Source organism: Bos taurus, chromosome 16 (genome assembly GCF_002263795.3).
Source record: "Bos taurus isolate L1 Dominette 01449 registration number 42190680 breed Hereford chromosome 16, ARS-UCD2.0, whole genome shotgun sequence".
Classification (NCBI taxonomy): Eukaryota; Metazoa; Chordata; class Mammalia; order Artiodactyla; family Bovidae; genus Bos; species Bos taurus.
The window spans coordinates 3,708,023-3,758,554 of NC_037343.1; the positions used below are offsets into that span (position 1 = coordinate 3,708,023).

Consider the following 50,532-nt stretch of genomic DNA (forward strand, 5'->3'; position numbering starts at 1 on the left):
TGTTGAGCTTTAAGCCAACTTTTTCACTCTCCTCTTTCACTTTCATCAAGAGGCTTTTTAGTTCCTCTTCACTTTCTGCCATAAGGGTGGTGTCATCTGCATATCTGAGGTTATTGACATTTCTCCTGGCAATCTTGATTCCAGCTTGTGCTTCCTCCAGTCCAGTGTTTCTCATGATGTACTCTGCATATAAGTTAAATAAGCAGGGTGACAATATACAGGCTTGACGTACTCCTTTTCCTATTTGGAACCAGTCTGTTGTTCCATGTCCAGTTCTAACTGTTGGTTCCTGACCTGCATATAGGTTTCTCAAGAGGTAGGTCAGGTGGTCTGGTATTCCCATCTCTTTCGGAATTTTCCAGTTTATTGTGATCCACACAGTCAAAGGCTTTGGCATAGTCAATAAAGCAGAAATATATGTTTTTTCTGGAACTCAACTGCTTTAGATGACGTGAAAAGCCAGGTAAAAGCAATGTCGAATGAAAACATTCCTTTCTGAACTTCGGTCCTATCTTGGGTGAAGCATGATTGGCGGAAACCTATATTTGCCATGGTTGTAGTTGCCTTGATAGTTCTGCTTTGTGGACTCTGCATTTTACAATGTATTATGAACTTTGTAACCCAAAGGTCTGTGTCGTTCTCCCAAATTGGCAGTTGGAGAGCCAGGGTGCAATATATCCTTAATGAATGATGCTCATAATATGAGTTAAGAGCATCAGGAGTGGGGAATGAAGGAGAAAACAGACAGAGCTGGACTCCATCTTAGGCCAGGCTGTGAACATTAGGCTACACGCATGGTCACCCTCCCAATGGACTCTGAACTTTGTGCCTGGTGTCTATAGAAATGGCATACCAATGGAAAACCAGACCCTGCCAGATAAAAGAGCCTCAGGACTTGTACTTGGAGTCTCTGTTGCCTAAAAGAATATGCTAATTATCTCTGTAACAGAACAAAGTTGTAAATTCCATTATGTTTATCGGGATATGACCACAGGCCTATTGATAAATATCCACTGTTTATCTAGTCTTGTGACGCATGAATCATGTGTTAACTTTGATCGTATCTCTCTTTTACCTTGTTCAGATTAGTTTCAGGGAATTTGGGGAGGCGGGTTTGAGCAAGTACACTTAGGGTATATAAGGTTTTCACAAAAACTGGTCGGGGTCCTCGGCTAAGAGGAGACTCTGCCTTGGGCTCGCCGATGTAATAAACTGCACTCCACTATCTGCATTGTCCTTCTGAGTGAGTTTGTTTCCCGGAACATGTGGCTACAACACCACGTTCTTATTCAATATTATTCTTTACAGCATCGGACTTTACTTCCATCACCAGTCACATTCCCAACTGGGTGCTGTTTTAACTTTGGCTCTGTCTTTTCTTTCTTTCTGGAGCTATCTCTCCACTCTTCTCCAGTAGCATATTGGGCACCTACCAGCCTGGGGAGTTCATTTTTCAGTGCCATATGTTTTTGCCTTTTCATACTATTCATGGAGTTCTCAAGGCAAGAATGCTGAAGTGGTTTGCCATTCTCTGCTCCAATGGAACATGTTTTGTCAGAACTGTCTTGGGTGGCCCTACAGGGCATGGCTCATAGTTTTACTGAGTTAGACAAGGCTGTGATCCATGTGGTCAGTTTGGCTAGTTTTCTGTGATTGTGGTTTTCATTCTGTCTGCCCTCTGATAAGAGGCTTGTGGAAACTTCCTGATGGGATAGACTGACTGTGGGGGAATCTGGGTCTTGTGCTGATTGGCAGGGCCATGCTCAGTAAATCTTTAATTAAATTTTCTGTTGATTAAAGGGGCTGTGTTCCTTCCCTGTTGTTTGGCCTGAGGCTAAACTATGGTAGGAGTAATGACAATAATGGTGATCTTCTTCAAAAGGACCTAAACTTGAACTATTGTTTTCAGTTCCCCTACCCCGCAGCAGGCCACTGAAGACTCACGCCTCTGCTGGAGACTCCTGGCCACTCACAGGCAAGTCTGGCTCAGTCTTTTGTGGGGATGCTACTCCTTTTTCCTGGGTCCTGGTGCACACAAGGTTTTGTTTGTGCCTTCCAAGCATGTTTTCCCAGTCCTGTGGAAGTTCTGTAATCAAACCCCACTGGCCTCCAAAGTCAAATTCCCTGGGGGTTCTCAGTCCCTTCACTGGATCCCCAGGTTGGGAAATCTGTTGTGGGTCCTAGAACTTTCTTAACAGTCTGAGAATTTCTTTGGTATAATTGTTCTGCAGTTTGTGGGTCATCTGCTCGGCGGCTTTGTGGTGGAGCTAATGGCGACCTCCTCCAAGAGGACTTGTGCCGCGTGACCCATAGTCACATTATATTCCCTTACACTGCTATTTGTATTCCTCCCAATTCATACAATGCTGTTTGTACTCCTCACTTATTTATACATATTCCTCCCTAATACCCCACACTCATGGTATTAGGAGGTGGAGTCTTTGGGAGGTGGTTGGGTCACGAGGGTGGAGCCTTCATGAATGGGATTAGTGCCCTTATAAAAGAGACTCTGGAGAACAAGCTTGTCCCTTCTACCCTGTGAGGACACAGTAAGAATCTGGCCAACTGAAACCCAGAAGAGGGTCCTCAGCACTGATCTTGGGCTTTCAGCCTCTAGACTCATGAGACATAATTTATGGTGTTTATTAGCTGCTTAGTCTGGTGTTTTGTTCCTGTAGCCTGAACAGACTCAGACACCCACCCTATTCTTCATCCATTGCACTCACTCTTCTGGACACCTTATATGATTATCTGTCTATGGTCCGTTTTTCATGCTAGAATACAAACTCCGTAACAGTATGTTTTGTTCACTGCTCCATCCCTAGAACAGTGCCCAACACACAGTAGTCACTCAGTAAATATGAATGGAATCAATGAATGGAAGTTAGAAAGCAGAATTAGTGAAAGGCAGGTGTAGGTTTCAGAGCTCTCAAGGAGGGGGCAGAATAGCTGACTAACAGCTCAGCTTCTAGAGCTTAACAGCCTGGGTTTGGGTTTCAGCTTTGTCACATACTAGTGTACAAAATGGACAAGTAATTTAACCTCTCTGTGCCTCAGTTGAAAACCACAATAACAGAAAACTAACCAAACTGATCACATGGACCACAGCCTTGCCTAACTCAAAGAAACTATGAACCATGCCCTGTAGGGCCACTCAAGATGGACGGGCCATGGTGGAGAGTTCTGAAAAAATGTGGTCCACTGGAGAAGAGAATGGCAAACCACTTCAGTATTCTTGCCTTGAGAACCCCATGAACAGCATGAAAAGGCAAAAAGATAGGACACTGAAAGATGAACTCTCTAGGTCGGTAGGTGCCCAATATGCTACTGGAGAAGAATGGAGAAATAACTTCCAGAAAAAATGAAGAGACAGAGCCAAAGCAAAAACAGTGCCCAGTTGTGGATGTCACTGGTGATGGAAGTCGAGTTTGATGCTGTAAAAAATAACATTGCATAGGAACCTGGAATGTTAGATCCATGAATCAAGGTGAATTAGAAGTGGTCAAACAGGAGATGGCAAGAGTGAATATCAACATTTTGGGAATCAGTGAACTAAAATGGACTAGAATGGGCAAATATAACTCAGATGACCATTATATCTACTACTGTGGGCAAGAATCCCTTAGAAGAAATGGAGTAGCCCTCATAGTTAACAAGAGTCCAAAATGCAGTACTTGGGTGCAGTCTCAAAAATGAAAGTGATCTCTTAATTTCCAAGACAAGCCATTCAATATCACAGTAATCCATGTCTATGCCCCAACCAGTAATGCTGAAGAAGATGAGTTTGAACGGTTCTATGAAGAGCTACAAGACCCTCTAGAACTAAGTCCCCCCGCCCCCCACCCCAAAAAAAGTCCTTTTCATCACAGCGGACTGGAATACAAAAGTAGGACGTCAAGAGATACCTGGAGTAACAGGCAAGTTTGGCCTTGGAGTACAAAATAGGGCAGGGCAAAGGCTAACAGAGTTTTGCCAAGAGAATGCCCTGGTCATAGTGCATTCATAGTGCAATTCATAGTGCATTTTCCAACAACACGAGAGACTTCTCTATACATGGACATCACCAGATGGTCAACACCGAAATCAAATTGATTATATTCTTTGTAGCCAACGATGGAGAAGCTCTATACAGTCAGCAAAAACAAGACTGGGACCTGACTGTGGCTCAGATCATGAACTCTTTATTGCCAAATTCAGATTTAAATTGAAGAAAGTAGGGAAAACCACTAGACCATTCAGGTATGACCTAAATCAAAGTGACAAATAGAATCAGGGATTAGATTTGATAGAGTGCCCAAAGAAGTATGGATGGAGGTTTGTGACATTGTAGAGCAGGCAGTGATCAAGACCATCCCCAAGGAAAAGAAATGCAAAAAGGCAGAATTGTTATCTGAGGAGGCCTTACAAATAGCTGAAAAAAGAAGAGAAGCTAAAGGCAAAGGAGAAAAGGAAAGATATACCCATTTGAATGCAGCATTCCAAAGAATAGCAAGGAGAGAGAAGAAAGCCTTCCTCAGCAATCAGTGCAAAGACATAGAGGAAAACAATAGAATGGGAAGGACTGGAGATCTCTTCAAGAAAATTGGAGATACCAAGGGAACATTTCATGCAAAGATGGGCACAATAAAGGACAGAAATGGTATGGACCCAACAGAAGCAGAAGATATTAGGAAGAGGTGGCTAGAATACATAGAAAAACGATACAAAAAGGATCCTCATGACCCAGATAACCACAATGGTGTGATGACTCACCTAGAGCCAGACATCCTGGAATGCAAAGCCAAGTGGGCCTTAGGAAGCATTACTACGAGCAAAGCTAGTGGAGGTGATGGAATTCCAGTTGAGCCATTTCAAATCCTAAAAGATGATGCTATCAAAGAGCTGCACTCAATATGCCAGAAACTTTGGAAAACTCAGCAGTGGCCACAGGACTGGAAATGGTCAGTTTTCATTCCAATCCCAAAGAAAGGTATGACAAAGAATGTTCAAACTACCACACAATTGAATTCATCTCACACACTAGGAAAGTAATGCTCAAAATTCTGCAAGCTAGGCTTCAATAGTATGTGAACTGTGAAATTCCAGATGTTTAAGCTGAATTTAGAAAAGGCAGAGAAACCAGAGATCAAATTGTCAACATCCGTTGGATCATCAAAAAAGCAAGAGAATGATTGAAAAACATCTACTTTGGTTTTGTTGATTACGCCAAAGCCTTTGACCATGTGGATCACAACAAACTGTGGAAAATTCTTCAAAAGACGGGAATACCAGACCACCTTACCTGCCTCCTGAGAAGTCTGCATGCAGTTCAAGAAGCAACAGTTAGAACTGGACATGGAACAATGGACTGGTTCCAAATTGGGAGTATGTCAAGGCTGTATATTGTCACTCTGCTTATTTAGCTTATATGCTAAATAGTACATCATGTGAAATGCCAGGCTGGATGATGCACAAGCTGGAATCAAGATTACTGGGAGAAATATCAATAACCTCAGATATGCAGATGACACCACCCTTATGGCAGAAAGTGAAGAGGAACTAAAAAGCCTCTTGATGAAGGTGAAAGAGGAGAGTGAAAAAGGTGGCTTAAAACTCAACATTACAAAAACTAAGATCATGGCATCCAGTCCCATCACTTCATGGCAAATAGATGGGGAAACGATAGAAACAGTGTCAGACTTTATTTTTTTGGTCTCCAAAATCACTGCAGATGGTGACTGCAACCATGAAGTTAAAAGATGTTTGCTTCTTGAGAGAAAAGCTATGACCACACTAGACAGCACATAAAAAGCAGAGATATTACTTTGCTGACAAAAGTCCATCTAGTCAAAGCTGTGATTTTTCCTGTAGTCATGTATGGATGTGAAAGCTGGACTATAAAGAAAGCTGAGCACCGAAGAACTGATGCTTTTGAACTGTGGTGTTGGAGAAGACTCTTGAGAGTCCCTTGGACTGCAAGGAGATCAAACCAGTCCATCCTAAAGGAGATCAGTCCTGAATATTCATTGGAAGGACTGAGGCTGAAGCTGAAACTTCAGTACTTTGGCCACCTGACGTGAAGAGCTGACTCATTAGAAAAGACCCTGATGCTGGGATAGATTGAAGGCAGGAGGAGAAGGGGACGACAGAGGATGAGACGGTTGGATGGCATCATTGACTTGATGGACATGAGTTTGAGCAAGCTCCGGGAGTTGGTGATGGACAGGGAAGCCTGGCATGCTGCAGTCCATGGGGTCACAAAGAATTGGACACAACTGAGTGACTGAACTGAACTGAACTATGCCTCAGTTTCCCCATATGTCTAATGTGGATGATAATATAACACCTAGTTCATAGGACTGTTGTGAGGACTAAAAGAGTTAACATTCATAAACTGCTCAGAACATACTAAGCCTCAATATATGTTTGATCATCTAACAGATTATTGTTCAGGGGATTTTTGCAAAAACTAACACCTATGGCATTCATATGTGTTGTGTTAAAAATAAGCAACCCACCAACCAACCAACCAAGATATTTTGAATTCAGCATTCCCTCCCTACACCATGTTATGCAGAGCTGTATAGTTTTCAAATGATTAACATATATATGATTTTATTTTATCTTTCTATCATTTTTCTATCTTACCCTGTGAAATGAGCAAGAAATAATAATAACTATTTTTTGGCAGTGCTTCATGGCATGCAGACTCCTAGTTCTCCAACCTTTGGTGGAACCTGTGCCCTCTGCTATGGAAGCACAGAATCTAACCACTGGACTGCCAGGGAAATCCCCAAGAAACAATTATTGTTCTCATTGTACAGAAGAGAAAACTGAGGCTAGAAATAATACTAGCTTAATATCACACAAAAACTTCGTTAAAATCACCTGACTTCAAATCTATGGCCCTGTCTCTGATTCCACAGGTAATTCTCTCCCCTGGATGTAGCCTGAAACAGGAAAAAAATCAAATCAGAGACTGGCAGAGATTCTCAGAAGTCCTATAAACACCAGTCTCTCCCATTTTCAGAGTTTTGAAATGCACTTAATTTTCTCCAATCATGGGCTGTTATTGCATATAGAACAGGTGTTTCTGAGACTTTAAGGGCAAGGAAATCTCCCAGAAATTCAAGAGCAATGGATCTGAGGCATCAGATGTCTGGGGAGCTCCCTGCTGGCCAAAGACCTGTCTTCCCAAAACAGCGGCCATGGGCTCAGGACTGTGCCGGGGCATGGCGGCAGGGAGGACGCAGTGAGTTCCACCCACGAGGTCCTCTCTCTGATCCAGTTTGGAGGGTGCAGGCAGAGTCTTCCTGGGGCTAAACGTTCCGTCCGCCTGCTTCCAGACGCTGCATAGGTGTGAGAATTGGATTTTGCTTTTACAAGTGACCACAATGCTAACCAGGCAGCTTGAGTCCCAGCAGTCAGTGAGGGAAGAAGATGAGGAGGTGTGAACAGGATGGATGGCTTCTTTTGTTTGTTCTCTCACTCATTCATTCATTCAGTTCATTCATTCATTTAATTGCACACTTAACAAAGGTAAGTTAAAGAATCTGATTACCTTTATTCACAAACAGATTTAAGCCAATCCTCCTGAAACTCGTCCTGACCCAAGAATAACCACCATTTATTGCTGGCCCTACCACCTTCCCCTGAGACATAAACGGAGATTTATTACAGATCTCACACTTTTAATACACTTTACAACTCTACCAAGATAATATTAAAGATCCCCCCAAATTTCAGATCTGTTTTCTTGGCTAATGCCATAAAGAACAGCAAAGCTAGTTGCGGGTCGTCCTGTGAAAACTCCTTTCATTTTGACCTGTGGTCCTTCTCTACTTCTCTAACTGTGTTTTCTTAGATTCTATATCTGTCAGTTTGGCAGTAACTAATCACAGGGCCAACCTCAGAGCTAGAGTTGTTTGTGTCTCTCCTGAAAGTAGCCTGCCTGGAGCACACCTTTCCAGTGTAGACCCAGGCCTCTGCCACCTTCGACTCTCACACACCATGTAAATGTTTCTCCTGTCCTAAATCAACCCAGGGCCAGGAACCAGATGACTAGGTAAAGAGCCAGTTGCCCCAAAGCCTGTGGAAATTACTTAAGCCAGCCAATCCTAAACTTTTTACTCAGCCCTGCCTTGCCTTTCCTGCAGAAACCCCAACAAAGCCCGTGTTCTAGGGATCACCATTCTTTCTCCTAGTTTTCCTTCCTGGTCACCAAAGACAGAAACATGTTAAGATGTATTATTTGAGGGACTAAAGTGATAATTTAATGTTCATTTTGTGACATGCCAATAGAATATTACAGGAAAGGACCAAATGAACAGAAATGATGGAGAATACTTTACATACTATGAGACACAGTAATTATGGGCTTCCCAGGTAGCTCACTGGGTAAAGAATATGCCTGCAATGCAGGAGACGAAGGACCCTTGTGTTCAATCCCTGGGTCAGGAAGATCCCCTGGAGGAGGACATTGCAACCCACTCTAGTATTTTTGCCTGGGGAATCACATGGACAGAGGAGCCTGGCAGGCTATAGTCCATGAGGTCACAAAGAGTTGGACACGGCTGAAGCGACTGAGCATGTGTTGAGCATCTACTACAAGCAGGCACAGCACATACATAACCCTTAGAGGGAAACATTATTATACCTATGTACAGATGAGACCATGGGTGCTCTGAGAGGTCAGGGGACAGGCCCAAATTCACATAGCTATGGAAAAGAAAGTCAGGCTTCAAACCCAGAATGGCCTGATGCCAAGGCTCAGACTGTGGCTAAAATTTTTAGAATTGAATCCCTGAGTGGTTAAAAAACATGTAATATATGTAGCATACACCGAAGATACAAACTGTAATAACAACATGACTGCCTGTGGCCTTAACCCAACTGGAGAAATAGAAGTCTTCCAGCGTTGTCCTGGTGCCTTGAGTGTCTGGCCCCTATTGCAGCTCTGCCTCCCCTGAACCTGACCCTGAGCCTGTCAAAGGTAAACACAGTCTAAATTTTGGGTCCAGGTTTCCCTTGTTTACTTGCCTTTTATTGCTTTCTGTTGTTTTGCCACATGCATTTATGATAAATATGTATGAAGATAAGCTGTTAAGTTTTAAACTTTACATAAATGGTTTACCATATGTCTTCTATGGCTTGCTATCTTCCAGAGCTTCTGAGTTTCACCCAGTTGATGTATGTGGCTTTATTTATTTCCAGTGCTGGGATGTGCCACTGTTTGAATATACCACATTTTATTTATCTGATTTCCTGGCAGATGTCTAGATCATTTTCAGTTTCTTAAAAAAAATTTTTTGCTATTACAAACAATACAACAAAAAATTCTTTCAGGGGAGACTTTCCTGGTGGTCCAGTGGCTAAGTTTCCATGCTCCCAATGCAGGGGTTCTGGGTTCAATCCCTGGTCAGGAAACTACATCCCACATGCTGCAACTAAGAGTTCACAGGCTCCAACTAAAGATCCCAAATGACACAACTAAAGTCCCCAGATCCCACAAGTAAAGACCCCACATGCTGCAACCAAAAACAAAGATCCTGCATGCCACAACGAGCATCAAAGATCCTGTGTGCCACAAGAAATAAGCAAATTTTTTAAATTCCTTTTTAAAATTGAAATAAAATTGAAGTTTAGTTGATTCACAATATTGTGTTAGGCTCAGGTGTACAGCAAAATGATTTGGTTTTATATATATATATATATATACACATTCTTTTTTAGATTCTTTTTGCATTATAGGTTATTACAAGATACTGAACATAGTTCCCTGTGCTATACAGTAAACTCTTATTGTTTATCAGGGGATCTTCCTGATCCAGGGATCAAACACAGGTCTCCGGCATTGTAGGCAGATTCTTTGTCATCTGAGCCACTAGGAAAGCCCCATTTTGTATATGGTGATGTGTATCCATTAATCCCATATTCCTAATTTATCCCCATCCCTCCTCTTCTCTCTTTGGTAACCATAAATTTGCTTTCTATGTCTGTGGTGAATTTGTTTCTATTTTGTAATTAAGTTCTTTTGTACTATTCTTTAGATTCCACATACAAGTGATATCATATAATATTTGTCTTTGTCTGACTTACTTCACTTGGTATGACAACCTCTAGGTCCATCCATGTTGCTGCAAATGGCATTTATTTCATTTTTTTTCAATGGCTGAGAATTTTCCATTATATATATATTTATATATATATATATTTATGTATATGTATATATACACCATATCTCCTTATCCATTCATCTGTTGATGGACACTTAGATTGTTTCTATGTCTTGTCTATTGTAAATAGTGCTGTTATGAATATTGGGGAGCATGTATCTTTTTGAATTATAGTTTTCTCCAGACACGCTGCTGCTGCTACTGCTGCTAAGTCGCTTCAGTCGTGTCCGACTCTGTACAACCCCATAGATGGCAGCCCACTAGGCTCCTCCATCCCTGGGATTCTCCAGGCAAGAATACTGGAGTGGGTTGCCATTTCCTTCTCCAATGCATGAAAGTGAAAAGTGAAAGTGAAGTCGCTCAGTCGTGCCCGACTCTTAGTGACCCCATGGACTGCAGTCTACCAGGCTCCTCCATCCATGGGATTTTCCAGGCAAGAGTACTGGAGTGGGTTGCCATTGCCTTCTCTGAACATATTCCCAGGTAACTCCTGAGTCCCTTGGATGGCAAGGACAGCAAGAAGAACAAACCAGTCAATCTTAAAGGAAATCAACCCTGATATTCATTGGAAGAACTGATGCTGAAGCTGAAACTCCAGTATTTTGGTCAACTGATTTGAAAAACTGACTCATTGGAAAAGTCCCTCATGCTGGGAAAGATTGAGGGTAGAAGAAGAGGGCATTAGAGGATGAGATGGCTGGATGGCATCACTAATGCAATGGGCATGAGCTTGGGCAAACTCCAGGAGATGGTGAGGGACAGGGAGGCCTGGCATGTGGCAATCCATGGGGTTTGGCTGAACAACTACAACAATGGTAACTTTATTTCTATATTTTAAAGGATCCTCCACAGTGTTCTCCATAATGGCCACACCAACTTACATGCCTACAAATAGCATAGGAGGGTCCCCTTTTCTCTGCACCCTCTTCAGCATGTATGGTTTGTAGACTTCTTGATGGTGGCCATTCTGACTGGAGTGAGGGGATCCCTCACTGTAGTTTTGACTTGTATTTCTTTAATAAGTAGTGATGTTGAGGATTTTTATGTGCCTGTTGACCATCTGTTGTGTTATGTCTTTTTGGAGAAATATCTATTTAGGTCTTCTGCCCATTTTTTTATTGAGTTGTTTGTTTTGTTGTTGTTGAGTTGTATGAGGCTATTTCTATATTTTGGAAATAAAGCCCTTGTTGGTTGCTACCTATGCAAATATTTTCTCCCATCCTGTAGGTTCTCTTTTCATTTTGTTTATGTATGGTGTGAAGGAGTGTTCTAACTTCATTGATTTACATGTGGCTGTCCAGCTTTCCCGATACCACTCATTGAAGAGACTGTCTTTTCTCCATTGTATAGTCTTGCCTCCTTTGTTAAAAATTAGTTGACCCAGCTGTGTGGGTTTATTTCTAGGCTCTCTATTTTGCTCCATTGATCTGTATGTCTGTTTTTGTTCAATACCATGCTATTTTGATTACTATAGCTATTGCATGAAGTCTGGGAGGGTTATGCCTCTAGCTTTGTTCTTTTTCCTCTGGATTTCTTTGGCAATTATAGATCTTCTGTGGTCCCATATAAATTTTAGGATCATTTGTTCTAGTTCTGGGGAAAATACCATTCATACTTTGATAGGGAGCACTTTAAATCTGTAGATTGCTTTGGTTAGTATGACCATTTTAACTATATTGATTCTTCCAACCCAAGCGCACAGGATATGCATTACCCATTTCCTTGAATCTTCTTTGATTTCCTTTATTAATTTTTATATTTCTTAGTGTGTAACTCTTTCACCACTTGGTTAGACTTAATCCTAGGAATTTTATTTTTTTCATGCAAATTTAAACAGGATTTTTGTGTTTACTTTATGATATTTCATTGTTAGTATAAAGAAATGCCACAGATTTCTATACATTAATTTATATCCTTCTCCCTGATGAACCCATTTATCAGTTCTAATAGTTTTGGCTCGATAAAGGGCAGAAATGGTATGGACCTAACAGAAGCAGAAGATATTAAGAAGAGGTGGCAAGAATACACAGAAAAACTAACAAAAAAGATCTTCACAACCCAGATAATCACGATGATGAGATCACTCACCTAGAGCCAGACATCCTGGAATGTGAAGTCAAGTGGGCCTCAGAAAGCATCACTACGAACAAGCTAGTGGAGGTGATGGAATTCCATGTGAGCTATTTCAAATCCTAGAAGATGATGCTGTGAAAGTGCTGCATTCAATATGCCAGCAAATTTGGAAAACTCAGCAGTGGCCACAGGACTGGAAAAGGTCAGTTTTCATTCCAATCCCAAAGAAAGGCAATGCCAAACAATGCTCAAACTACTGCACAATTGCACTCATTTCACAAACTAGTAAAGTAATGCTCAAAATTCTCCAAGCCAGGCTTCAGCAATATGTGAACCGTGAACTTCCAGATGTTCAAGGTGGTTTTAGAAAGGGCAGAGAAACCAGAGATCAAATTGCCAACATGTGCTGGATCATGGAAAAAGCAAGAGAGTTCCAGGAAAACATCTATTTCTGCTTTATTGACTATGCCAAAGCCTTTGACTGTGTGGATCACAATAAACTGTGGAAAATTCTGAAAGAGATGGGAATACCAGACCACCTGACCTGCCTCTTGAGAAATTTGTATGCAGGTCAGGAAGCACCAGTTAGAACTGGACATGGAACAACAGTTCAGTTCAGTTCAGTTCAGTCGCTCAGTCGTGTCCGACTCTTTAAACCCCATGAAATCGCAGCAAGCCAGGCTTCCCTGTCCATCACCAACTCCCGGAGTTCACTCAGACTAACATCCATCGAGTCAGTGATGCCATCCAGCCATCTCATCCTCTGTCGCCCCCTTCTCCTCCTGCCTCCAATCCCTCCCAGCATCAGAGTCTTTTCCAATGAGTCAACTCTTCACATGAGGTGGCCAAAGTACTGGAGTTTCAGCTTTAGCATCATTCCTTCCAAAGAAATCCAAGGGCTGATCTCCTTCAGAATGGACTGGTTGGATGTCCTTGCAGTCCAAGGGACTCTCAAGAGTCTTCTCCAACACCACAGTTCAAAAGCATCAATTCTTCGTCACTCAGCTTTCTTCACAGTCCAACTCTCACATCCATACATGACCACTGGAAAAACCATAGCCTTGACTAGACGGACCTTTGTTGGCAAAGTAGTGTCTCTGCTTTTGAATATGCTATCTAGGTTGGTCATAACTTTCCTTCCAAGGAGTAAGCGTCTTTTAATTTCATGGCTGCAGTCACCATCTGCAGTGATTTTTGGAGCCCCCAAAATAAAGTCTGACACTGTTTCCACTGTTTCCCCATCTATTTCCCATGAAGTGATGGGCCCAGATGCCATGATCTTCGTTTTCTGAATGTTGAGCTTTAAGACAACTTTTTCACTCTCCTCTTTCACTTTCATCAACAGGCTTTTTAGCTCCTCTTCACTTTCTGCCATAAGGGTGGTGTCATCTGCATATCTGACGTTATTGATATTTCTCCTGGCAATCTTGATTCCAGCTTGTGCTTCTTCCAGCCCAGCATTTCTCATGATGTACTCTGCATAGAAGTTAAATAAGCAGGGTGACAATATACAGCCTTGACGTACTCCTTTTCCTATTTGGAACCAGTCTGTTGTTCCATGTCCAGTTCTAACTGTTGCTTCCTGGCCTGCATATAGGTTTCTCAAGAGGCAGGTCAGGTGCTCTGGATTCCCATCTCTTTCAGAATTTTCCACAGTTTATTGTGATCCACACAGTCAAAGGCTTTGGCATAGCCAATAAAGCAGAAATAGATGTTTTTCTGGAACTCTCTTCCTTTTTCCATGATCCAGCACATGTTGGCAATTTGATCCTGGTTCCTCTTCCCTTTCTAAAACCACCTTGAACATCTGAAGTTCATGTATTGCTGAAGCCTGCTTGGAGAATTTTGAGCATTACTTTACTAGTGTGTGAGATGAGTGCAATTGTGCAGTAGTTTGAGCATTGTTTGGCATTGCCTTTCTTTGGGATTGGAATGAAAACTGACCTTTTCCAGTCCTGTGGCCACTGCTGAGTTTTCCAAATTTGCTGGCATATTGAATGCAGCACTTTCACAGCATCATCTTTCAGGATTTGAAAAAGCTCAAATGGAATTCCATCATCTCCACTAGCTTTGTTTGCAGTGATGCTTTCTAAGGCCCACTTGACTTCACATTCCAGTATGTCTGTCTCTAGGTCAGTGATCACACCATCGTGATTATCTGGGTTGTGAAGATCTTTTTGTACAGTTCTTCTGTGTATTTCTGCCACCTCTTCCTAATATCTTCTGCTTCTGTTAGGTCCATACCATTTCTGTCCTTTATTGAGCCCATCTTTGCATGAAATATTCCCTTGGTATCTCTAATTTTCTTGAAGAGATCTCTAGTCTTTCCCATTCTGTTGTTTTCCTCTATTTCTTTGCATTGATCGCTGAAGAAGGCTTTCTTATCTCTTCTTGCTATTCTTTGGAACTCTGCATTCAGATGCTTATATCTTTCCTTTTCTCCTTTGCTTTTCACTTCTCTTCTTTTCACAGCTATTTGTAAGGCTTCCCCAGACAGCCATTTTGCTTTTTTGCATTTCTTTTCCATGGGGATGGTCTTGATCCCTGTCCCCTGTACAATGTCACAAACCTTCATCCATAGTTCATCAGGCACTCTATCTATCAGATCTAGGCCCTTAAATCTATTTCTCACTTCCACTGTATAATCCTAAGGGATTTGATTTAGGTCATACCTGAATGGTCTAGTGGTTTTCCCTACTTTCTTCAATTTCAGTCTGAATTTGGCAATAAGGAGTTCATGATCTGAGCCACAGTCAGCTCCTGGTCTTGTTTTTGCTGACTGTATAGAGCTTCTCCATCTTTGGCTGCAAAAAATATAATCAATCTGATTTCGGTGTTGACCATCTGGTGATGTGCATGTGTAGAGTCTTCTCCTGTGTTCTTGGAAGAAGGTGTTTGCTATGACTAGTGCATTTTCTTGGCAAAACTCTATTAGTCTTTGCCCTGCTTCATTCTGTATTCCAAGGCCAAATTTGTCTGTTACTCCAGGTGTTTCTTGACTTCCTACTTTTGCATTCCAGTCCCCTATAATGAAAAGGACATCCTTTTTGGGTGTTAGTTCTAGAAGGTCTTGTACGTCTTCATAGAACCATTCAACTTCAGCTTCTTCAGCGTTACTGGTTGGGGCATAGACTTGGATTACTGTGATATTGAATGGTTTGCCTTGGAAACGAACAGAGATCATTCTGTCATTTTTGAGATTGCATCCAAGTACTGCATTTCGGACTCTTTTGTTGACCATGATGGATACTCAATTTCTTCTAAGGGATCCCTCCTGCAGTAGTAGATATAATGGTCATCTGAGTTAAATTCACCCATTCCAGTCCATTTCAGTTTGCTGATTCCTAGAATGTTGACATTCACTCTTGCCATCTCTTGTTTGACCACTTCCAATTTGCCTTGATTCATGGACCTGACATTCCAGGTTCCTATGCAATATTGCTCTTTACAGCATCGGACCTTGCTTCTATCATCAGTCACACCCACAGCTGGGTATTGTTTTTGCTTTGGCTCCATCCCTTCATTCTTTCTGGAGTTATTTCTCCACTGATCTCCAGTAGCATATTGGGCACCTACTGCCCTGGCGAGTTTCTCTTTCAGTATCCTATCATTTTGCCTTTTCATACTGTCCATGGGGTTCTCAAGGCAAGAATACTGAAGTGGTTTGCCATTCCCTTCTCCAGTGGACCACATTCTGTCAGCTGTTTCCACCATGACCCGCCCGTCTTGGGTGGCCCCACGGGCATGGCTTAGTTTCATTGAGTTAGACAAGGCTGTGGTTCTAGTGTGATTAGATTGACCAGTTTTCTGTGAGTATGGTTTCAGTGTGCCTGCCCTCTGATGCCCTCTTGCAACACCTACCGTCTTACTTGGGTTTCTCTTACCTTGGACGTGGGGTATCTCTTCACAGCTGCTCCAGCAAAGCGGAGCCGCTGCTGGAACAACAGACTGGTTCCAAATAGGAAAAGGAGTACATCAAGGCTGTATATTGTCACCGTGCTTATTTAACTTCTATGCAGAGTACATCATGAGAAACGCTGGGCTGGAAGAAGCACAAGCTGGAATCAAGATTGCCGGGAGAATATCAATAACATCAGATATGCAGATGACACCACCCTTATGGCAGAAAGTGGAGAGGAACTAAAAAGCCTCTTGATGAAAGTAAAAGAGGAGAGTGAAAAAGTTGTCTTAAAGCTCAACATTCAGAAAACTAAGATCATGGCATTTGGTCCCATCACTTTATGGCAAATAGATGGGGAAACAGTGGAAACAGTGTCAGACTTTATTTTTTGGGCTCCAAAATCACTGCAGATGGTGACTGCAGCCATGAAATTAGAAGACGCTTACTCCTTGGAAGGAAAGTTATGACCAACCTAGATAGCATATTCAAAAGCAGAGACATTACTTTGCCAACAAAGGTCTGTCTAGTCAAGGCTATGGTTTTTCCAGTGGTCATGTATGGATGTGAGAGTTGGACTGTGAAGAAAGCTGAGCGCTGAAGAATTGATGCTTTTGAATTGTGGTGTTGGAGAAGACTCTTGAGAGTCCCTTGGACTGCAAAGAGATCCAACCAGGCCATTCTAAAGGAGATCAGTCCTAGGTGTTTTTTGGAAGGAATGATGCTAAAGCTGAAACTGCATTATTTTGGCCACCTCATGCGAAGAGTTTACTCATTGGAAAAGACTCTGATTATGGGAGGGATTGGAGGCAGGAGCAGAAGGGGACGACAGAGGATGAGATGGCTCGATGGCAACACCGACTCAGTGGACATGAGTTTGGGTGAACTCCGGAAGTTTGTGATGGACAGAGAGTCCTGGTGTGCTGCGATTCATGGCATCGCAAAGAGTTGGATATGACTGAGTGACTGAACTGAACTGAATAGTTTTGGTGTGGAGTTTTTAGGGTTTTCTATGTAGTGTATAATGTTATCTGCATTTAATGAGAATTTTACTTCTTCCTTCTGATTTGGATACCTTTCTTTTCTTTTCTTGTCTGATTACTGTGGCTAGGACTTCCAATACTATGTCGAATAGAAGTAGTTAAAGTGAGCAACCTTGTCTCGTTCCAGAATTTAGTGGGAGGGCTTTCAGACTTTTACTGTTTAGTATTATGTCGGCCATGGGAGAAAATTCTTGATTATGTCCTCTGGTGCACCAGGAAGGGTTGTGCCTGTGCAGGGGCAGAACTGTAGGATTGGAGGGCCTGTATGTGGTGCCTTACTCAATGTAGCCCCCAAATAATTGCACCAGTTTACTTTGGAGCTTATAAGCTAGAGCAGCATCTTTTCAGGGGTCAATGTTTTGGTGAGGAAAGGGGGTTCCAGGGTGTTGATAAACTGGTAAGCCCTGAGATTAGCCTTGGGAAATTCCCAAAGCAGTGCACAGACTTGATAGTTTATCTCCAGAGCTGAATGTCTGAGACTGGAAACACTTGCTCAGTTACTAGCTAACATCCCAGTAAAGAGGATCCTCCTCTAGGACACAGGAGAACCAAGAGAACCTGAGGGGCTCTCACCATATCCCAGAGGACTCGGCATCTCGGCCGGAGCATGTGGGCTGGGAGGGCTTCTTAAGTGGCAGAATCTACGTTTGTCAGCCTTGGATTCTAGGCCGTAGGATGTGACTGATTGGAGGCAGGCAGATCCTGGTTGGAGTTTTGCTTCTCTCCCTGTTTGTTCTTTTTTTCCATCAATACTCATTTTCCTTCTTTTAAATTATTGATTATATAATACATTCAAAGAATTCAAAATTTGAATTGCAAAATTATACAAAGAAGAGTCTTGCTGTCTCTCCTGTCTTGTGTTTGCGTAGTCTCTCTCTGAAAGGTAATCACTTTTATCCACTTCCTGTGCATTCTTCTAGAGTTTTCTTTATGTACAAGCAAAAATGAACATAAAGTCTTATTTGAGTCTCCTGTTATAGAAGATATAGCATATAATTCCCATGATTCTGCATTGCTTTTTAATGTAGCAGTGCATATCAGATATCTATTCCAGGTCATTACATAAAACATTCAATTGTAATTTAAAAAAATACATGTGTAGTATTCTATTAAATTTCACAATATTTGTAATCTACTATGCACCAGTCTCCATGCTGAGTGCTGGGGTTAAAGTGATTAATCAGAATAGGCCCTGCCTTCAGGGATACTACAGTCTAGGCAAATGGACAAACAACTGTGATAAAGTACTGGAGGAGCTGTTCCTTCCAAAACTATTTCTCCAGCCCCAACCACTTGTCAGGCATTGCTCTGGGAACGGGGGAGAAGATAGTGAATAAAACCAATGAAAATGCCTGCCCTGTGGCACTTCCATCCTAGTGGAGCTGAAGTTCTGGCACTGTGTTTACGGAGGGCTCGGGGATATACACAGTGGGGCCCCTCACTTTGTCTCGGGATCAGGGAATCCTTACTGAAGAGGATAATGATTTAGCTGATAATTAGTAGCTAAGGAGGAATTAGATTGGTGCAGGGCCAGAGAGGAACCAGTGCTCCCAACAGAGGTCCCCATGCCAGACGTGGCAGGGAGGCGAGAGGCATGTCTGGGGACTGAGAGAAGGTCCTTTGTTTGCAGCTGTGAGAGAAGCTGTGGCCAGAGCTGAGCCCCGATAAGCAGGCCCTGGCTGGTGGGGGCAACCCTTGCAGATCCCAGGAACTGTCCTGTGGATGCCACTGCAATGGCTGCCGTGCAGAGCAGCCAGCAAAGGGACAAGAGGGCAAGTGCTGCTGCAAGGGCTGCAGTGCGGAGCAGCCAAGAAAGGGATCAGCAGGAAGGCGGCGGGCTCCAGGCGAGGGCAGTGTGGTCCAGGAGAGGCATGCAGTCGGCTGGACCTGCTGGAGCAGAGAATGAGGGGAGAAGGGAATGATTCCAAGAGAAGGATGAGGTAGGATGTGAAGGGAGGAGGGGAAGCCTCTGAAAGGTGAGGCCAAGGCCTCCCCCCATGGCTGTTCTGGGGCTTCACTGCTGTGAGGAAGGCTCTCAGCAGCGTTTCTGTCCCCGCACTGCCAACACCGCTTCAGGTGGTTTTTTGCTCTCCTCCAAGCCTACGAGCTTATTTATACTTTGTCTATACTTCAGCAAGGGAAATCCACTCTCTGATCTTCTAATCCCTTGCTCCCCACCCCCTCCACCCAACACACACACACACACATACAGGCACACACTGGTCCTGGTACAGCGGTGCAAGCCGCTGCCCTCTAATGGAACTCAACTTCCCGCCATGCCTGACCCTGCTTCCAGCTTTCACCTTGGGGGGAGCCTCCGGGTGTGCACGCCACAGGTCTGGCCTCACACCGGTCCACTGTCGCAGCTGGGTCTGCTGTGCATGGTAGTGGGTCTTGGGTGTTGCTGCGGCCAGCGTGGCTGCCCCTGGGACTGAGCTTCTGGGAACAGGACCACATCGTGGGTGCCTGCTGGTGCCTGAGAGCAGGACCTGCCCCTGGCTGTGGAGGGAGCAGTGGGAGCCTCTGAGGAAGAGCAAACACAGAAACAGCATTTCCCCCAATTCCCATGGGTGGTGGGGCCCAGCCAGGTTTGTTTGGCAATAAGATGTTTTTTTTTCCAAGGCCCATGGGCATGTATGGGCTTCCCTTGTGGCCCAGCTGGTAAAGACTCCGCCTGCAAAGCAGGAGACCCCGGTTCGATTCCTGGGTCAGAAAGATCCTCTGGAGAAGGGATAGACTACCCACTCCAGTATTGTTGAATTTCCTTTGTGGCTCAGCTGGTAAAGAATCCACCTGCAATGCAGATCTGGGTTGGATCCCTGGGTTGGGAAGATCCCCTGGAGAAGGCAAAGGCTACCCACTCCAGTATTCTGGCCTGGAGAATTCCATGGACTCTATAGTCTATGGGGTGGCTAAGAGTGGGACACGACCGAGTGACTTTCACTTTCACGTTTATGGGTGTGTGCCACACAGAGCCCTGGGCTGGATTCTCTCGATTATTCACTAGCAGCCTGCAGCTGCCCCTTGAAGCAGGGCTGTGGTGGGTCCAGGAAGGGCCTGGTCACCCAGTCTTGCTGGCTGGGTCCCCTCTCTGAAGGGATGCTGAGGGCAGGGCCCCATGACTTGCTGCCCCACCCTCATGCAGGCTCTAGTGGGCTCTCCTGAGCCCGGAGTTAGAGCCCCCACACCTTGCCTCTCTCTGCCAATAATACCTGCCCCTGCGGGGTGGGAACTGAGGGCCAGCCTGACTCAGGCATGGGGCTGGGGGTGAGGAGCAGCCCACAGGGTTTCAGCTCAGTTCCATCTTGAGGCTGGTCACTAGCATGTCCCTTAGTCGTGACAGGAGCGAGGCTGTGGGCCGTGGCCCCCACTCTCCACCCACATGTGAACATTCAGTCCTGGCCCCTGACTCCAGACAAGACTCAGAATGTGTGGTTTGGGCCTGGGGTTGGATCTCCACGTGACTTTTGCAAAGACAGAACCTTTTATCTCCAAGCAGCTCAGGTGGGCCTGGCCAGGGTTTGTCATTCTGGAGAGCCCTGAGAAAATATGCTTACTCAGTCATGACTTCCTAGGCAGGTGGTACCTGGGCTCAGAAGGACCCCATGCTTGTTTCAATAGCTCAGTGTGGCTTGGAACTTGTCATGATTTTTGGACAAGGGACAAGGCATTTTCATTTTGCAGTGGGCACTGACCATTATGGCCCTGTCATTTTACTTTTTGATGTCTTTGTCTTCTTTTGAATTTTGAACTATGCAGATATTGAAAAAAAAAAAAAAAAGACTTTAAAAGCCAAATACCACAAAGGATTAAAACTAAGAAAGACATTTATTATCTGTTGTGCACTTTTAGAATGGTCCCTACGCCCACTGAAGTGCACCAGCTGTGGCACACATTCCACGCACCATGCAGCCAGTCCACAGTCCCACTGCCCCCCAGGACAGCCCGCATGACACGCAGAGTGCCGCCCCCGCGAAGGACGCAGGGACAGAGCTGTGCGCCGGGCCGCCTGTTCCTGTGGGGAGAAGGGGTTCCCCAAACTCTTACTGACCCCTCACCTCCCCTTTCCTCTACCTCTGGGCGAATCTGCAGTATCAGGTGACGCTTGGAAGTCCTGCGCTAACATTCAGGGAAGGGTACTTCTGTGTAGACAGGAGACTTCTGTGGTGGGCATGGATGTGGCCACGGAAACCCTGGGGGGCGGTCGGTCATCTCGCCGACTCCCTTCAGGCTGGGCTCTGTAAGTGCTGCTCGTCACCAGCAGAAAAAAAATTACGGCTGTAGCATCTGCAGGAACAGACTACCCAGCTTTCCAGGATTTATCACCGATGCTGATTTCTTGCCTGAATCACTGATGCAGCAGTTTTTGCCCATCTCTCAGTAGGATTAAGAAATTGGGATGTTTCTGCCTCGGAATCTCGAAGGACTGAAAATGCCCGGAGCCAAAGAACGAGCTCTGAGCATCTCAGCAGAGGAAAACTGCGGCCCTCCCAGCGTCCATGGAGCCGCCCTTTCCTGCTCTCCTGGGAGGCGCACTGCTGCCCTCTGGTGGCCGGCTGACAAGGAGCCTTCCGGTGCTGGTGGCAAGGGGCGGGGGGCGGGGGGGGGGCGGTGTCCACCTTGTCTCTGGAATAGCAGCTTTGAGTTCTCAGGTTAATGAGTGTCTTTTCACTGTCCCTGGAATAAAACAAGCTTGTCCTTGACCTGGAGCCTTGGCCCTTGCTTCTACTTGTGCTCAGAACGCTCTTCGTCCAGTTCAGATGGCAGCCGTTTTCTCATTCTCCAGCCTTTGGGCCAACGTCGCTTCCCCAGGGAAGCTCTCCTGGGCTACTTTGTCTGAAACATCTGAAACAGCACCTAACGCCACCCTCCGTCCTTCTCTCTCCCATTACCTTGCTTGGTTCAAGCGCTTACCTGCTAATTGAAAACATCTGGTCAAATTCTGGGTTTACTGCCTCCCTCCCTCTCCAGAACGTCAGACCAGGAGAGCAAGGTCTTCGTAACACGCGTCCCTGGACCTCAAGGCATCATACATAGTAGATACCCAAAAGGACGTGTTGAGGGAATGGCAGTGTGTCTCCACGGGAGTGCCTGGGATTGAAGCCGAGCTTCTGGTCCTTAAGAGCCACAGGATGTGGGCAGGGCACGTGCTACCCTCGTGTGGCAGACCAACCAGCTGAGGCCGCAGCCTGAGCCAAGGAGACACTCGCGGTCCCGGAGGGTCTTCCTGTGCTCCCTCTGTCCTGTGCTCCGGGGGCACAGACAGACAGTCTGTCCCAGGCCTGAACAGCTGCTGCCAGGGGTTGAGGGGGACCTCCTCCCCAGCCCTGGTTGCAGGGACCCTGGTCCACAGCTGTGCGGAGGCTCTAAGGGGGTGGGGTGCGGTGGGCGCGCTGAGGAAGGCTGGTCCATCACCTCCACACACAGCGGCCTGGATGCAGGGATGCGCCTTCCAGAGCAGGAGGTGTCCAGGGAGGGTGCAGGGCAGGAAAGCCGGGGCCAGCGAGGGGGCTGTGACTCCTCTGGGACTCGGCTGGGACTTCCCGGGTTCCGCCCTGTCTGCATTCAGTCTGAGGCGGGGCTGGTCTGGAGCCCGCAGGGAGGCGAGGGCCGCGGCTGGCCTCGGAGCCTGGCTGCCGACTGAGCGCGGGCGGCCGGCGGGCCAGCTCAGCGCACGCTCCGTCCTTGGGCGCGCAGAGCCGGGGTCCGGAGGGTCAGCAGCATCTGCTCTTGGGCTGGTCTTCCGGTGAGAGCTTGATGGAGTCTGTGAGGTAGCTCTCTAAGATGCTTCGATACTGCGGAAGGAAAAGAGGCGTCAGCGTTCGCCTCCCAGCGGGCTAAGCTCCCCCTGCCCTCTATTTCTCAATGGCTGCTGGTGGTCGGGCTTTCTGTTCACTCGCCTTGTGCAGCTGGGAGGCCCAGAGGACGTCTTCCCCGCCCGCTCCTGCCTCACCTCCTTCTCCAGCTACTTCCCTGGAGCCCAGAGCAGGCCGGCGGCTGCATGAGCTCCTGACCTCCAGCCGGGTCCCCTCACTCACCATTCTCCAGAGAGGACAACCCGGGGGACGTCTGACCTCAGGTGACAGAGATGATGACAGACCGCTGCTCGTGTCTGCAGAAGACGTCCCTGCGGACGTCCCCACACACCAGCTCCCAACCTCCCCTTTATCCTCTGTCCCTCCCACGTCCAGGGAGCCCTCCCAAAAACAGACTCAATGTTTCTACTGGGCCTTTTTGCTTCTCTGCCCACCCTCTCAAAGTCTCCTATCCCAGCAAGGTCCAGAGAAAGCCTACGGTCAGCCTAACAAGCCTCTGCCCACCTGGCTGGCCACCCCTTTGCCATGAGCCGCCCTTCTTGGCACAGGGGTGAGGCAGGCAGGCTGTCCTCCCACAGGAGATGGGCCTCTTCTTAGAGGGATCCTGTCTCTTTCTCTGCTCATGCTCCCCCATCTCTGAGCTCCCAGCCTTCACACTCCTCCCATGGCGGGTGTAGTGTGTGTAATGGTGAGTGGATCACTCACCACCCACACCAGTGGATATGCTGGTGTGGACCTGAGCTGGGAACCAGCCCCCTCCAAGCGGCTGTCTGTCTCAAGTGCCCCTCCGAGGGGACAATTTCCAGAATGATGTCTGTTCCTTTACTTCCTCTGTGGGTCCCAGCTGGGAAATGTCAACCAAATCCTTAGTACCCATGACTCTGGATCCCAGGAGGCTGCTTCGCCCTCATGATGGTGGCCCCCAAGACGCACAAGAAGGTCCTCTGATGCCCTACCGCTCACTGCCACCCTCAGGCTGAGCAGTAGTTCAGCCTGACAGCCCAGAACTCAGGGCACTGGGCCTGGGACCCAGCCCTTCTTCATGTGTTTGCTTCTTGCAGAGCCCCCATCTCCCAGCTCTACCGGCCAGCAGAGCACAGCTACCCTTAGTCAGCCTGGATGATGGGCCTGGAGTAGCCCTCAGCAAATTCTCTGGGGAAATTAGAATTTTCTTTGTCACATATGCATGTGTGCATGCTAAGTCCCTTCAGCTGTGTCCACCTCTTTGCGACCCTATGGACTGTAGCCCTCTAGGCTCCTCTGTCCATGGGATTCTCTGGGCAAGAATACTGGAGTGGGTTGCCATGCCCTCCTCCCTTACCCACCCAGAGATGGAACCCATGTTTCTTACATCTCATGCACTGGCAGGTGGGTTCTTTAGCACTAGCGCCACCTGGGAAGCCTTGTCATATATATATATTAATAGCAAGTATTAGTTTTGGGGAGTGGAGGCCTGCATCTCCCAATGAAAGCCTGTCCCTCCAGGGATGTCTCCACGCCAGTCCCGTATCCCCCTCTGCTGGGGAGGATCCTAGCCCACTGCTTGTAGACCCAGCCCAGCACACCCCAGATATCCTCACCCCGAGAGAGCAGACTCCTACCCAGAGGTGCCCAAGCAGAGAAAATGGCTAGAGAAGCTCCTTCTCCCAGCACCATCGAGGCCTGGTGTGCGGGCTGGGTCTGCACGGCTCGGGACACCGCCCAGTCCTGCAGTCAGCCCCTTCTGCAGGGCATGCACACTCCACTGAGCTGACTGTGGTTAAAAGCCTGACTCTTCTGAGCCTCACAGGGAGGGCAAGGAGGAGCCGAGCATTACTGTTTAGGCTGACCGATTCACTGCTTCCAGAAAGACAGGCTTTTGAAAGGAGCCTCTTATTTTAGTGCTCTGTCAGTCCCCCTCTCACCGGGAACAACAAAGATACCTTGGCTGGAGTCAGAACATTTCTTCTTGGACCTGTTGGGCCAGGAGGCTGGGCCTGCTGTTTCACCACCCTGAGAGTGCCCCAGCCTCACATCCAGGCTGGTTGAGACCATGAGCAGAGCCTGGGCCTCAGCCTCAGTGCCGGACTGTGGGAGGAGAGTCTGAGCTGCCGGAGCAGCTCTGCACTTTGGGGAACAAACAGAATGCTACTTGGGAGGATGTGAGAAGCCTACTCATCCGTTACACAGGTAAAGATTGAGGTCTTCAGGCCGGCTCTCTTCACCCAGTAATAGTCACATCCTCCCCAGGGTCATGTCAGCCCTGAGCTCTTTCCATTTATGACATCATTTCACTCGAAAAGGGCATCATCTCAATCCTCGGGTTTCCTACAGAGCTTCCAAGTCATCGCAGGCCATAATTAGGCTCCCGGTGAAATTCGGACCGCAGTCCTCTTGGCAAGTGTGTGCATGCCAAGTGAAATAACACCTAGAATCCTAAGACATCATTTCGGTGAGGACGTGGCTGTGAGTCTGTCTCTCCAAGCCTGGTCACCTCATGACCCTGCCTTTACATCCTGCACCCCAAGGACCTTATAAAAGTCCTGTAATTTCACTAGGCTTAGCTGTTAGTCAGCCTGCCTTCTCCCAGACATGGTAATTATGTCTTTCTCTAATTAACCCAAAAGGAACTGGGCCTCCGCACTGCGGCCCATGCCAGGCCTGACCAGCCCATCAGGGGTGGTATTGCCAACTCAGTAAGAGCAAAATCCTATCAGCCCAAATCCCCCAAAGCAGGTGGGTTTCCCTTCTTTGATTATGAGGGCATTCTTTTTTTTTAATTAAAGAATTAATTTTAATTGGAGGCTAATTACTTTACAATATTGTAGTGGTTTTTGCCATACATTGACACGAATCAGCCATGGGTGTACATGTGTCCCCCATCCGGAACCCCTCTCCCACTTCCCTCCTCATCCCATCCCTCAGCGTCATCCCAGTGCACCAGCCCTGAGCACCCTGTCTCATGCATTGAACCTGGACTGGCGATCTGTTTCACATATGGTAATATTCATGTTTCAGTGCTATTCTATGAGGGCATTCTTAACCATGAATAGCTAAACACCTGATCCTTCAAAATGGCCAGATCGGGACACTAATGTAACTACCTACCTTCTCTCCTTTCAGAATGCAAACTGAGCACCTCTTCTGGTATTCTACCTGTAAATCGCTCCTTCCATCCAGAGCTCACTGCAGAACTCAGACATTCTCAAATGCCCGAAAGCTCAGATGCCGTGTGTCCCAGTGGACCACATTGTTCCTCCTCTTGTGAGGCTTCTGCTTTCCCTCCTCTCTTTTCTATCTTGGTCGACAGCAACACTAATCAATCATTCCTCCGTTTGGCAAGCTAGAAACCTCGTCATCAACCTCAGCAGCTCCTGATTCCTTCTCTCCTCTGTTTGATCATCATCAACCGTCAACAGTGCTCCCTCCAAAGTCTCTTTAATCCGCCGCATCCTTGCCATCCCCATCCTCTCATGCCTGTACCTTCAGAACCACCCATCAAGCTCATCTTCCCTGCAGCATGAAACTTCCCTGGGCTTTCATTTAAAAATAGCTACCTTTTAGGGACTTCTCTGGCGGTCTAGTGATTAAGAATGCAGGTTTGACCTAAGAGTCACATGCCTCGGGGCAGCGAAACCCACATGCTATAACTACTGAGTCCAGGTGCCACAACGAAGACCCAGTGCAGCCAAAATAAATGAATAGAAACAGCTACCTTTTATTTATAGCCTTCTCTGTACCACCATATTATTTTATCTAGCCCTGGCAACAGCCCCATGAGGAAGACACCATTACTTATACTGTAAAGGGAGGGAAGCAATGGCTTAAGGAGGCACGTGACTTGTCAAGGACACAGTAAGAGGTAGAGGCAGGATTTAAAGCCAGATCCGCTGACTTCAGAGCCCAGCTCTTCCCACCCCAGGCTGGGCTCCCTCCTTCATCCTCCTCTCCAAGGATTCTGGGCTGCTGTGAATGAGCACATAAGAAGGAGAGACAGGTCCTTGGAGGAAATGTCCTTGAAAACTCTTCTTTGACCTTAAAATATAGTTTTGCAAACTCCAGCTTCACCTTAAAAGCCCACATGTGTTTTTACATTCTGTGTCCTAGTACGCATGTTTGCTTTAGTGCAAAATGTTTCTCCTCCAAATCTCTCCATAATAGAGACATTGCAGAGGGACACACCCTGCTGGCTTCCAGGCCCCAGGTGGGCTCCTGTGTGGCCCAGGGGTCTGGCAGCGGGTCTAGAGACGATGGGCCTATCGTATGCAGCCTGAGGTCTGGTCGGGGCTCAGCAGGCCTCCATGGTCTGCTGCTGTTGACCTTGAGAGCCTCGCTGCTCACCTTGGCCCAGCGCCCCTGGCTCCCTCCAGGCCCCATTTCCCCTCGTACAGATGGAGCCCGTGGTGGCCCCTCACATGAGCCCCATGGACTCACACCTGGGCCTCTGTCACGCCCTTCTCTCTGCCCTCTGCAGCTGCTGCTCACACCCTCCCTGGCTTAGCCGTCCACCTGCAAACTGTCACCTCAACATCCAGCCGACAGGCCCCTTCTCTGGGTAGGCATCCTCACTGGCCTTGCCACCAGCACCTCTCAGTCACCTTGATGCCTTGGCCATGCCTGCCCCACCCCCCACCCCATAGCACTTTCCTCACCCCCTGACTCTTGTGGACACCTTAATCCTCTACCTGACCATGGACCATGAGGTCTACATCTCTAGCCCTAGCCTGACATCTCAATAATATTTATGGGATGCAATTATTCCCACTTTACAGATGAGGAAACTGAGGCTCAGAGAAGTCATACATCTTGCCCAGGAGTCCACCTGAAAGCATAAGGCCAGGATCCAACCGAGCTCAGTCTGACCGCGGACATCACACCTGTGACCTCTTCCGGTCGTAAATTTCCTCTATCATCATGAGGGACTGACACGGGGTTGCCAATCCGTTCTTTTGACAAGTAAGGCCATTGGGAAGAAAGCAAAAACAAGAACAAGACAAGCTACCGTCTGCTAACACCGCTGCATCAGGACAGTGACACAGCAGGAAGGGCACATGCCTTCTCCAGAAAGGACAGACGCTAACCACACACAGACACGGGCTGGTGGAGCTGATGGAGCTTCCCCGCGAGTAAGCATTCGGTGATCACAGCACTGTGTTTGTGGTGGATCGTTGATCACACGTCACCCTACAAGGTCAAACAGCTTCCCGCGCCTTCCAGGGAGTGGCCTGAGCAGGCACGTCTGTATTACCGACTGGGTGATGGAGCTGCACTTGACCAAGTGCTGGAGATAGCCCCTGCTTCCCATAAAGGAGACGGCGAGCGCGGGTGGCCTGGAGGGGATGTATTAAGAATAGCCCACGAGGACAAACCCTAAGGCTAAGGCAATGGGGTATGAAGGTGGCGAGCTTGAACCCTTTCCCTGGGCAGCTTCTGGGGGTGGCTGCTGTCCCTCCCCATGGTGGGCAGTGCCAGGCAGCGGACTTCTCCGCAGAGGGCAACCCTCCAATCGCCTGTCCTCATGTGTGCTTTTCCTTAAAGATTAAAAATTAAAAATCACTGCCGTGATGGCCTTCTCCCTGCTTCTAAGAAGCCCACCTTGGCTGGATGTGGCAGAACAGTGAAACGGGCTGCGCCCCTCCCAGTGCCAGTCTCTCATGGACCCTCTTCACAGTTTCCAGACTCCACACAGAATGGCAATGAAACCCTCCAATGCTGCCGGGCAGTCTGCCCTGAGCTTCCTCTCCTCTCTCCTGCCTCCCTTCTGCAGTGCAGGCTGTGTGCCCCTCCTCTGGGTCCCCCTCACCCATCAAAGCCTGCGCTGCAGCTGCTCCCCTGTGGGCCTGTCTTCTTACGAGAGCGAGGGGCCCTGGGGCACCGCGAGGGGCCGGGCGCAAACGGCGCACTCAAGACCTGCTTGTTGCAAGACCACACCACGGGGTCTACATCTATCCATTGTCTTGATTGGAGGATGTCAGCAAATTCCCCAGGCTTGATTATTCCTCCTGGACCAATACTTAACACCTCGGGGCTACTCTCCCATCAGTGAGGACTGAACTAGCTCATTGCTTCTCAGACTCTTACTGAATTCGAATCTGTGGGGATGAGATACAGGACTGAATTTTATGGGAACTCCACAAATGATAATCAGTCAGATTGAGGAACCACCAATGATGAACCCCCCATAAAGCTAAGGAAGCTTAATGCCTCTGGAATTCTGTGGTTCCAGAATTAGAGTACTGTCGAGCTCATTCAGTAACTAATTAACCAAGATAATGAGCACTCCTGTCCCAGCCGCACCCCTCCCTGTGCCCACCATGTACTTTTCTAGATGCTTCTGAGCCCGCCCATCCTAGGGGGCAGCCCTGGCGTGTGCCACTCACCCTTGACAGAGCCCGACTGGCCAGCATCTCAAAGGCTTGTACCACGTTGATGTCATTCTTGGCACTGACTTCAAAATAGGGAATATCCTTCTCTTTACACCAGCCTTGGGCTACCTCTTGCGGAACCTGCATGAGGGTAAGAAATGACCACCATTCCTGTATCATCGTCGCCATTATCCCTGCAGTCATCACGTCTGCACCACGATCATCACCACCATCCAAGCCCACCGTCCCCACCACCACTCCCATATACTGAGAACCTTCCATGTGGCTGTAAGCTTACCTGTGCTATTTTTTTTTTTTTTTTAAACACAAGCCAATGAGGTGGCTATTGTTAGCTCCATTTCACACACAAGGAGACTGAAGACTGGCATGTGTAGGACCGAGCAGGATTTGAACACAGGCTTGGAAGAACTAAAGCCCTCCTCGCTACAGCATCTTCCCAGCCTGGACTGGGAGCGGCTTCTTGCCACCAGCTCCTTTCTCAGCGCCTGCAAAGGCAGGTGGATGCAACAGACACCAGCCAGGGCCTGGAGGGAGGACCCCATTCTCCTGAGCTGGCTTATTAGGCCCGTGCTGCTGGGCAGAGACCTGGGTCCCTGCTAACCTTTCTTTCCCAGGGGAAAGTCCTGGGAGCAGCTGATTAGCTTCTACTCTGGGCCACATGCTGGATTAGACGTCTGATCATACTAACTCATTTAATCCGCTAACAACATTGTGGGTCTTTTTAGCTGCACTTTATAGGTAAGAGGGCTTCCCTGATAGCTCAGTTGGTAAAGAATCCACCTGCAATGCAGGAGAACCCAGTTCGATCCCTGGGTCGGAAAGATTCTTGGGCTTCCCTTGTGGCTCAGCTGGTAAAGAATCTGCCTACAATGCAGGAGACCTGGGTTCGATCCCTGGGTTGGGAAGATCCCCTGGAGAAGGGAAGGGCCTTATCCTCCAAGATCCTTGCCTGGAGAATTCCACGGACTGCATAGTCCATGGGGTTGCAGAGTCGGACACGCCTGAGCGACTTTCACTCACTTATAGGTAAGGCCCCTGAGGCTCAGAGTTTCAGCAGCTTGCCTCGGATCACACAGCTGAGAAAGGCAGAGCTCGGAGGCGGCCCCAGCCCCGCGCTCTCACGCCACCTGCACTGCCCTCTGCCGGGTCCTGGGCAGGAGCTGTGCTTCTGTTGTCTCCCGCTGGACTCTAGCTTTCTTGAGCTCAGAAAGAAACAAAGAAAGTGAAAGTGAAGTCGCTCAGTCGTGTTTGCGACCCCATGGACTGAAGCCTGCCGGGCTCCTCTGTCCATGGCATTCTCCAGGCAAGAATACTGGAGCGGGTTGCCATTTCCTCCTCCAGGGGATCTTCCCGACCCAGGTATCAAACCCGGATCTCCTGCACTGCAGGCAGACTCTTTACTGTCTGAACCGTGAGCTCAGAGTCAGGACTTTTTAGCTCTTGGCCTGGCCCCACAAGCCACTCTCCACAGGCTGAATGAATATACCTCTACCCAAATGCAAATGCCCGGAGAAGGCAATGGCACCCCACTCCAGTACTCTTGCCTGGAAAATCCCATGGAAGGAGGAGTCTGGTAGGCTGCAGTCCATGGGGTCGCTAAGAGTCGGACATGACTGAGCCACTTCACTTTCACTTTTCACTTTCATGCGTTGGAGAAGGAAATGGCAACCCACTCCGGTGTTCTTGCCTGGAGAATCCCAGGGACGGGGGAGCCTGGTGGGCTGCTGTCTCTGGGGTCGCTCAGAGTCGGACACGACTGAAGCGACTTAGCAGCAGCAGCAGCAAATGCAAATGCCAATCACAGTTTGAGGACGTTGGCTTGGAGAAGGCTCTGGCAGCTCTGCAGGTTACCTCCAAAGACCATTGGCTCCGCTGAGTTTAGTCTAATCAGTTATCTGGGGGATAGGGAATGACCATATGTTGCTATTTGCTGTGCCTGGTGCTTTATAACCATTGTTTCACTTTGTTTAAGGGAGCCAAGGTTTTTCTCATAACAAAGAATGACTCAGCTCCTTTTCCTGAACACAGGGCAGCCAGGGGGAGATCTGAGACTATCCTTTGTCTCCTGCAGGTTCTGGAAAGTCTGTCTTCCTGGGGTTAAAGGAGCTCCACTGTTGCCTGTCTCTTTGGTCCTTGTTGTTCTGGCCGCAGGTCTAGGCATTGTGGTTAGCTGAGCAGCCTGCCATCTGGGGCGTCCGGATGGCATCCCCACACCCTCTTCCTTCCCCAGCCTCCCGGGAGCTGCTGCGCTGGAGCAGAGCAGGGAGCGGCCCCAGCGCTGGTCTTGGCCTCTGGTCCTAAGGTCCTCCTGCCTCGTGGTGCGAGGGGCTCCCCAGCCGGCCAGGACGGCCCCCTCCTCTGGACCATAAGCGCCCTTGACCCGGCGAACAACCAAGACGCCTCACAGCTTGGGCAAAATCCTGAGCTATGTGGATGAAGCATCAAGGATGGCCAGGTTGCTGATTATCGTTGTCCTCACCAGTAATACACACATAATCGACCCTTAGAAATTAATATGTTGTGATATGTTGATGGCATCTTAGGAGTGCAAGGGGCTTTGTGTCTTTTATAGTCCTTAAAAAGACTTTAGGTCAAGGACTGGACTTCCTCTTCTTGTTGTTCTCTCCTTCTTTATATCCTACCCCCGCCCCCGCCCCCCACCAGGTGACGAGCATCTTTCTGGGCACACTGTTGGTCCTAAGGGGTTGCAGTAAACACGGAAGCGAACTGAAATGAGCTCAAGTGCCTCTGCTTTTCCAGGAGGCAGGGAGCTTCTTTGTATCTCATGGCGTGAGAAGCAGAAGCCCAGACTGGTGCCCAAGTTCACCCAGAGACAGAGCTAGGAAGATAAGCCCACACGTACAGTGATACACAGGCACAGCCCCTTCACGCCGCAGACAATGACGGACCCTGCCTGCTGCCTGGTGTGACAGACGTTTATCTCATTTCTTCCCGCTCCTTCTCTGTCCAGTTTTTACAGAGTGGTTAAATACATACTCCAGAATATCAGTTGAGATTGTATTGTGAATTAACGTTCTCTTTATAATCCCCTCACGTCTTCCAGTCAACCTCAGAAAGTCGCCACGGGGCAAAAAACGACCCACACGGCACTTTTCACTTTTCCTTTCCAATTCTAGCACCAACTTCATGATTTTTAAAATCTTGTTGTCTTTTATTTCTAAAATAACAGTTATATATCACTTAGGCTCTGACTGTAGACATAAACTCAGGCTGTGGTCCATGGAGACATGGGCAGGGTAAAACTTTGCAAGTGTTACTCTGTTGGTTTTTGCTTTGGCTGATGTGTGTGTGTGCTAAGTTGCTTCAGTCATGTCTGACCCTGCTGCCCTATGGGCTGTAGCCCACCAGGCTCCTCTGGCCTTGGCAATATACGAGCTTCCCAGGTGGTGTACTGGTAGAGAACCCAACTGCCAAAACAGGAAACATGAGAGATGTGGGTTTGATCCCTGGGTCCGGAAGATCCTGAGGAGGGCATGATAACCCACTCTAGTATTCTTGCCTGGAGAATCCCATCAACAGAGGAGCCTGGTGGGCTACAGTCCATAGGGTCACAAAGAGTAGAACATAACTGAGGTGACTTAGCATGCGCACATACTATTAACATTTTATTTTTCATCAGCGGTCAAATGTTTGACAAAATTAGTCCATTTTGCAGACGTTTATCTATGATGCTTTTCCATCTCATATGCATTAAAATGATCAATTATGTGTCTTGAGATAGGTCAGATACATCTGAAACCAATAAAAAATAACAAAGAATATCTTCAGAAAACATAATCCCAATGTTATGGATCAGCAGTGAATCAGAAACTGCCTACTTGAGAGCAAAGAATTTACATCCTAGTGAATAAATTCCTCATAGCATAAATGCTAGCAGAGCTGGGTTTTTTTTTAACAATTTTTTTTCCCTTTTACCTCTGTAAAACAGGTAGAGACTTTAAGAAAAACCTAAGCCAGCAATTTCTTTACAATTATCCTGGTGAGATACTGATTGATTGATTGTGGTAAAATATACAAAAATATAAAATATAAATATATATATATAATATATAAATATAAAACATAAATTTTATATAAGTATATTTTATATAATTATATATTTAATGTAATTTTATATATTATATATTCATATGTTTATATAAATATAAAATGTATATTTATACATAAATGTAAAATGTATCATTTGGACTATACTGAGGCATCCAGTTCAGTGGCATCAGTACATCCACGTCTTTGTACAACCATCAATGCTCATTTCCCCAGCTCAGTCAATAAAGAATCTGCCTGCAGTTCAGGAGACCCAGGTTCAATCCCTGGGTGGGGAAGATCCCCTGGAGAAAGGAATTTCAACTCACTCCAGTATTCTTGCCTGGAGAATCCCATGGACAGAGGATCGGCAGGATACAGTCCACGGGGTCACGAAGAGTTGGACACGACTGAGTGACTAACACTTCATCGTGCCATATCTAGTATGTGCGTTTTAAATACTCATTTTCTTTTTGTTAAGTAGGAAGAACTTCCCTATATTTCCAGCCCCCACACTGGAGATATTAAATTAAGAAGGTGGGTAACAATCTCTTTCATGTATTAAGATTGCCATGTGCTTTATAGGCATCATTGCCTATGAGCCTCAAATAACCTCATGAAATCTGAGTCTGGTGTCCATTTCATAAAGAAGCTGGAACTGGCCAAAGACACACATGAATTTGAGCTCAGAGAAGGTGGTCCTTCAGGGTCCTTATCCACTCAGCCCTGTGCAAGTGAGGACTATCTGCAGCCTGCTCTCCAAGCCCCAGCTTCGCCTCTCAGGCTTGGCAGCATCCTCTGCCTGGTCTGTGCCCTTGGAGGGCAGTGGCCTCCCAGCCTCACCTCTGGCTCCCCATCCCGGGTCTCTGGATCAAAGTCCCTCTGCGAGCCCCACTCCCAGCTCCTCCTCTGCATTTCCCTGTGCTTGTTTCATGCCTGTGAGCACTTCCTCACCTCTCTTCCTCTGGCTTGCCCCCCTCCAAATCCTGTCGCCTTCTGCAGTGGGGGAGCTCTTTCCACACCTTGTTCAGCACAGATCCCAGACACGGAGCTGGGCTTGCCTTGGGCTTCACTGTTTCTTTCAAACCTTTATTCTTCCTCTCTCTGCAGAACAAAGCTCATGCCCCCGTGGCTGGGATTGGATGCCTCTACCCCTCTGAGTCATCACTTACACCTCCCATCCGGTACCCTCATTCCTTGGATGCTTGTGATCTGGTGAAGCTTCCTTTCCACAGCCTCACACTTCCTTCCCCTCCCTCCATCTCCACCTCCTCCCCATTCCGCCTGCCCCTCCAGGCCCAGCCCAGGGCCTCCATGAACCTTTACACGTGGTCTCTTTTTCCCTTCCTCCTTTTGCCTGCTCTTCAACCTCTGACAGCCCCCTGGTTCTTCAGCCTCTCCTGGTCTCTCTTCTTCCTTCCATGGGTCTCCGTGTCCTCACGGCTCTGTTCTTCAGCTACTCTTGTCTGGAAAAACCTTCCCTCAGGTCCCTGGCCTTCACCCCATGCACTGCTGTTGAAGAAAACCACAACCCGGACTCCACTCAGCTGGTCTCCTGGTCTCTTCCCTTAGCGGAGCCCTTGCTGCACCGTCAGTCCCGCGCTTCGTCCTTGGCCAGCTCCTTCACCTGTTTCTCTCCAGAGTGCCTGGCGCAGCCTCACCATGATTCTCAAGACTCCTTCTTGCCTCCCTTCCTCCTCCCTCTCAACAGAAGATGCTGCCTCTTATCTCACTGAGGGAAAGTTAGACTCTCAGTCTCGAACACCCCTGACCTCCCACCCCACGACCTACAGAAGCAAGATGCTAAAATGGAAGTTGTGGCAGAGACACTACCATCTGATAGATGCCGGATATCAAGTTGGTTGGAAGAGAGCCCACCCATGGGACCGTGCACATTTCCAAAGGTTGATGAGCAAGAATCTGCTGAATGACTCCAAGCCCTCTGGCATGGATAGAAAAAGATTGAAAAGGAGGGTTTAGAAAGGATATTTTTTGCAGAGAACTGTGTTGGGGGAACACTGACACAAGAGGAAGACCATATAAAGCTTCAACTCTGACCAAAAGAGGGCTTCGGGGAGGCCACGTGACAGTTGGTGGCTACAGTGAACTGGTGTCTAACTGCACCCGTGGGGCTTAAGGTGAAAGGCATCAGGGCAGGGAGAGGACGGTGCCCTGAGAATGAACTACCCCGGGCTATCAGTGCGGCCAGCACGCACCGGTGTACCCTGGGAAGGGGAGCTCGCCAGCCTGCGGCTGTTACAAAGCCCGTCGGGAGAGCATCTGCCGGAGAAGCTGAACTGTAGGATGGAGGATGGCTCTTAAACTCCTAAATTAGAAGCTAAGGAGAGAGAGGAAGAATATGCAAGACCTTTGCCATGGGAGGTACATTTAAATGTTCCACTGGAGGCTTCTTAGGACCCAAAGGAGTCACCCACCAAGAGACAGCGTGACATATCTGCTGGAGCGCACGAGACAGTACCAGTCATATAAGGATTTCCCTGACCTTCTGACCACTTCTCCTCTTTCTGCTTCACTCCTAACAGAGCCTGAAACCAGAATCATCCTGAGAAAGGGAGCACGCGTGGGTGCGTAAAGCTGGCAATGGGACCTGCCTCCTAGGCCACCGTGTTCTCACCTGCTGCTGGCCCCAGTGCGGAAATTCGAGACTGCTTGGCTGGTGAATGAATTTAGGACTTAGACTCTTATTTGAGATTGAGAATTTGTACTTAGAGAATTGACACTAAATTTGCAACCTGTAGTAACCAGAGAATTGATGACTTCTGTATTTCTATTTCTAGCACAGACTTCTCCTTTGAAGTTTCATTCTTATGTGTTCTAAAGCCTACTGGTCATCCCCAATCAGTTGTTCTACAAGCTCCTCAAACTCAGCGTGTCAAACCCAAACTCGTCTTTCTCTCTGAACAGGAGGCTCTTCCTTATGGAGGGGGTGGCTTAGCTGGAAGTACCCTTCATCCTTCCAAATGATGCCTCGGTTCTCCTATCACTTTTTACTTGAACCCTTTTGAAAATGTGGTTCAAATATGATGACTTAGTTCCCCATTTATTGTCTCTATTTGAAACACTAAGTCAGCTTGTTCAAACACTCTTTGTGGTGTCTTTTGGGTTTTGTTTGGCACAAGAACATCTTTTATAAATTAACTTACTTTTACTCTTTTCTTATTAGTAGGCAATGATGAACAGAGCTTGACTCAATGCCTGCAATAAGTAAATACCCACATAGATGTGGTCAGTGCCGTCATGGAGCAAGCAGATCATTTGTTAAGCGGTTAGCCAGATGATGTAGAATATGCTTAAGCTAATAAAAATACAGATTACTACTTTCTGAGAATATTTGAAGATTCAAGGAGGCATAACTACAGACTCCATATCTGACCTTGGGTAGAACAAATATTCTACCAAAAAAAGAAATACTACTCTACAGGTTAATTCAAATCCCACCCGCCTACTTCTTAGGCCTTCATTCTTCCGTTCCCGGTCTCTAGACAGAATTGCCTTCGGTTCTCAGCTCATATCATGATGCTATTTCCTACCTTTGCTGATGCTATTTCTTACGTTTGCTCATGTTGTTTCTTCAGCCTGGAACCCGCTTCCTCTAGGAAGCCCTTTGTATACCCTGGATTTGAGTAGATGGTTGCCCTTTCCCTGTGGTCCCCAAGGTGTTCTCTATGATTGCTCATGATTTACCATATTGCATCATAATTACCTTTAAAATGCATCCATTACTAGACTGTGAAACTCTTAAGGGAAGGACTATGCCTGCTTCAGCTCTGTATGTGTGGGACTTAGCTCAGCGCCTGGCATGTAACTGGTCCTCACATGTTTGGTGGATGGATGAATGAGCCGACGGTACCTGCCGGTCTTCCAGATCGATCTTGTTCCCCAGCACCACCATGGGGTAGGGCTGCTCCATTGGAATGGTTTTGGCCAGAACATCACCCCGCCAGGTTTCCAGGGCTTCGAAGGACTCCAGGTCAGTTACATCGAAAGCCAGGACACAACCATCAGAGCCTTTGTAGAATGTAGACACCATGGAGCGGAATCGCTCCTGGCCGCCTGTGTCCCAGATCTGGAAGGGAAAGAGCAGTGGCCCCATGGGGCTGTGATGAGTGGCTGAAGGGACGTTCAACCAGGCCACCTCATGTCAAAGCTTCCTTTCTGGGTAAAGGCGCATGCAGTCCTTTCATGCACGGACATGACTCTCTGTCATTCATGTACACTACAGAATCTCTGCACTAATATTTAGATTCCCTGATGGTTCAGACAGTAAAGAATCTACCTGTAATGCAGGAGACCCAGGTTCGATCCCTGGGTCTGGAAGATCCCCTGGAGAAGGGAATGGCTACCCACTCTAGTATTCCGGCCTGGAGAATCCAATGGACAGAGGCGCCTGGCAGGTTACAGTCCATGGGGTTGCAAAGAGTCAAACACGACTGAGCAACTAACACTTTTAAGAGTACTGTCACATCTGAGCCCTCATTTTCTCCCAGGTCAGGTGTGAAAGTACTCCTGAATAACAGGCTTTGCAGACACTGTCTGTTGCTGCTGCTCAGTCCTGCTGATGTAGTGTGACAGCAGCCATAAGGTCACGAGGTCACAAATGGGCAGGACTGTACTCCGTTAAAACTTCATTTTCAAAAGCAGATGGAGGACTGGATTTGGCCCATGAGTTGAAGTTTGCTGACCTATGCTCTGGACGACTCTATTTCTGGGTGCACGTTGCTGCGTGAGAGCCTGTCCGGGAACTGTGGGCTGACTTTCAGGCACGTATGTTGAGGAGGGGATGGGAGGGCTGCTCACCTGCAGCTTCAAGGTTGTGTCCTCCAGTATGATAATCTTGGAGAGGATGCTGGCCCCCAGCGTGGTCTGATAGTCTTCGTAAAACGTCTTATGCACATATCGGTGGAGGAGGGAGGTCTTTCCAACACTGAGAGGAAAAACCAGGACACGTGAACACACCCCCCCACACCATTCTCAGCATGTTGTCCGTCTCACCACCGTTTCTCTCTGAGACTTTGAATTTCTAACATTTGCAGTTTGAGGAGCAAGGGACTAGGGAATGGACTCTAGAAATAGGGACCAAAGTGAGCAGAGAGGTTTGTAGAGAGCTGAGTGCCTCCCAGCAAAATGGTCAGGCATTTCCTGTGTGTGGCGAGACGGAGGAAGGCAGACATGCTAAATGGTTTGCCCAGTTCACGTACCCGGTTACTGTGGCGTTGCCACAGAGCTGGGGTCAGAAACCAGGTGGTCTGACTCCCGGCCTGTTTCTCCCACCTCGGCTCCCTTCCTTGGGGTGGAACGCCCTCCCTGGTGCCACTCTGAATCAGAAAGGGACCCGTGGAAGCGGGCAGCACATCCTGGATGTCTCACTGTCCTTGGAAGGGGCTGCTTTCCAGACCCCAGGCCCCGGGCTGAACTTGGCTTACCCCAGGGCTCCAATGATGATGAGCTTGAGGTCCACCTTCTTCCGAGGATTCATGGAGGGGCTTCAGAATCTGCAGGGAAACAGAAGTTGTCCTCAAGCTGGCCAGAGGCCCCTGTGGCCTTTGTCACTGGGGCTGGCCTCTCCTCTCCCCTGCCACATGCAGATTAGTACCAGGGTCTTGGGTGGGCTTGTTCTGTGAAGGAGGCAGATGACTGAGCAACCCTGACACACTCCCTGCCCTCACTTCTCCTGGGGGCCTCCCTGGGGCTGGAAGGATGGTGCCCCCACGGGACAGGCTCTCCTCTCACCTTTAGCTCTACCCTCCCTGCTGTTGGAGGCAGCAGCCTGGAGCACCAAGACTGCACTGGACTGAATAGAGGCCTTGCAGACAGACAAGCCGGGAGCCGGGAAGGAGGGCCGTGCGGGAAGAGGAGATGGGGGTGGGACAAGGGGCCCATTGTTTGGATGCAGAGACGCCTCTGGTGAAGCGGTGCCCTCCCCCAGCCCGAGGTGCTGCTGCCTTGGCAGAATCAAAAGGCTCTTCTCTCATGCAGCTGGTGGGGGTGTAACTGGTACATGTTTCTGGAAAGCTGCTTGGCAGCAAGTAAGGAGAGCCTTAAAAACGTCCCCGCCCTCCACTTCTAGGAATTTGTTCTAAAAAAGTTATCTGAAATGCGGGCAAAGGATCTTGTTCAAGAATGTGCTTCCCCAGTGTCATTTATAAACATCCAACAATTAAGAAATGGTTAAAAAAAATTATGGCACAGAGTGAACTCTTAAGCAGTCATTACAACGGAGTTTGTGAGCGTGTTATAATAATGCGGGAAAATGCTTATGCCATGGGATCTAAATGAAAAACAAAAGACACTGAACTGTAGAAACCATACCCCCATCCCCATCCCCAGTACTGAAATGAATTCCTGTGGTGTGCTTAGTCACTCAGTCATGTCTGATTCCTTGGAACCCCATGGACTGTAGCCCACCAGGCTCCTCTGTCTATGGGATTCTCCAGGCAAGAATACTGGAGTGGGTTGCCATGCTATCCTCCAGGGGGTCTTCCTAACCCTGGGATCGAACCCAGGTCACCCACATTGCAGGCGGATTCTTTACCATCTGAGCCATCAGGGAAGCCCAAGAATACTAGAGTGGGTAGCTTATCCCTTCTCCAAGAGATCTTCCCAACCCAGGAATTGAACCGGGGTCTCCTGCATTGCAGGCAGATTCTTTACCAGCTGAGCTACGAGGGAAGCCTGAAATGAATTCCTACCTGCATGGAAAAAGTTCTAGAAGGAAATATATAAAAAATGTAAGTGATTAATTCTGGGTGGTAGAAAACTACATGATTTTAATTTTGTTCTCTATACTTTTTCGGAGAAGGCAATGACACCCCACTCCAGTACTTTTGCCTGGAAAATCCCATGGATGGAGGAGCCTGGCAGGCTGCAGTCCATGGGGTCGCTAAGAGTCGGACATGACTGAGCGACTTTGCTTTCACTTTTCACTCTCATGCATTGGAGAAGGAAATGGCAACCCACTCCAGTGTTCTTGCCTGGAGAATCCCAGGGACGGGGGAGCCTGGTGGCTGCCATCTATGGGGTCACACAGAGTCGGACACGACTGAAGTGACTTAGCATAGCATAGCATAGCATAGCATACTTTTTAGTGTGTTTCATTTTTTTTTTTTTTTTTTACAGCAAACATGTCAAACATGTATTGTTCCTGTAAGAGGAAAATGCTTATATGTATGTTTATATATATATGAGAGCATGCTAAACCACTTCATTTGGGTCCAACTCTTTGTGCCTCTATGGACTGTAGCCCGCCAGCCTCTTCTGTCTGTGGGCTTCTCCAGGCAAGAAAACTGGAGTGGGTTGTCATATTCTCCTCGAGGGGATCTTTCAGATCCAGGGATTAAACCTGCATCTCTTACATGTCCTGCATTGACAGATGGGTTCTTGACCACTAGTGCCACCTGGGAAGCCTCATGATTATACATGCTGCTGCTGCTGCTAAGTCGCTTCAGTCGTGTCCGACTCTGTGAGACCCCATAGACGGCAGCCCACCAGGCTCCCCCGTCCCTGGGATTCTCCAGGCAAGAACACTGGAGTCGGTTGCCATGAAAATGAAAAGTTAAACATATATACATACAAATTATATATTTATGCATATATAATTATTATTTTTAAGAAGATAAAGCAAAACTGTTTCAGGGACTTGTGCTTACTTAGCTCTTTCATTCTACCCCTATGTACACACACATATATACTATTCCCAACTCCCGGGTCTTCTAATCTCGGATGCACTAGATGTATGTGAGTTAACCTTGATCCGACTTTACTGGTTAAGGTTATCAACTTGAGTTTCCCCGGTACTGGGAAAAGCTCTCCCTTGGACGTCCTGAGGGTTTGGTTCTAGTTCTCACTTTGCTGCTGGGGCCTGTTACTTCCTGTCTTTGAGTCTTGGCTTTCTGACTACAGAATGAGCCATCTGGGACCCAGTGACCCAAGGCCCCTTCTAGTTGAAAAATGCTTTATCTATTGGAGTTGTAAGTCGCTGGGCCATGAGAGACTTGCCCTGGACACTGGGAGGAGCAAAAGACAAAGCAAATAAGCGATAACAGCAGAGAGAAAGTGGAAACTGTCCTGACCAAAGCCTGGAGAAAGTGCTGTGAGGGTGTGTGTGTGTGTGTGTGTGTGTTTGTGGTAGCCGGCAATCCACCTGAGCCCTGCAGAAATGACACATGAGGTTGGAGGAATACTTCAGAGGAGAGAATGAAATAATCAAGCTTGGGGGATAGGTGAGTGGAGGACGTGGATGGTTTGCCTCAGGAAGGGTGAGGTGAGAGTGCGGGGAGAGAAAAGCCTAGGAAGGAAGCAAGGTTAAGGGTCATGACTATCAGGCCAAGAATCTTGTCAAATGCTTACTCATTTGTCATACGTTTCCCACACTTCAGACAGGCAGAGGAAGAAAAGTCAGGCTACTAAGCAGGGCTGGTATGTTGTAATGGGGTCACTGCCCACCAGGAAGCCAGCTGCAGGATAAGTGACTCAGAAGCTCCTAAGGGCACGTGTCTCTAAGCATCAGTCACCACTCAGGAAAGGGAGCGAGGGTGGGCTCCTACCTAAAGGCTTTGGTGTAACCTGCTAACTTCGCCTCAGAAGCCAGTACAGAGCCCTGGGGAGTCAGAAAACAGTGGGGCAGGGGAGTGGGAAGGGAGCCAGCACTGGCTGAGCATCCACAGGGGCTGCTCTGTAGGACTTGGAGAATCCTGAGCTTCAAAATGAGTACAACGGGGCTCAGGGAAGCCAAGTCACTCATAACTCATCTCAGGCCACACACGCAGCATATGGATGAGCTCATGTGTGACCCGGAGGCCAGAGAGGCTGCTCTGTGCATGTTGCCCCCTGACCTCCTGAGCTCGAATCTGTGGAATCCGTGTGCGCTGGATCTAGGGTATTCGACTCAGGTCTGGTAAACCCCAACCAAATCCTGGTAGAGCTGTAGGGGACCGAGAGAAAGGCAGCCAAAACGGTAAGAGGCACAGCAGAAGCTGAGGGAATGGGCCGTTGGACAGGAGCTCTGGTGTGCAGACTGACCACAGGGGTCCGTGAGCATCCTGAAGCAGAGGAGTGACACATGTCACCACACAGCCATCAGCACTCACTCTAGGCTAAGGTTTACTTGCCTGGTGTTGTGCAGAGCACTATGTGAATATGGAAATAATATGCATATCATCATGAGGTTAATAACACATGGTACATTATTATAATGCATTTATGGCACAAATTAAGGGCTCAAGAAATGTTAGCTATCTGATGGCTATTATTTATACCCAAAAATAGCCTGGGGGATTGATGCTACTATTATCTCTGTTTTACCACTGAAGAAGCAGGTGTTTAGAGAAGCCAGGTATGTAGTTCACCTCCAGAAGCCATCTGTGAGTGGCAGAGCCTACGTTAATAGTTGCTGGGATTTGACTCCAGGCCTAGCTCCAGAGAACACACTCTTAACTGCTAAGTCCTGCCTATTGCCTTCTGCGAATCTGCAGTGAGGATCACACACCCTTTTGGTGCCCCTGTCAGAGTCTTGGGGGCTGGATGGCTTGGGATTGACATGGTGCGGCCGAGCCGGGGTTGAGGGCAGGGGAGGTAGAAAGCGTATGTGAATAACAGAAGATCAATGTCCACTCTGTGTAAAGAACTCTACAGACGACAATCAAAGACAACACAGAACATAAAAGTGAGCCAAGAATAAGTAAGCAGCAGAGATCTTACAAATGATAAGTAGTAAGTTTTGAGCGGTACTCACTTTTTAGGGATATGCAACGTTAAAAAATACTACTTTTTCCACCCACCAGAACAGCAAAAATTAAGAAGATTGATGATAGGGACTTCCCTGGTGGTCCAGTGGTTAAGAATCTGCCTTGCAATGCAGGGGATGTGGGTTCGACTCCTGGTCAGGGAACTAAGATCCCATACACCATGGAACCGCTGAGCCTGTATGCCACAACTACTGAACCTGCACACCAAAACTGGAGAGTCCGAATGCTGCAGCGAAGATCCTGCATCACACAGCGAAGATCCTGCGTGCCACAGCTAACACCTGGCACAGCCAAATAGCTAACTAAGTAAATAATAAAAAGGATTGATAATAACATGGGGAGAGGGGAGCAGAGGGTAAGATGTATGGGAAGAGTAACATGGAAACTCAATTACCATAAGTAAAATAGATAGCCAATGGGAATTCTATGTATGGCTCGGGAAACTCAAAAAGAGGCTCTGAACCAACCTAGAGGGGTGCGGTGGGGAGGGAGATTTAAAGGGAGGGGATATATGTATACCTATATCTGATTCACGTTGAGGTTTGACAGAAAACAAAATTCTGTAAAGCAATTATCCTTCAATTAAAAAATAAACAAATTAAAAAAACTAACTGTAAAAAAAAATTAGTGTTGACAAATGGGTGGGGAAAAACTCGTTTATTGCTGATAGACTATGAATTGGCACCATCTTTTTGAAGGGCAATTTGACAAGTAACAACATTTAATAGGAACATACCCTAGATTCTAATTCTAGAAGTGTATCCAACAGAAATACACATATGCTCAAATACACATTTTTGTAAAGGTAATTGCTGAAGAACACTGTAACCTAAATGTCCATCAGTAAGAGACTGTGGCATTAAATTATGATCATTCATACTCTGGAATACTAGGCAGTTTTCAAAGGAGTCAATTAATGAAGTGGAAAAGGATGATGACTTAAGTAAAATAAAATCACTGAACATTTTGTACAGTATGATCCCAATTGTATAAAAACGAACAACAGCCCTACGTATGTGATCATATGTTTAATATTATATTTATGCTTGTCGCACAATACACAGACATTTTATTAATTCACTCCTTTAAGAAAAAAAAAACTGCCTTGTCCTGTAATACACAGAGGCTTCCCTCATAGCTCAGTCGGTAAAGAATCTGCGTGCAATGCAGGAGACCTAGGTTCAATCCCTGTTTTGGGAAGATCTCCTGGAGAAGAAAATGGCAACCCATTCCAGTATTCTTGTCTGGAGAAATTCTCCATAGAAATGCTGAATTATCATGGCTCCAGTGTCACCCTGAACCATGCTCTTAAGACATTTGAGGGGACTTCCCTCAGGTCCAGTTTTGGGCTTCCCTGGTGGCTCAGATGGTAAAGCATCTGCCCACAGTGTGGGAGACCCAGGTTCGATCCCTGGGTCGGGAAGACCCCTTGAAGAAGGAAATGGCAACCCCCTCCAGTATTCTTGCCAGGAAAATTCCATGGACAGAGAAGCCTGGTAGGCTACAGTCCATGGGGATGCAAAGCGTTGGACACAACTGAGCTATTTCACTCTCTTTCGTTCTTTGTGATACACAGAAAGCTATGAATAGATATACTGAATGATTAACAGGAGGTTGGGAAAGGTAGATTAAAGGCTAGGAGCTATTGTTTTATTTTATATACATCCTGCTAAAATTTGTTATACTAGTCTAAGTTATTGTAATTTAAAATATCTGATAAAGATAATATTCCTTTAAAAAGAGCAGGTGGATGGATGGATGGCAGCCCAAAGTCATCTGACAGGATAGTCACGTTTGTGTCTGGGGCAGGAGAGAGGCCTCTGGGGATCATGGCATAATCATGAGTTTCAGAGTCAGGATTTTCATCCCACCTCTGTATGCTTGTGGCCTCGGGAGAGTTTCCTAATCTTGATGAGTCTGTTCCCTTGTGGGTAAAATGGACACCCCTCATGGCTGAGGCTGATTCTGCAGGGTAGCCCATGGGTCACGTTCTTACAGCAAACTGAAAGGACCCAGTTAAATGGCTAACCGTGGCAGGGGACACAGGCCGGATCCACAGTGCCCGCTGCTTTCTGCGGTGCAGACTCCCACCATGGCTGATTTCAAGTGACCGGTGTGGATCCTGCTCCAGTATGCTAGAGACGGACCCTGAAGCCCACCTGGTGCCACCTCCCATACCTCCCCATATTCATGGAGACATGGACAGATGTGCCCCCAAAGAGCTTCCCTCCACGAGGGGAGGATTTCCCCCAGAAGCCGCAGAAAGAAGGCCCAGCTCCTCTGCTCCACGCCAGCCCTCCTGAGATTCATAGGGTGGCAGTTTTACTTGAGTCTTTTCTTCTCCAGATTCTAGCTCACCTCAGCTTCTACTGAGCTCCCTTGCCTACCACTACCTGGTTCTTCCCCTAACGTGCCCTCCAAGTGTGCTGCCAGGCAGCTCTCCCCTACCCCCCGATGGCAGGGATTTGCTGCGGGGGCTGTTTACAACAGCAGGTCGCCCCCTCCTGCCGGGAGCCGTCTCCCAGCATATTGCATATTGAGCACATATTGCATACTGAGTGCAGCACCTTCACAGCATGATCTTTCAGGGTCTGGAATAGCTCAACTGGAAGTCTATCACTGCCAGGAGCCAGTGTGAGGAACTCCACCCGTGGCAAAGGTCATGAGGAAGGAGGCTCAGCATGCGCAAAGGCGGGATCGAGCCTCAGGAGTCCCCCTGGAAATTCTCGAGCATCTACCCCCAAAACCAGAGTCTGTCTACTTTCTGCTTTGTGCTTTCACCTACACCTCTGACTTTATGGGGGGCTGTCCCCCACTATCTCTCTCTGAAAAAAGAGTTAGCTTACAGCTCCAGTTAATAATTCCTGGGTGTGACAGTGTTTCAACCTACAAACTCCTTTGGAAGTCCTCTAGCCCGCCTGAATAGGTTTTTCTGGCCACATGTGATTGTTCAGAGCCTCCCAACTGTGAGAGGCAGGAGATGTTCTAAACTGTCTAAACACAGATTCCTTTGAGCAGTTAAAAGATTGATTAGAAATTGTATTGGTGAAGGGTTTTTCACTTGTTGGGCCAATGTTTGCTGCTAAGTCTCCATATCCCTTACCTGCTGTGTCCCTGGCAGTGTGTTGATTAATATAATTGGTGTAAGTAGTAGCTTTAATGTTTGTAACCTTGGACCCTTGAGTTAATTCCTTTTTTGTTGTAGCCCACCACACCTTTGCCCTATAGGAATGCAACTTCAATGCTTTTGGAGGGTGGCGCCTGCCTAATCACCTTTAGAGAAAAATAAGTTTTCTGAAGAAAGGGTCTTAAAATGTTAACAGGCCTCTGGGCCAGAAGATGATGCAAATCACCTAAGCTTTTGCATATGATAAGTTTGCAGGAAGAAAGCCTGGCTTGCTGCATGACTCTACCCCTTCCCCCATTATCCTCTATGCATAACTTAAGGTATAAAAACTACTTTGGAAAATAAAGTACGGGCCTTGTTCACCGAAACTTGGTCTCCCCATGTCGTTCTTTCTCTCACCTTCTGGCTGAATTATTCAGCCTCTTTTCTCCACTGAATTTCCTCACTGAGCTATCCTCATTCTATTACTCTTTATATCTTTGATGACTATTTAAATAAATAGGTCGCCGAGGCCGTCTCTCCTTCGAATACCCTGGATCAGCCGGGGCTGGACCCTGGCACCCTCCCCTGCTCCACCCCTCGCTGTATGTGGTTGACTCTGTTCCTCACCGTGCCTTCTCACAAGAGTTTCAGGATCAAGCAATTCTTGGCCAAGAAACAAAAGCAGAAGAAATATCCCATTCTCCCAATGGATTCACATGACAGCTGGTAATAAGATCAGGTACAACTCCAAGAAGAGACCTTGGAGAAGAACCCAGCTGGGTCTGTAAGGAATCCCACGTGAGAGGGTCCCATGTTGATCCGGTATAAAGGTCACTGCTATTTAGTGTATACATAGGATAAATCACTGCTAATCCGGACAGCTGGGCACATTCTACTGGGGAAAAAATGTTTTTTCTCTTTGTTTCTATGTTTATGCATTGGTAGCGTGGTTCAGTAGTAAATGTGTGAGTCCTTATATTTGAAAAATAAAACAGCCTGGTCCTTGGCCCCAGGATAACTAGCAGTAGGAGTGTGACCAGACTGCATCCGTGGTGACAGAAGGTGGCTTGTGGGTAGACACTGGCTGGGCTCACCAGGGAAGTGTGTGCTGAAGGGTTCTAGCCTTGGCTGGGCTTTGGCAGTGGCTGTCCTTTTAAGCTTCCTCCCTCCCAACCCAGCTGACTCAGATGCTTTAAACCAGTGCATCCTCCTGGAGGCCAGACTGAGTCATCACCTTCCACTGTTAAATAACAGAGAAAAGCAGATTTGGAAAGCAGAGCCCCTGTTCAGCCAGCCCAGGCCCACACAGAACAGAGTCTGCCGGGAACTATTCTCCTGCCTGGCAGGACTTGGCCTTGCCCATCTGCTCAAGCTGCAGCATAACTGATTGCCCGGAGAGTAAGAAAGAAAGACGGCGCTGGTACCTCCCCACGCACCTCACCCCTCCACGCAAGTGTTTTCAAGCCAGTCTCCTAAGGACTCTTGGACCTGCTCTGCTTTCACCTGCCCACTTTCCTTCTCTCTCTGCCCTTCTGGCCCCGACCAAGACCCAGACACAAGCTTCTGCCTCCTTGGTGTTGGGTGAGGGGTCACTGCTGCGGACAGGGAGGAGGGATGAGAGGCAGTGAGCAGGGGCAGATGAGCATTCGGCAGCCGGCGAAGCCTGCCCCCTCCTCCCACCCCATGGCAGTGCCTCCTGTCTCTGCTCCCACGCCTTGGCAAATCACAGAGGTATCCACCCTAACACATAAATGGGGTTTACAATCTTGGGAGCAAGTTTGTCTTTGAAAAGAGGCTATCAAGAGAGCACAAGTCTTTATTGCCTCTCAGGAAGGCTTGCCAGTCCACCTCACCCACCCCAAACCTAGCAGGTTTAGACCTGCTCCCTCAGGGAAGTGTACCGGAGTCTTGGTTTCAGGAGGCTCAGCACTCCCGTTCTTTAAGTTCTTTGGGCGTATTAGTCTTATCTCCCCAAGTAGACTGTCAGTGCCTAGAGGGCAGGACAATGCCTCACACCTTTCAATCCCTCTAAAGAGGCTGACCCATGCCAGGAATATTGAGTCTTCAATAAATAGTCCTCTATCCATCCATCCATCAGGATATGTACTGCGTGCCTACCACACATCAGTACTATGGAGGTCGAAGATATAGATCAGTCACTATCTCCGCGGCACTTGTGTGATGGGGAATGGATTAGCCACTCCAAAGCAATTATTTTTGTTAATATACAATGATGCCTAGCAATTATACGACACTTTGCAGTTAACAAAACACCATCACAGCCCAGCGGGCTCGAGTCGGGAACAACTAGCTTGAGGTGAGCCGAGACTAAGCTCTGAGTCTATTCAACTCTGTTCATTGACTCCCCGAGCCCTGCAGAGCTACGCGAGGAATATTTACCATTTAGAACAAGAGGGACGCTTTCCTACTCCAGGAGTTTCCTGTTTCCCCTCGAGACCCTTGGGTCGACCCGGTTCCCTCCTGGAAGGTGCCCTGTTAGTGTGATGGGGTGCTGAAGGACCCAGCCCTGCTGGCTCCATCTCTGCCCTCCTCTGACCATGTGGCCAGCCGCACCGTCCTGCCCCCTGCCTGCGGCCAGGCAGAGCCCCGACCAGGCAGGCTCCCTGGGCTGGGCAAGCAGTCCTTTCTGCCTTGGCTTGCTGCCACCCCTGGGAGCTGCTCAGGCGTGGAGGGGTCTCTGGGCTGGATCTACGCTCCACAGCTGCCAGATTCGAAGCCTCCCTTTCCTCCAGTCCTCCCCACACCCACAAACCCAAGTACCTCTGGGGTTGCTGAAACAGACAAAAACCAGGAAAAGCTTCCAGAGTCTTTTCAGCCTCCGATGGCAGGTGGGGGGTTCTCTCTGAGTCTGGAGGGCTCCTCTTAGAACAGCAGTCTCAGCTAGATCAAAGGAAAAAGGCTTTGGGAGCAAACTTGTTGAGGCCAAGTCACTTCCTTCTGAGTTTTCCTCCTCTCTCTTTATGCACAAACTTGGGAAAGTTGCAAAAGAGGCTGGGCCGGTGTGACCTCAGCTGTGTGGGTGGAGTGGGTGGGGAGGATGGAAAGCTGGGCTTCCTAGCAGACTGGATCTAGGGCCCGCTGAGAACTGAGTTTACAGAGACTCTGGGCCCTGAGGCAGGGCAGGACAGGCGGGGCGGATGGCAGGGATGAGGCAGGAGAGGCCTGAGGATCTGAGTCTGTGGCTCAGAGGGTCTGTTACCATAAAAAGCCTCTGGCTGTTTTTAGGAACTTCTGCAAATGCTGCTGGAAGCCAGCCAGTAAAGCTGCCCTTCTGCTGGTTGAATTATCAGACTCACGTGTGTCCTGCCGTCAGCCTGCTAGGGAGAGGTTCTGGTCCTCACACCTTGCCCTCACTCTTACGCTGCACACGCACACCATATCAATACCTCCCTCCCCACCAACCCCCCACCCCCGACACACACACACACACATAACCAGACTCGTGAGATGGGAGGCAAGTCCTGACATCTCCCCAGGCTTCTCAGGTAAGAGCGTGTGACCCAACCCGAAGTTCTTAGGAACCTACAGTGAGTTAAAATGTTAGTGTTCCCTAAAGCTCAACTTCTCTGTACACCAGTACCAAATCAAATCCCAGAGACAGACTTTGGGGTGAAGCAGAAAAGGATAGCTTTATTACTTTGCCAGGTAAAGGGGGGGACACAGCAGGCTAATGACCTCAAAATTGTGTGTCCCAACCTAAGAAGATGGTGAGAGGTTTTATAGTAATTGTTCAAAGAAGGTGTGATCAGCTCATGGACATTCTTGGATGAGGTAAGTAGAAGTCAGTACCCTCATCCTTCAGGTCCAACTGGTCTGGGGTCTGTATGCCTGTGGGTGGCATACCATTGATAATCCTTAACTTCTCTCACCTGGAGGGGGTTTCAGTACCTGCAAAATAGCTTAAAGATAGTGTTGCGTGTATCTGTTGATGGAGAAACAGGACTTTGCCCCAAGGCTGGTCTGCATTGCTTCTCCCTTGTCCTGCATCCCCTCCCTTCCCTAACTAACAACTCCTTGAAACTGCCCATTGGCGCTCAGAGTAGGTCACAGAGGCTGAATGAAGGCTTTTTCCTATAATCAAAGAAATGAAGTACACAGAAAGATTCTGTGCCTTTGAAGCTGTTAGGTGTCATTTCCGGAGCCTCCGAAGAGCCTGTGCCATAGTCCTTATGTCCCAGTGCAGAGAAGAGTTCAGTGGCAGCAGAGAAGTGGTTTGTCAGAATAGGCTGCTGCTGAGGCTTA

The 50,532-nt window shown here is 47.7% G+C and overlaps 1 protein-coding gene and 1 pseudogene across 2 annotated transcripts; one reads left to right on the forward strand and one right to left on the reverse strand.

Annotated features, from left to right (window-relative positions):
• Window positions 1–20,977: 20,977 nt before the first annotated feature.
• On the reverse strand, window positions 20,978–49,271 carry RAB7B (RAB7B, member RAS oncogene family). Of its 2 annotated transcripts, NM_001078013.1 has the most exon segments (6): window positions 20,978–22,963; window positions 29,344–29,469; window positions 37,268–37,483; window positions 38,215–38,341; window positions 38,841–38,909; window positions 49,051–49,238. In NM_001078013.1, coding segments are annotated over 5 exon segments (603 nt in total). In that variant the 5' UTR covers window positions 38,894–38,909; window positions 49,051–49,238; the 3' UTR covers window positions 20,978–22,882.
• Window positions 46,874–47,096, forward strand: LOC112441813 (large ribosomal subunit protein eL39-like; annotated as a pseudogene).
• Window positions 49,272–50,532: the final 1,261 nt, after the last annotated feature.

Coding starts and splice junctions, on each gene's coding strand:
- RAB7B (XM_024976353.2), bottom strand. CDS start 38,893: ATGAATCCTCGGAAGAAGGTGGACCTCAAGCTCATCATCATTGGAGCC. Junction 38,342..38,840: donor ATCATCATTGGAGCCCTGGG/GTAAGCCAAGTT, acceptor TTTTCCTCTCAG/TGTTGGAAAGACCTCCCTCC. Junction 22,964..37,267: donor TCGATCTGGAAGACCGGCAG/GTACCGTCGGCT, acceptor TTCCTTCCGCAG/TATCGAAGCATCTTAGAGAG.